Source organism: Talpa europaea, assembly GCF_964194135.1.
Source record: "Talpa europaea genome assembly, chromosome: 7".
NCBI classification, from domain to species: Eukaryota; Metazoa; Chordata; class Mammalia; order Eulipotyphla; family Talpidae; genus Talpa; species Talpa europaea.
The window spans coordinates 123,315,286-123,385,256 of record NC_140074.1 but is presented as its reverse complement, the minus strand read 5'-3'; the positions used below and the strand labels follow the sequence as shown (position 1 = coordinate 123,385,256).

At 55.5% G+C, this 69,971-nt stretch overlaps 2 protein-coding genes across 4 annotated transcripts; both read right to left on the bottom strand.

The window, feature by feature from the left end:
* Positions 1–18,271: 18,271 nt before the first annotated feature.
* SPPL2C (signal peptide peptidase like 2C) lies at positions 18,272–20,344 on the bottom strand (the record flags this gene model as incomplete). Its single annotated transcript, XM_084238026.1, has 1 exon — positions 18,272–20,344. One exon carries the CDS (start codon positions 20,342–20,344, stop codon positions 18,272–18,274), a length of 2,073 nt encoding a protein of 690 aa, XP_084094152.1.
* Positions 20,345–25,418: 5,074 nt separating this feature from the next.
* CRHR1 (corticotropin releasing hormone receptor 1) lies at positions 25,419–67,626 on the bottom strand (the record flags this gene model as incomplete). 3 transcript variants are annotated; one of them, XM_084239421.1, is made up of 13 exons in its annotated part: positions 25,419–25,559; positions 26,074–26,115; positions 26,259–26,394; positions 26,583–26,668; positions 26,878–26,950; positions 28,663–28,723; positions 28,951–29,104; positions 29,300–29,420; positions 30,036–30,142; positions 35,281–35,366; positions 40,026–40,145; positions 48,082–48,169; positions 67,594–67,626. In XM_084239421.1, 13 exons carry the CDS (start codon positions 67,624–67,626, stop codon positions 25,419–25,421), a joined length of 1,248 nt encoding a protein of 415 aa, XP_084095547.1. The 3 variants fall into 3 exon arrangements, with proteins under 3 accessions (XP_084095547.1, XP_084095548.1, XP_084095549.1); XM_084239422.1 differs by lacking the exon at positions 26,074–26,115; XM_084239423.1 differs by lacking the exon at positions 40,026–40,145.
* Positions 67,627–69,971: the final 2,345 nt, after the last annotated feature.

Here is a 69,971-nt window from a genome sequence, read left to right as displayed (position 1 = left end):
CCCATCTGAAAAAAGACCATCTGCTCTATAATTCCAGCTGAATGGCATTCTGGAAAAGGTAAAGCTGTGGAGATAGCCCGCGGTCAGGTGCCTGGGGGAAGAGGGGGTGCACAGAGGGCCTTTAGGGCAGGGAAACTATCCTGTAGGACACTGTTGTGGTGGAGACATGCCGTTAAGCATGTGTCAATTAAACATGGACTATACAACACCAAGAGTGAACCCCTGTGTCAGCTGTGGCCCGTGGGTGACAATGAGGGGGTCACTGCAGGTTCATGGCTTATATAAAGATTCTGTTCTGATGCCTGATGGTGATAGTGGATGAGGTTTGTGTGGGGGCATGGAGGTTGGGCAGGGGTTATATGGGAACTCTCTGCACTTTCCACTCAGTTTTTTTTTTAAAGATTTATTTCTTTATTCATATAAGAACTGGGGTACAGGCCAGAGGTGTGGGAGGTGAGAAGATTCACCAGAGACAGAGTGGGGAGCAGAACAGGCAGACTGAGTGAAATATACTGCTGAGGGGAGCAGCGGGCGAGTCAGGAGAGGTCTGCTGTGCCATGTGGGTAGCTCCCTGCCCGGGGATCGAACTGGAGCTGCAGAGACTGTGGACAGCTTCATAGGTTGCATCTTAACCCCTTGTACCACCAAGGGAGGCCCACTTTCCACTCAGTTTTACTGTACTGTGACCCTAAAACTACTCTAAAAACTAAAAATTTTGAAGATTAACAGTTGGGGAAATACAAAAAGAGATTTGACATTAGATACCATGTAGGTAGCTTGTAGTGTACATTCTTGAGACATTTAGTTCCTTTATCTTTCATGATAAAGGAAAGTCCCTGATGAAGTTAGGGGGTCAGCAAGGAGGTCGAGCCCTGGGGTGTGGGTTCTGTCTCTCCTCCTTCCCCCATCTACCAGACTGTATTTTATGATATTAAATAAAACCTATGAGTCCCATGTCTAGCATTTCAGATTAACAATAACCCTGGAAGGGTCCCTAGGATTTAGCTGTTCAAGGAGTTTCTTTATTGTCCCTTCCCAGAAAACGTGGATGAGCCAGGCTGCCCAGGCTGTTCTGTTAACACATCGCTGGCAAAGCCCTTGCACGTCTGTCTGTCAGCAGCTGGTAGGCCCCAGACACCCTGATTTCCCGATGCTCCTTCACAAACGCATACAGACCATGTGGATGCCAACAGCTGACAAAATAGAGAAGCCCGGTGGGGAGGGGGTTCCAGGCTCTTTGCTTTGCTGCAAGTGGGGACCATTCTGGGGGTTCCAGGTACTTTGCTTTGCTGCAAGTGGGGACCATTCTGCTGGCTGAGCATCTGACTTCCCCGAGAGGGAATGAACTGCAAGTTGGCCTCTGACGGGCTGGCCTTGGAAGGACTCGGGCAGCCAGAGCCAAGTTCCAGGTCTTAGATCTGAAGTTCAGAGATAGTTTTGCGCTCACTCATGCCTTTTTCCTGTCTCCCAGGAGAAATCAAAATGGAGAGAATCAAAATCTCTGGAAAGTCTGGGTGAGAGAAAGTCTAGATATATGGGATGTGTGCATAGGATTCACAGCCCTAATATTTACTAGGTTATGCCCAGTGAGGGCTGTTGGACAATAGCTGTGATGGTGGCTTTGGTGAAGTCTCAGGTGATTAACCAGATGAGCAGATTCAAGGGAGTTTCGCTGGGTGCAAGAGGACTTCCCCCAGCAGGTGTGCTTCTGCTGTTAAGAGGAGGGTCATGAGAGAAAGGAGGGGCAGGGGGAAGAGAAGCTAAAATAAGTTTATTTGTCCAGGGGGCGAAAATGCCATCCAGAGGCTTGCAGGAATCTGAGCCTTCATTTCCCCAATGAGCAGTGGTTCAGTGTTCACTAGCTCAGTGTTCACGGCGACTTCATAGCATGTAAGTTCTGTGAATAGTGGGGATGTGAATAATGGGAACCCCTTTTGGTGACGGAGGACAGAGACTTAGGGCAGAAGTCCTTGGCATAGCAGATGTGGGTGGGCCAGCTTGGTCTTATTCCTCACTAGTGCCTCTCCAAATGCTACTAGCAATACATTATGTATCATAGAGTTCAGCGACTCGCCAAACCCTCTCTTGTTTTTATGCCTTTCACAAGCCTGGATCATTCTCTCATTTCTGCCTCAACAGGTCATACCTTCTTCAAGACTTAGCTCTAATAGCCCCTTCTCAGAAGACCTTACCTGAACCTCAGTTCAGGGCCAGGTGTTGTCCAGTGTCCCACTTACCGCCTGAATTGTGGATCATGTCCCTACGTGTCTTTACCTGGCCCAGTGCAAAGCCCTGGAAAGCCTGGACTGAATTTTATTCACCTTTGTACCCTTGGCCCACAACACAGTACTGATACTCAGAAGCTTCACAAACAGCCTGGATGAATAAAAGAACAGCTGTGCAAAATATTTCTGATGTTGGCTGTGGAATACAGCTTAGCCTGGAAACTCAGTTTATGAACCATCCAGAAAAATGTTAATGTGGCTGAAACCGCCCCCCAAACTTAAGACTATAAAAGATATACATTAGGCTCTTTTTTCTGGGGAGAGGGGGTTGAATGGCAAAAGCCGTTCAGCCTGTTTCTTCCAGCTTTCCAAAGTCCTGAGTCATTGTTTAGATGGCCTTTTATTAAATACCTCTCACTCCCTTTCAATTTCACTGTCAAGCTTTATTAGATTTTGAGATGGACCAGGAGGAAATGTGCATGGCGAGGAACGAGGGCGTCTCTCCTTTCCAACTCTTGTCTGTATCTTTTGATTACAGTTGAGCAAGAGTCAAGAGGCCAGTAAGAGACCAGCAAACCTATCATCCTGGGAGAAGGATTAAAAAGAGAAAAATCACATTGACAGATTCAAGCTGAATGGGAGCTGTTCAATTTCTGTTGTCAATAGCAAGGATACAGAGCAATATCAAGTCTCTCTCTCTGTCTCTCTCTCTCTCTCACAGACACACGCGCACACACACACACTGACTCACATTTCTGGCGCATTGCTCTTATGTGCATGCTGCTTGCCATTTATTTAAAAAATATTCCTCCAAAGCCCATTTACCAGGCCCTGGTCTGTCTCTTCTGATGTCTTAGGTCACAGGTAGATTTTTAGTGGGGAGGCAACGGGTCAGCTCAAGAGGCACCTTCTGGGGCATTCCTGAGCTCCGCTGGCTGCCGGTGCTTCCCCACCCTCCTCTTCCCCAGCTGCCCCACTGGAAGCTGGGGCTCTGCACCAGCTTTGTGGTCCCCTCACCCCACCCCTCCTCTGGATTATCCTTCCTCACAGCTGGACCCCATGCTCCACTATTGTTTTGGGGAGCTGGCAAGGTCTACCTGCGTCAGTTTGAGAATGAAAATTTCCAGAACCCAAACCCTACAGCCTTACAAGCTCCAGACAGACTTTAGAATGACTCCTACTGAGTCGTCTCATTTTATGAGGGAAACTGAGGTCCAAAGAGGGAGGCAGCGTGTGATAGAAGAGCAGCGGGGTTCAAACTCAGGTCCTCGGTTCCCACTGCAGGGTTTGTTCCTCCAAAGCATAACCAAGTGGCACCCACAGCACACTTGAAAGTTTTGTTAGAACAGAGTCTCACCCAGGAGGTTTTGTCCCCAGGGATATTTGACACTGGAGATATCTTTGATTGTCATTGCGGGGATGGGGAGAGAGTGCTACTTGTATTTGGAGAGATAGGTCCCTGTCAGCAGTGTTCAGAAGCTGTGTTTGCCCCCCCACCCCCCATCCACACACACACACACACACACACACACACACAGGGCCCAGCCCAGCTGTTCCCCGGACCCTGGGCTGGAGCTGCTGACCCAGTGTGAGGGGTTGGAACTCCAGGCTTGACATTTGTTTTGGTTTGGGGATTTATTTCTGTTTTCTGTTTTCAGATGTAAACTTGGCAATACTCTCATTCGGGCCGGGGGAGCCCAGGAGTCTGTGGGGCCCACTGACCTGGGCTTCACAGGGTTTAGGCCCGTACGGCTTTGCTCCCTGGACAGGGCTGCCACCTCCATGTCATTTCCTCCATGGAGGAATAGGTAAGATGTGGTTTTTAATTTAATTTTTTTGTTTGTTTTTATTGAGCTATAACTCATACACCATAAAGTCAGGTGAACGATTCCAAAGACTTTGGCTTTCTAAATCCTTACTGCTCCGCCTTCAGGGCCATCCAGGGCCTGGCTCGTAATTGGCACGTAGGTGTTTGACCAGTGGATTTGGCACTAGGCTGTGCTCAAGGAGGCTTTCTCCTGAGGGTGAGGCTGGGTTCCTTCATGGGGGGTGTTGAGGAGGCCTGTACGGCTGCCCTGCGCTCCTGGGAGCACAGGGAGCACTCACTTCCTGGCCCTGCTGGTGCCTGGGACCCACACGACCATTTCGACCAATGAGAAGTGACAGCCACCCCCTCTGGGATGGAGCTTTTGTTTCTGTGGGAGGCCCTGCAGAGGGCTTTCCACCAGTGAGTGGAGTGCGGAAGCCATGTCAAGATGGCCCGTTCTTCAGATAGGGACCTGGAGTAATCACACTGAGCATGAGCACGGAGCAAACTTCTGTCAAGCCATGAAGAGCTGGGTGCTGTTTGTTATCACACCACAAGCTGGCCCATCCTGACTGTGGCCACATACCCAGAGATCTACTTGCTCTATCAGAGAAACCATCTAATTCACGCCAGCCCTGGAGTCCATTCACATGCAGAGATAATCTGGGGTTAAAAAGTTAAAAGTCTTGTGAAGTTGGGCCTCCCTGGTGGCACAAGGGTTAAGCACCGCACTATGAAGCAATCTGAAGCCTCTGCAGCCCAAGTTCAATCCCCGGCCAGCCAGGGAGCAACCCACATGGCGCAGCAGACCTCTCCTGTCTCGCCCGCTGCTCCCCTCAGCAGTGTATTTCAGTCACTCTGCCTGTTCTGTTCCTGCTCTATCTGTGGTGAATCCTCTCACCCCCCGCATCTCTGGCCTGTACCCCAGCTCTTGGATGCATAAATAAATAAATATTTAAAAAAAAAAGGCTTGTGAAGTTAATTAACAAACATTTTATTGAGTTAACATCCGCAAGCTTAAAAAAAAAAACACAACTTGTTTGTGTTGTGTTTCAGTTGTTTACAAATTCGGGAGGGTTGAACAGAGGTTGAGCACAGTGTGTGCCCTTTTTCTCGTGCTGAGTGAATGGGGGGGGGTTGCCTCTTGAAGTCACAGAGGGGCTTTGTGTGTCAGCACCCATGTGCTTTGCTCCATCAACCACAATAGCTTCTTTCTCTTGCAAGTTAGGGCCGATGACTTTGGGTTTGGCATATGGGATCAAAATGATGAACAGCGTAAAGTAGAGGGATTGTACTAAGCCATTGTAAGTGTAGGGGCGTGTGTCTCTTTAAGGAAGAGAAATCAGGGCCTCCCGTGGTGGCCGCAGTGGTTGAGCGCTGGGCTGAGAGGCTGCCCGCAGCCTCTGCAGTGCTGGTTCGATCCCAGCAGCTGCCAGGGAGCGTCCCACATAACGCCAGACCTCTCCTGCCGCCTGCTGCTCCCCTCAGCAGTGTATTTCGGTCGATCTGCCTGTTCTGTTCCCCACTGTAGCTCTGGTGAATTCTCTCACCCTCCCACGCTTCTGACTGTACTCAGTGCTTGTATAAATAAATAAATAAATCTTAAAAAATAAACAAACAATTAAAAATGGAGAGAAAGCAGGAAGAAGGACCAGCTCTTTCCCAAAGAAATCCTTCTGTCCTAATTCTCCTGATACCCTCGAATGTTTGCTACCTGGTTCCTAAATGCTGAGCTGGAGCTGACGGGAGAGAAGTGGAAAGCTGAGATTCATTGGCCACTGATGATCAGAGACATGCAAAGCTAAAGCATTTTGTGAAGATGAATGCACAAAGGAGAAAAATTAGATTAAATATTCACATAGTTAAAACAAGTCTATGGCTTCAACTTTTTCTTTTAGTTGAGGTAACATTGGCTGAGAGGACTGTCCAGGGTTCAGGGTATAGAGTCACATGCACTACAAGGCCAGGATACTTTTATCACATCTTTTCTTGCATAGTTTGCAAACATTAAATGGAAATCCTGGTGCTGATTAATATTTAGGATTTCCCAATTCCCAATGGTATATGGACAACCTGGTAAAACTGGACAAAATGCTCAACCTCTCTGTGCCTGTTGCCTCATTTGTAAAATGAGGGGGTCAGAACACAAGACCTCTAAGGGGTCTCTTAGCTCTAAAAATATCTGACTCCTTGCAAAGCAGCATCCTGGACAGAAGCCTGGGACCATGCTGTGTATACAAGTGATGAATTTTTTAAGACAATTGACCTTCCCACTTCCAACCTGGCATTTTAAATAAACCCAACACTAGCTTTCTTCCAGATGGGCTGGTTGCTGACAAAAGTCACATTTGGCAGGATCCAACGTTTTTGGTGCCTCAGAAATGCACACCTTGTGGAGGCCTGATGGAGTGAGGAGCTAGTGCCCTCTGGGCATCTGCTCAGCCAAGAAGATCAACAAGAACAGCCTCCCAAGGGCTTCCCTGCGGGCTGAGGATCCATCCAGTCTTCATCTACATCAGAGCCAGGCCATAGGCTGAACTTGAGCAGTGTGGACAGCCCTGCTTATCTGCCTGGGACTCTCTCCCCTTTTCTAGGACATGCTGTCATTTTCTTCAGGAGAAATGCTCCTTTGTCCTAGGAATCATGTGGTTCAGATTGGGGTCCGCTATGCTGGTGCCCAACCTCTGATCATGCCAGTGGGCTTGGGATCCAAGCTGGGCTGACCCTTAACCCTTTCCAATCAGAGGAATGGGTTCCCCCTCCTCCCTGGTGGCCAGGGGTCTCGTGGAGCAAGTCCAGAAACAAGAGGAAGGGGAGGCTGGCTGGCATGTGAGCCCTCCTGGCTGCAGCTGGTGTTGAGGCCACAACTCCCTTCTCAACCCAAGTCAGTTACTATTAATCATTTACAGCCTGTGAGGCTGGACCTGAGGGGAAGGAGGAAGTCCTGAAGCCTTTTCTGGGTGGTCAGCCTGGGAATCCAGCCCTGGAAAGGCAACTGGAGCCAGCGCAATGGAAGATGCCACCAGGCCAAGACCACACGGGAAGGGCAGGGGGACCAGCAGAAAATGCCCAGAAGAGAATTTATCAGAGGGTGGTGACTAAGCCAGGGAAGAGAGATGAGGGGAGAGAGGCCACCATCTTGGGAAAATTGGGGAAAAGAAAATGGGTGGCAAACAGAGATGAGAGAAGGAAATAGAGGCAAAAAGGGAAAAAGACAGGCTGATGGACCATCATGTCAAGAGACAGTTTGCAGAACAAATGTGGATCTCGGTGCAAGGATCTGAGAAGAGGCCAGAAGAGGAGCTGTCTTCCTTAAGGGAATGGAGGGGATGGAAAAACACTGGCACTAATAAGCTTGAATAGGAAATGCACTTGAAATAAATTCACTCTGATCCTTCAGTTCCCTTCCAGCTATTTACGTGGGGTGACCCACCCGCCAATTGCTTAAAGAGAAATTCTACCTTTTGTTCTGTTTTACCAAGACTTGGATCCATTCTCTGAAGCCAGTGCCTTGGATGGTGGGCAGCCTCAAGCCACCCCTTCCCCCCAGCTCTTCACCCCTGACTCCGCCCCTCCATCAGCATCTAAAGCCTTCTGAGGCTTCCTGACCGCCTGTGCCTGAAGCCCTAACTCGCCCCATTTTCCAGGCCCTGCGTGATCTGGCCCTGCCTCTCCTTCCTCCCTGATTGTTACCTTAGGTGGCGGGGAGGAGGTGACCATTCAGTTTTGCTGGAAATGACAAGAAGGCGCAGCTCCATGAAGATATGGGGAACCTGCCAGCCAGTCTCTATGTCAGGAATGAGCTGGAAGTGGGGGGACTAGAGGAAAGTAGGGGGCAGAGTGGGGACGGGGCCTCAGCTTTAAGCTAAAGACATTCGGGACATCCAGACACCCAGGAAGTAGCCTGGAGAGGTCCTAACCCACTCCTTTATTTATTTAGTTAAAAAACTGAGGTATAATTGAAACAGACCATTGTATGACTAGCTCCTCTATTTTAAGACAAGGAAACAGGAGGTCAGAAAAGGTTAGCACCTATTTTTAAAAAATCACTTAAATAAATGGCACAAGTAATACAAAATAGCCTTATTGTTAAAAATACAAAGAACACAAAAGCCAAGTCCCCTTTGGCACCACCCCACCCAGCCTGCCTGCTCCAATTTCGTGCCTCTGCCCTTTCCAGAAGGAACTTTGGCCAGTTGACTAAACAGGAGGGTATTTTCCTGATCTGGGGATCGGCTTATACATCCCCATACACACATTAGGAAATGTGTGCCTTTACTCGCACTTTTCCTTTGGATCAATGAGCTCACACCGTATATATTGTTTTGCATCTAGGTATTTGCTTTGGAAACCTTTTTATTTTGGGTCCTGTGAATGTATTGCATCCTTTTCCCCCACTGCACGATATTCCTGGTTAGATGCACTGTGTCTTTCAACCCCTCCTCTGTTGGTCCATTTCTCCTGGTTGGGCATGGAGGGTGTTCCTGGTTATGACTTAACAGGGCTTGGGCGAACGCTCATGGACATACCTCTCTGAATAGGACTGCAAGCATTTTGGTGTGTAAATACCAAGCAGTGGAATTCCTGGGCCCAGGGCAGGTACAATGAAATTGCAACCCATTCTGCCAAATCACCCTCCCACCAGCAGTAGCTCTTCACACCAACACCCAAAGCTGGGTCTAGTGAGTCTTTAGGGTTCTTGCTACTATTGGGTAGATAGTGATGTTACCTCCTTGTTCTCTGCTTTGGTTGTTGCAGTAATTGTTTGTTTTTTATTTTGAAATAAGTTCACAGAGCAGTTGTGAAGACCAGGACCCTTCACCCAGCTTCTCTTTTTTTTATTAATATATTTTATTTTATATAATTCTTACATCATTTTTCATTTTTGCACAACATATGCATTTTCATTTTGGTTATTATTCCCCATACAGTTCCACCCCCCCTTATTTTGACCCTAATCCTTCCTCTCCCCCCAACCCCGCAGTGTGTCTCTGGTTTATAGTTGCTTGTTGATTTTGATTTTTCTTTATTATAATTAGTCTTTTTCCTGGTTCCTTATTTAGGTTTTCTAAATTCCTGCTATGAAGGAGACCATTCAGTATTTTTCTTTTTCTTTTTCTTTCTGGCTTATTTCGCTGAGCATGATCCCTTCCAGTGCCATCCATGTTGCTGCAAATTGCATGTGTTTATCTTTTTTGAATGCTGAGTAATATTCCATGGTGTATATGGACCACATCTTCTTGATCCAGTCATCTATTTTTGGGCATTTGGGTTGTTTCCAAAGCTTAGCTATTGTAAACAGTGCTGCTATAAACATAGGGGTGCAGGTGCTCTTTTGAATTAATGTTTCTGTGTCCCACCCAGCTCCTCTTAATGTCAGCACTTGTATAACCAGAACACAGTGATCCACACTAAGACTAACAGCACCAATATATTCAAGTAGCACCAGTTTCCCCACTCATGTCCTGGTTCTTTTACATTTTCCTTCCCTTATTCCTAGAGAGATTGAACATCTCGTGGTTTTTTTTTTTTTTTTTTTTTGCCATCTGTATTTCTTCTGTAAATGCCTGTTCAAATTCTTTGCCCATTTCCCCCCCTCTTGGACCGCCTGCCTTTATCTAATGACTTGTAGAGGGTTGTTCTTTAAGAACATGTCCCAGCTCACGCAGCTGACTGTGGCTGAAAGGGGACGAGAACACAGGTCTCCCCGAATTGCCTCTCTCCACTTCAACACCTGTGCTCAGTGCTCAGCTCTTACTTACTTCTTTTCCCCCCAGTCTGCTTAGGGGCTCCTGTCAGGAGGAGCCCCAGCAGAGAAGCACAGTGGGGTGGGAGCCCTGCACCCCTCTCCTCACTCCCCACGGCAGGGCTACAGCGTCAGCGGTGGTCTGGGAGGGGGCTCTTCTGGACACTTTCTGCAAAGTCTCATCTCTCTTGGCCCTGAGATGGGCCTCACAGAATGCCGGCAGCTGGGGTCCAAAACGTACCATTTGGCTGATCATCTCCTTAATTGCCATCCTGGCAATTGTAAAACCTGCGCTGGCAGAATGGGAGCTGCAGAAGGGAGAGCGTGCGATCCGGGAGCACTGGGGCCTGCAAACCCTGATGCTGGCAGGATGCCCCGCCCCCCTCGCTGGGCATTTTCTTGTCCTACAGCTCTGAAATTGACAGGAGATGGTAGTCAGGGTGCCATGGGCAGGGGTGCAGGGTAGCACCCCTCTTGGCTGTCTGGTCCCACCCAGCCATCAGTCCCTTGAGACGAGGGACTGCTCCTTGTTTCTCTGATATTCTCTCTCTGTGGCTAATATGGGGTGAGTCAGCCATCGTTGGTGATTACTCTAGATAAAGATGGAGATGGGGCAGGGACCCCCCCCACATGCCCCTAGTCTTGTCTCAAACATTTGGCAGGTAGGGTGGTGCAGTGTGGTCAGTGTGCTGCCCCTGAAATATATGTCCTCCTAAGGCCTGTGGATGTGACCTTGTTGGTGTAGTTAGGAGCCTCTGACAGGCATAGCCCACCACCAGTGTGCCGCATCCGTGCACATGGCTTAGTGGGGGCATCTCTGCCAGCCCCAGGCGACAAGTGGAGAGCAGGACACTGGCTCTTCACCATGGAAAGGAGGTTAGAGTTTTCTCCGTGGAAAGCAGAGGGCTCAGGGATGGGGCTGACTTTGAGCACCTGTGTGCAGGTCAACACCTTCCAGGTCTCCAGACCCCGGGCATGGCCTCACATGCTGCATGTCTGACAGGTCCCTGGTGCCGCTGCAGCCAGAGCAGGTCCCTCTGAGAACTACGCCCAAGAGCGTTGCCTTTCAGCTTTAATACACACGAGAGCCCAGGGATCTTGTTATAATCCAGATCTGACACCCTCTTGTGCCCTGTGACCTGATTTGCCCCCGCTGCATCTCCGGTCACAGCTAGTTGAACCAGGAAGTGAAGGGGTCAGGGCTTCCCAACAACTGCTGACAGGACCCTGACCCCATGTGGTGAATCTAAGCCAAGTACATCCTCTCTCTTGAGATTCTGAATGGCGTGTGCATGGGGACCATGGCCCACGGGTGGTGACCCCGGGCAAGAGGCCACGCGGTACAGTTGGCTGTGATGGGCCAAGAGCAGAATGAGTCTGCAGAGAGGCAGCTGGCATGGGGTGGGCAGGAGAGGAAGTGGATACACGGTCACGAGAGACTGGAGAGGCGGAGAGGGCGGCTTTGCTTTCTGAGAGCTACCGTCCTATTCCCAAGAGCCCCGTCTGGGCTGCTTGCCTTTGAGTTCTGAGAAATCCTGTATCCTTCCAATAAGCAGCTCTTTGCTTGAGGCACTTTGAGTGGGCTCTTGTTCTTTGAAGCCAAACGAGTCTTAATTAATCAGAAAACATTTGTGTCTTCTGTCTGCTCCCAATGAGGAGACTGAGTCAGGGACTAGTCTGGTTGAATGCTGGTCTCCAGCACCTTGGACAGGGCACTGGAGAGGGTCTGCTCAGTCTCAGCGGGTAAAAATACTGGCAGAGGAGGCGCAGCGGTTGAGCGCTGGGCTGTGAAGCTGCCCGCAGCCTCTGCAGTGCTGGTTCGATCCCCGGCCGCTGGGCGAGGGTCCCACATAGCATGCAGACCTCTCCTACTGCACCCGCTGCTCCCCTCAGCAGTGTACTTCGTCAGTCTGCCTGCTCTGCTCCCCACTCTGGCTCTGGTGAATTCTCTCACTCTCCCTCGCTTCTGACTGTACCCAGTGCTTGTATAAATAAATACATAAATCTTAAAAAAAAAAAAAAGATAGAAACATACTGCAACGGAGTGGAAGGGCAGAGCAGCAAGATGAGGATGAGTATGCAGGGGGGCTGCACACAGTGGAGGTGGCAGGGGGAGACTGGCAGGGAAGGCTGGGCAAGGAAGAGACCAGGCCAAAGAGTTGGGTTAGTGACAGGCAGTAGGGAGGCATCTGCAGTCTGTCAGCTGGAGGCATGTCACAAAGGATAACTGTGTGTTTTTTTTCTAAAAAACAACAATCCTAATGGCCCAGGTAAGGCATGACAGCTTGAAATGAGTCTGTAAAACTGGGGAGAAATTTTCCTAGTGTAGCCTTGACAGGAAACTGGTTGGATATTGGAGAGCATTCCACCGATAAACCAGAATGTGCAAACAAGGGCCTCCCTGGTGGCCTAGGGGTTAAGTCTCAGTGTTACCACCACAATGGCCCATTGCTGCAGCCTGAGTTCGATCCCCAGCCAGGGAGCTGACCCACATGGTGCAGCAGACCTCCCCTGTCTCGCCAGCTGCTCCCTCAGCAGTGTGTTTCAATCAGTCTACCTGCTCTGCTCCCCACTCTGTGTCTGGTGAGTCCTCTCACCCCCTGCACCTCTGGCCTGTGCCCCAATTCTTCTACGCAAAAAAAAATAAATAAATAAAATCTTTTTAAAAATGCAAACAAAAGTGCAGTCTCACTATGAATCAGAGAGATGCAAATTGAAAGAGATGCTGTTTTTCATATCTATTAAAGTAGCAGAGATGATGAGGAGGATGTGGTAACAGGCATCTCCTTCCTTTGCCACATGCGGAATGGATACACTTATACAAATGTGATTGGGAAAATAATTAGCAAAAATTATTACCGTTGTTAAAGATTTTTATATTCCTAGTTTCCCAGAAATAAAATTACTCGATCTGATTTGTAGAAATCTTCTAAAAGAGACAAAGTAGTTTCCATCCAAAGATATTCTTCATCCAAGAAGAGAACATGAACTCTGTGTAGTTATATCTGCTGAGGAATAGTAGGTACGTCGAGGGCAGAGATTAGATGGGATATTGACAGCAAAGTGCCAGTCCAGTTTGATATTAACTGTGTAAATGCAGCACACAAATAAAAACCCATGCATGGAAAAAAAATGAGTGAATGGAAATAAACCTAAAGTTTAACAGCAGTTGTGTTTCCCCCCTCTACTTTTCTGTGTTTTCTACTTTTCTGTCTAAATCTCAGTAAATTTAGGTCTGCAGCAGGGGCTGGCCTGGCAGAGACCCTGGGTGTGATGGGGAGGTTTCCAGAAGCTTTGCCCTAGTTCTCTTCACTGTGTCAGAAACTGCAGGCAGTGGTGAAGCTTTGCCCAGGATGGGTTACCAGGGGTCCAGGATTTTGCCCAGAGAAGTTCTTTTCTCTCTGAACCCAGGGGCCTTCTGGGCCTTTAAGAAGACCAAGCATAGGGCCTCCCTGGTGGCACAGCGGTTGAGCGCTGGGTTGCAAAGCTGCCCGCAGCCTCTGCAGCACCAGTTCGATCCCCGGCTGCTCCCCGGCCACCGGAGGAGGGTCCCACATGGCGCGCAGACCTCTCCTGCCGCCCGCTGCTCCCCTCAGCAGTGTGCTTCGGTCCTTCTGCCTGCTCTGCTCCCCGCTCTGGCTCTGGTGAATTCTCTCACCCTCCCCTGCTTCTGACTGTACCCAGTGCTTGTATAAATAAATAAAAATAAATCTTTAAAAAAAAAAAAGAAGAAGAAGACCAAGCATGCCAGGGAAATTGGGATCTCATGAAACAGGGAAATTGGGTTCTCTTGAAAACAGTGAAACTGGGATCTTGTGAAACAGTCCCCACAAAGCAAGCATTTATATTCCAGAAAGGGTCTCCTGTTTATGAAGGATTCTTTGGTTAGTTTCCAGATTCCTGATTGCCTTGGCCTTGCCGCTTGCTTGCTGTGTGACCTGGGGCACGCTGCTCTGCTTCTCTGTCCTCAGAGCTCTCTGCCAACAGTTTTGTTCAGATCTCATACTCTCCCCTTCCTGTCCCCCTGACCACCCCCACCATTCAAGTCCTCCAGAGTCTGGGGGAAGCTACTCGAAGGCAAAACAAGGTCTTTGGCAGCCCAGGGTTCTCCCCCAGCACCCTGCTTTCCTTAGCAGCCTCCCCCTTCTGAGGTCTCTCCAAGGCTGTCTCATCAACCTAGGTGGGCGGGATAGTGAGTGGGATTGCTGGATTCAGGCTTACATTCCTGGACAAGTGCTGGGCCACTACCCCAGGAGCTGAAAGGCAGGAAGAGTTACTCCCAAGACAAAACTAAGTGTTTGAAAAGTAAACCAGTGGTGGGTGGGGATTTGTTCATAAACAAAGTGCATAAGCACTGTGTGAGGGGGAGGGCGTCTGTGGGCCCATGTGGGTGAGGGCTGGGTTTGGGTGCTGGGAGGGCGGTGTGGGCAGTCTCCCTCCTAGGAATGTCCAAGTACAGGGGACCCCAAACAGTTATTCACAGTGACCTGATTGTAGGGGGTGATATGAGTGTCAGGCATGGGAGGTCTTCAAGCACTAAGGACAGGCAGTGATGTGTTGATGCTGATGTGTTCTCATTTCATCAAAATCAAAATCCTCTCAGATCCTTCCCTAGACTCATCCGCCTCCTCACAACCAACCAGCTTCTCTAGGGATAACTCTAGTTCCTGTAGGGGCTTCAGGATCTACTGGTGTGTAGTTTATTATAATATATGATAGTCATATACCTTATACTAATCACATAATAATTTTGAAGTTCCCTAATGGAAAGCCCCTGTTCTTAAGCCTGCTCTTATCTCACTGGCCAGCAGGTGGCAGCACAGGCACACTCAGCGGACAAGGTTGGCTGTGGGGGAGCCAAGAAAGCTGCTCTCATATTCAAACTGCAGAGGGATCCCTCTTACTGGCTCTGGGTGGAAACTGGAAACTGCACCTCTGGACACTCTTGGACACTCAATGGAAAGCCATCTCTGGACACTCAACCCTGAGGAACTGTAAGGTGATTTGGGAAAGGTGGCGTTGGTGGTTTGCCAAGTGTTGTCAGGAACTTTTGCTCTAAAACCTGGGCATTACATACCGAATTAGTGGGTATCTTTATTAGTGCTTAGCAAACATCAGACGTTTACACACATGCCTCATTTAATCCCTACAGCAGACCTGCAAAGCAAGTCAGAGGCCCATTTTGTGGGGGAGAATGTTAAGGAACAGAAGGGTGGTCCCACAGGCTTGGGACAAACTTGATGCTGGATCATAAACCTTATCAAGCAACATGCACAACTGCACCTCGATGAACGAGGAGGGCTGTACCCACTGAGGGGTGCAGGACAAAGGAGGGGGCCCGGAGTTTTCCTGGAGGAGGCATCTTTTGCAGACTGGGGTGTGCAGAGGGGAAGGAATTTGAGCTGGTCCCAGATGCTGGAGCCGAAGGCTTAAGACCAGAGTTGTGTTTTATATCTGCTGTTCCATTGCTGTGTGACCTCAGGCAAGTCCTGACCCTCTCTGGGCTTTCCTTTCTGTGATTTCAAGCATCTCCTAGTTCCATGCTGATTCTCACTGTCCAGGGAAGCCAGACGCTCCAGATTCTTTCCATTAACTGACAAAAACAAGGCTGTGACTCGAGCTCAGGGGTGGGGGAAGGCATCGTACCTGGAAGCAGACATGCCATGGCTATGCCAGCTGGTGGACCTCGGGGGTGGGGGGAAAAGGCCTTAGAAGAGGGCCCGCCTTGGATGGAAAGGCCCAGCCCTGGTGTGGCTGTCTTGCTCTGTCACCAGCTGGCCCTCCTGTCCCTACCTCCCTGACTCATGGCCTGGGCCTGGAAGCAGAGGCGGTCCTGGAGGGCCGTGGGGCAGCCGCCCTCCTCAGTGCAGCCGACAGTGATTTCCTCATGGATGGGGGGCTGGGGCTTGTGTCTCAGTATCCCCTCCACCAAGAAGGTGCTGCCCCATCAGCATCCCCATTTCCATAGGCCCAGGGTTACGTCTGAAGGGAGAAGCCAGGACTGGCTGAGCCCAGGTGTACGTTTGTGTGTGAGCCCAGGTGTACGTTTGTGTGTGCATGTGCATGTGTGCATGTGTATATATGTGCCTGTGCAGGGCATGTGTGTACCACATGCTACAGCCAGTGCTGGTGCATGTCCTGGGCGCAGGTGTGCATGATGGATGTGGAGAGGCCTATGTGTAGATTGTGTGTGTGCAAGGGTGCGGTATGAGTGTGAGCCCTTGTCTACGAGTGTCCACAGGTAGCAAGACCACCTCCCTGGGGAGCTGTGCTGGGGCACTGGGCACCCTAGCTGTGGGAGCTAGGGTGTAGTGGTACACCAGGCCTGACCTCAGGACCCCTGGACACGCCATTCCTGCTTCCCAACACCATCACCACATGCCAGGCTTTTGGGGGAAAGGGAAGTGGAGGCAGCAAATGCAGGCTGCTTGGCCCTTACCTCCCCCTGAGGCTCCTGGGTGAATAAGGGCCACAGGGGGCCTGTCCCACCTTGACCTCCCATGAGAATCCTCCTCTTGGGAGACCTTGGCCCCAGCAGGAAGCTCTAATCCAGCATCCTCAGAGCAGTCCTGACTGCAGGTTCCTGAGACAGGGGTTCCTGTGTCCTCTGTCTGGGGTAAGGGAACTGAGGGGCCTTAGCCTGTCTGGCCCTTCCCCTTGGGCAGAGGGAGAGCTGTAGCCCACCCCTGATAGGCCCAGTGACGCAGGTCAGCAGTGGGGTGGCTGGGGGTGAGCCAGGGCCTGCGGAGGCCCCTCTGTCCAGGCCAGATGGCTGCCGGCTCCAGTGGCAGGGCTGCCAGCACCTCCGTTCAGTGTCCTGGCCCGGGTCCCTCACTCTGCCCATGTCCAGCCTGCACCTCCAGGTGCCATACACTGAGGGGGCTGCTCTTCTTCCCCAGTGACGGGCTTCCTTTGTGATGCTGTTACCTGTACCCCACTTGCCTCCTTAATCCCCACCCCCAGGATCCAGCCAGACCCCCAAGGGTCTGGGCTTTGCACTGACCAGGCCCTGAAGGAACCTGCGGAGATGGCCTGGCAGTAGGGTTGCCCTCATGGGGTCCTTGTTCCTGTACAGTTCAGGCTGGATCAACTCCTCATTCATTCATTCCTCTAAGAAAATCAAGCACCTGCCTCACAGCGGGCCCTGTCCTGGGCCCCAAATCCACACATGAACAAGAAAAGGACCCCCTGCCCTCAGGAAGCTGGCATGTGGCCGGGGGAGCTGAGCAAACTAGTGAACAGGGTTGCAGTAAAAGGGTGGGGCGGGGGCTGCTTTAGAGAGGAAGGAAGGCCCCCCCCCCAAGGAGGACATTTGAGCTGGGCTAGACACAGGAGGGGCAGCCAGGGGCTTCTGGAGGGGGGAGGAACAAGGAAGTTCCAGGGACAGGAAACAGCATGTGGGAAGGGAGCAAAAGAGGGGGCGAAGGAGGGAGGGAGTTGGGGCCTTATGCCTTATGGGAGCTGGATTGACTTGGAAAGCCTTTCAGAAGGGGAGTAACAGGAGCAGTTTACATTCCCACATGCGGGCCAGGGGGTCCGTCACCTTACTAGGCCAACTCATTCAACGCCCCCTCAGTCCTACAGAAGATCTGTTATTATCTCATTTTACAGATGGGGAAACTGAGGCACAGTGCGGCTAAGTCAAGTGCTCAATGAATGACACACACTAATTGTGCAGCCGGAATTCCACTGGGTAGGAGAGCCAGGGGCTCCTAAATTCTTCTACTCCAGCACTAGCCTCATTCTCAGATTCTTCCTGTTCTCCACCCAGCACCCACCCCAGCTGGAAGCAGCCTTCCCCTCCACTGCCACAGGGTGGGGCCTGCAGCAGGTGCATACAGTGTCTGTGTGGGCACCGGGCCTGGTGCTGCTGTCAGGGACACTTGAAGCTGTGGAGTTTAGCAGGGAGGAGGCTTGCAGGATGCTCAGGGATGTCTTAGTAAGCCAGGGTAGCGTGACCTTGGGGTATATCTGTCTGGTATGGGAAGGGCATCCTGGCCAGAGGGAACAGCATGTGCAAAGAGAGAGGGAGAAGACGTAGCGTGATCAAGGAGGAACAAGGGTTCAGTTGGACCTGAGCCTGGGAAAGATGGACTGTGAGCTTAGGCTGGGGCTGCAGAGATGGTGGGGGACTGTGTGCCAGGCCAGCAAGCTGGGGTTCTGGCTCGTGGGGAGGGGCCAGCCAGGGAGAGGAGGAGTTGCTGTCTAGTAAGACTGGGAACAAATGCTCCCAGGGAATTTGTGCAAGTCGGATGCCCTCTGTGAGTCCGTGTACCCCTGTGCACAATCTGGGGATGGTGCCAATCTTGAGGACCCTCTGGGCCCTGTGTGGACTTGCTCACGGTTGCTACTTTCCTATGGTCCTAACAAGCACAGAGGCCCTTCGGGTCGATATGGAGTATCTTTAATGCCCCGATTTCTCTGTGCCATGCGTGGCTCTGCTCTGTGAAACTCTGCCAGCTCTTCTGGAGGCACATTTCCCAGGGGCCCAGGTCACATGGGAGCCTGGGCATCCATGCTCTTCTTTACCTTCAAGCCCTTCCTCTTGTGGAGCCCCTTCCAGGACAGGCCGTCCTCGTGGGCCTGGGCGTGACCCAACTCTGAGGGTGGTGGCATCAGCGGCATTGGTGGCACCAGCGGCATCGGTGGCACCAGCGTCGCCCTCAGCATCAGTGGCGACAGCTCCTCTGAGGCCCCAGTGGAGGCCCGGGGCAGCTCCTCAGGGTCCAGGTTGGCATCACTCCAGCCCTCAGAGCTGTCACTGTGGCCATCAGGACCTGTGGCTTCATCCTCAGATAAGGTGACAATGTCGGCCATGTCGTCCCCGAGGTCGCTGTCTAAATCCCCTGCCAAGCAGTTGGTCGGCTCCTCAAACTCGCTGGATGTGTAGACGTCAGCTGCGTCCTCCTGCCTCTGCTCAGAGCCAACCGCAGGGGCGCTGCTGAGCCCTGCCACCAGCCGGGCGGGCGTCTTGGCTCTGACCTGGCCAGTCCAAAAAAGGGTGAACTCTTGGCGGCAGGCAGCCACAGCCAGGCTGGTGAGCAGGGTGCTGGACACCAGGTAGAGCAGGGCAGGCTGGCCCATCTGCATGAGGACCATGGCAATGAAAGTGACCAGCAGGCCCACAGCATAGGCCACGATGCAGGCCACGAAGTACACCTGGCGGGAGCGCATTTGCACATCGAAGCGGTGACAGTAGGCCACCAGGAAGCCAGGGACCACAATGTCACCAAAGCCGAGGATGGAAAAGGGCTGATCGCACAGGGTCAAGACCGAAAAGCTCAGCCGGGGGACTTTGAGCACCATGGGCAGCCTCTCGTGGCTCGAGGAGTCTGCCGGGCCCGAGGCTACCTCCACCATGATGCTCTCACCAGTCCTGGTGAGGAGGGGCGTGACAAAGACAAAGAAGACGTCGAAGGCCAGCAGGGCCAGCAGGAAGGAGGCGCAGTTCTTGAGCGTGGGCAGCCGCACCTGCCGCAGCACGAAAAGGCAGTAGGCCACGCCCAGCAGGTCCTGCAGCAGCCACGCCCAGCGGTCCTCGTTGCGGTAGGCCACCCAGAGGGCCGTCACCATGGCGCACAGGCCGGCCAGCAGCAGCAGGGGCAGCTGCAGATAGGCCCGGCGGCCAGACAGGGCCCACTGGTATCGTGGCAGGGGTAGGTGGGGCACCAGGGGTGCCAGGCAGCTGTAGAGGCCGGTGCCTGCGCCCATGCCAAAGATGGCGATCATGACGTAGACGAAGCAGTCGTAGAAGAAGTAGAGCAGCAGCATGATGGAGCAGGACATGGTGACCACCATGCCCGTCATGGCCGGCGTGAAGTCCACAGGCACGTCCTCGTCCTCCTGCCCACTGAGGGCTGCCACTGCCTCCAGCTGACGGTGACCGCCGGGCCCCCCTCCTCCTCGGGCCCGCCGCCGTTGCAGCTGGTCAGCCTCGGTCAGGCCTGCCCAGTAGCCGCCCACGGCCACGGTGCCGACGGCCAGGATGAAGATGATCACCATGTTGTAGTCCAGGATGGGCTCCGGGGGCGCGTACAGGGCCACTTGGACCAAGGCGCTGCCGTGCGTGTGGCTGAAGATGTCCAGCATGTCTGTGTAGCGGAGCACAGCCACGGGGATGGTCAGGTCTGGCAGGGGCTTCTGGGGGTCCTGGGACACCAGGGTGGTATCTGAGCACTGTTGGCCGCTGACCCGGCTCACGATGAGCAAGCCGTGGGCGCCTCGGCCCTGAGCCAGCCAGCCCTTAGCATAGAAGCTGCAGTTGCCTCTCATGACCATGGCGGTGGTCTGGCGGAGGGGCCGCTGGCCGGGGGAGCTGGCAGGGGCCTGGGGGGTGGAGGCCTCGCCCGGGCACCAGGGTGCGGTGGTGCCGTCGTGCAGGGGCAGGAGTGGGGCGTGGTGCAGGTCCCGGGGGAGGGTGACATAGTCGGAGCTGAACAGGACGCAGTAGTCCTTGCTCCAGTTCTCAGACACCACGTGGACCACGCCGTACTCCCCCCGGGCCGTGGTGCTGGGGAGGAGGAGCAGGAGGAGGAGCAGGAGGAGGAGGGACCCCAGGCATGCCATCCTCCTCATCCACCTGCTGCCGCGACCCAGTGCGGCCGCTGTTCACAGCCTAGTTCCCCTGCCCAGGGTGGGTGTGGCCCTTTGTCACAGAGCAGCTTGGCCTCCCATCTCGGAAACCAGGGCCACACCTACCTGGTCACAAAGCTGTGCCATCCCAGCCCAGGTGCTGGGTGGAGTGCGGGGTCCTGCCCGTCCCTGGCCCCGGGAGGGAGATCACCTGGACCAGGTGACCTGAAGCAGCAGGTGGAGGATGGAGCCGAGGATTCTTTTATTTATTTATTTAAATATTTATTTATTTATGCAAGAGCTGGGGTATAGGCCATAGGCGTGGGAGGGTGAGAGGATTCACCAGAGACAGAGCAGGGAACAGAACAGGTAGGTGGACTGAAGATACTGCTGAGGGGAGCAGTGGGAGAGACAGGAGAGGTCTGCTGCACCATGTGGGTATCTCCCTGGCGGGAATTGAACCCGCGCCACAGGGCTGCAGACAGCTTCACAGCGCTGCGCTCTACCCGCTGCGCCACCGGGGAGGCCCTGGAGCTGAGGCTTCTGTGCTAACTTTGCCCCTTATGCACAGGGCAGCCTGGGCACATGCCTCTCCTCTGCACTGCAGGGAAACAGACACTGGACTAAGGTTTCTGGGGTCCTGGGAGCCGGGTGCGGGGCAGTGGAGGGGCTTCCCGTGGAGACACGTGGGTGGAGGAGGTGGTGTTCAGACCCAGGCTGCCGGCAGGGAAGCCTGACCCCATGTGGCCTATGCCACATTGAGACTGCGCCCCAGCAGCTCATCCAGGCACCAGGTAGGAGGGGGCTGATTGATAGAGTGAAAAGGGGCGTCCTTAAACCGTTACTTCACACCCTGTCTGTGCACGGCTCTGTTCCTACCTCCACAGCCGCTGGCGAGCCCCGGGGGCGAAGCGAAGTTTATTCTCAGCCTGGAGGCGAGAAGCCTGCTGTGGACTGAATGTTTGTGCGCCCCCACCCCACGTCCCTGCGGTGGAGCCCCAGCCCGAGTGCGGTGGACGTGGAGGCGAGGACTTCAGACATGATGCTGTGAAGGCGGGGCTCGTGAGAAGGTTGTTGCTCTTAAAAGAGACACGAGAGGATCTTGCCCTCACCACGGAGAACCTGCAAGAGGGACTTTCCCCGGGAGCCAGACAGGTCAGCGCCTGCACCTTGCACCGCCCAGCCTCAAACCTGGGGGAATAAGTGTTGCTTAAGCCCCCCAGGCTGTGGGGTTTGTGTTCCGGGGACTCGGGTCTCTCCTGTGGCGGGTGGTCAGCAGCCCCTGGCACTCCTTGGTTGGCAGCTGCGCAGCTCCCATCTCTGCCTTTGAGTTGCCTGGCGTTCCCACTGTGTCTCTGCCCTAGAAGACTCCGTCAGGTTCCACCAGGGCCCGGCCTCGTGACCGCATCTCACTCAGTGACTCTAAGGTCTGTTTCTAATAAGGCCGTAGGCACAAGTGCTGGGGGTAGGATGCCAACTTAACGTTTTGAGAAATAATTTGGCTTTTGAAATCCATTCCATTTTAACCCAGTCGCTGGTCTTCCTCCATGCCTCTCCTTTGATCAGCCCCACAGGTCTAGCAGACCCACAGGGCCATCCATTGCAGCTCCGCATCGCCTTCCCAGCGAAGCCACACCCATGGGCCACCATCTCCAACGTGCAGCTTTGGACCTCGAGGTGGAGGGCACGCTTCGAGGACTCTGCAACGTGGCTGGCAAGTAGAACCTTGTAGGCCCGGACAATCTCTTCTCACCCAGTCGTGGACATTTGTCTCACCTAATTTGACAACTCTTTCTCTCTGACTCAGATTGTGTCTTTCAAGACATTCAGCTGATATTTCACGACAGTATCTCCCCTGGTTTGTGTCCTTCTGGTTCATCATCCATTAATACAACATTTCATTAGATTACAAACAGTAATTAAAATGCCAAGTTCACTGTCAGGAATACCTTAGGGAAGACATGCTGACGGGTGAGCCTACCCCCAGCCGGTGACCGAGAAGAGGCAGGGTCCGGGGAGGAGGCTGCCAGCTCCCCCCACGGGCTCCCGATGCGGAGGGTGTGGTGCCGAACGTGAGGAGGTGTGAGCCTGTACCCTCAATCCTATAATGTGCTGAACACCAGCATCAGTGCAATTAAAAAAAAAAAAATCAAACGAGGACCACCTCTAGTCCCTCAAGTGGCACTGAGCTTACAACAGATCTCATTTTAATCCTGGGCCCTCTCAGTCTAGCTCTAATTTGGGGTTCAGAAAACAGGAACCTCAAACAGATCCCGCTCCTGCCCTTTCTCTCTGGTCCACCTGTGGGCTCCTGGTGCCCTGGACTCAGAGATTTCTCTGCAGGTTTATTTCCTCGGAGGCTCTTCCGGGGCCCCTGCTCACTAAGGCTGATGTGTCAGTCCTCTGGCTGCTTCCTCAGATCCCCCCATCCCATCTCTGAACCCCCAACCCATCAGACTTGGAACTGCTCTTCCCTGAGGCCGCTTGGTGCCCACCCTGTCCTGTTACATGCGTGGCAGGTGCCCTTGGGGGCTCGCTCCCTGGGCCGGGACTCTGCTCCAAGCCCCTGCAGCACCCCCCTTTCCTCAGGGGTATCCCCTGACTCTGCAGCTTCCACTCCCTTCTCACCGCCCCCTTCGCCGTGGTCTGGCTCTTAGGGTCACTGTGCAGGGCAGCCCAGGGGCATTATCTCTGCCTGTCACTGGGAGGCAGAGGTGGCACCTGGGGCTTTGCCTGCAGTCACTGGAGCAAAGTCAGACCCAGGAAGCAGGTTCAGCCTGGTGGGGCTGTGCCAAGGTTGGGGAGGGACCGTGCTCCTAGTTGCTGACTCTAGAGACGGTTTAGACGCGAGGGACTGGATGGTCACCTGCTCTGTCCCCTGCCACCTCCGTGTCCTCCCGTCCTGGGAGCAGGGGTGGGGGGGCGGGGGGAGTAGGGTTTGCTGTGCCCTCCCAGGCTCCTCTTAGTTGCACGGAGCACCTGGCAGGGCACCCCTGCTCTGCCCCCACTGCAAGGGATAGTGTTTGGGAGCGGCAGAGCAGGGTACCCCGCATGGCCTGCAAGTACACCCACAGCTCCTTTCTGGGGCTGAGCCCTCACAGCCCTCCCTCCCGTGGGGCGCTCCCAGGTGCTGCTCAGGGGTCTCTCAGTCTGCTGTGGGTGTCCTGGCCGCACACCCCCTTGTGCACATACCCCCTTGCGTGGATGCACACGTGGGGCCCCTCCCCGGTCAGACACCCAGAGGCTGTCGGGGCCTGTGCCGGGGTGGAGCATTAGTGCCCCCTCCCACCTGTAGGACACAGCCAGCAGCTTCCCCTGTGGCCTTGGTGTCTGATGCTCTCCCTGGGCCTCCTGGGCCTCTGTGGTGTGGGAAGTGCTGGGGCATTATCCCCCACCCCCGGAAGCAGCCTTCACCCCGGGACTGACAGAGCCGGTGGATGACAGGAGACCGTGTCCTCAAGCCTCCGCGGAATGAAGCTTCAGCGCCCGCAGGGGTGGCCGGCGTGTGCACACCCACGCTTCCCGCCACCTCACGCCCCCACCCACGTCCTGTGCTCCCTCCCCTGGGGTCTGTGTTCAGAACTGTGGTCCCCCAGGGCTGCTTCTGGGACCCCCGAGCTGAGGCAGCAGTCCCAAATCTACTTCTTCCTGGGCTGGGCCCTGCCCTCTCTGGGCCCACTGCCCTGTCCATGGAGCCCCCGATGTGCCCTCTCTCCTCCCCAGCCCCCCAGTGTTCCAGGCCTGGTATTGTTCACCATGGCCCGTCCCCCTCTGCAAGCTCCCCCTTGACAAGCGTGTCCTTGTCGGGGCCTGGCTGGACCCGGGCCTTCTCCGAAGCCCTTTCCCAGCCCTCAGGGGTCACCTAGCACCCCATCCTTGATAAGTGTGAGTGGAATCAGGGTTCCTGGCCACACAGCGGCCTTGACGACTGAAAGCCTCATTTCTCTGAGGTGCCCTCTGCCTCCAGCCCCCCACAGTCCAGGCCTTCACAAATGTTGATTGAAAAGATAAATATTATTATTTACATCAGCCACCCCTTCACACCCCACACCCTCCTCTCCTAGCCCACACCCCCAAAGTCCTGCTGTGGACGTGGGTGGGTTGAGTGGGGGCTGGGCCAGTCCACGCTGGGGTATTAAACCATCCACTGGCTGTTTGCCCCAAAAGCCACTTGTCCTGCTCCAGGTGCTTGGGGCAGAGTGCTCCCCCCACCCCTCTGTCTTTGATCTATAGAGATGCTCCCCAGAGCCCCGAAGCCAGCAGGCTGGATGGCCTCAAATATGCTCTGCCCCTCAAGGGCAGACTGGCTCTGGCTGGGCACAGCCCCCTCTGTCACCTTCCCAGGCCCCATCCTCTCACGAAGGGGGAGACAGCTGGGGCAGGGGCTGCCAGGTGTCAGGGTGAGAGTATTGCCGGCGCTTGGGGGCGTGTGGCCGCAGGGGAGTAAAGGCCCAAGGGTGCGAGGCAGCAAGGCAGGGCGTATCTGATGGCAGTGCCACGGTGCCAGATGCAGTCCAGGGGTGCAGGGGGAGTTCTAGGGTGTGCGTGACGTCTGATGATCACCCGATGTCTAATGGTGCCTCCAGGGCTCTGAAGCTGCGACCTTGGGACCCTGCGGTGTTGGAGCCTGGCGGAGACCAGAGGCCCCATCACGGTGAAGCAGATGTGGCCACAGGAGTTTCCCATGATGCCCCTGGGGAGCTCCTGCCCTTCATTGCCCAGGAAAGCCCAGGTGCTCGGGAGAAGACAACTGTTGGAGGGACCCACGAGCTGACTCCCTAGCTCCCCGTTTCCACTCCATTCCTCATCCTTTCTCCCCAGGGGGCAGCGGGACAGGAGGTCAGCCCAGCTCATTTCCCATCTGCCCCGGGGCCGGCAGCTGCTCTCAAAGCCCAGGAACTCCGGCCAAGTCAAGGGCTGGTGGGGCTTCCCAGGCCATCAGTGCCCGCTGCTCCTGGGGGCACAGGGTGCAGGAAAAGGTGGTCCCCTCCAGAGACCCGGTGGCCGGCTGCGCCTGGCATCATCTTCCCAACCATAGACCTCGGGTGAGCGCTCCATGGCCCTCAGCTCAGACTGCCGTGGACTGCTTGATGCTGTGAAAGCTGACGCGGGTGGGGGAGGTGGGGATGGACATGGCGCGGGCCACACGGGCGCGGATGGAGTGCTTGTCCTGCCACCGGCGCCACCGCTTCCGGATGGCAGAGCGGACCTGTGGGAGAGCAAAGCACGTGTCCCCCAGGGCTGCCACCAGCAGCTGCACAGGTGCCCAGTGCCCAGATGAACACCGCACAGGTGAGCAGTACACAGGCGTGAGGTGCTCAGGTGAGCACTGCACAGGTGAGGTGCCCAGGGGGCCGAAAGGAGGTGGCGACATTGGATCGGCGACATTGTGGGTCATTACTATAGTCAGAGCAGAGATGCCTTGTGGCCTTTGCCAGGAGTGTCCCTGCCCTCAACCCACAGGCACGCGCGGCCCCAGGGCTGTTTCCTGGTTTTAAACAACCGGTTTCACAGATTAACTGGAGGGACTGAGCAGCTCTGGCTTCTGGCCTCCATCCAGCGGCCCAGGAGGGCAAGGGGTGGCAGGAGCAGTGTGGCAGGCAGCAGGGACCCTCCCAGGGCCCCTGGGAGCAGGGGCAGAGAGAGGACCCGTGGAGGGCAGGAGGGCCAGTCCCCAAGGGGATCCCCTCCTACCATCCTGGGCCTGGGCCCCGGGTGCTTACCTCGCTGTTGAGGAAACAGTAGAACACAGACACGAAGAAACCCTGGAGGGGAGGGAGGAAGCCAGTCAAGGGGAGGGGCTGCCCCCTCTGGGCCGCCTCCTGCCCCCACCCCCCAGCCCCTGCCTGGACAACCCCTTCCTGGGAAGCACAGGGAGGCCAGGGCTGGAGTGGGAGAGCAGCTGTACCTGGAAGGATTCCAAGAAGGAGTTGAAGTAGATGAAGACGACCCGGGAGACCTCGTCCTCCCCGGGGTTCACGAAGAACAGCATGTAGGTGATGCCCAAGAGGGGGAGCAGCACCAGAGTGGCCTTCACAGCCTTCCTGAGGGGGCAGGGGGTGCACAGTCACATCCCACCCAGGAGGGGTTGAAGGGGGCCAGATCTGGGCGGGGGTTGGCAGGTCCCAGGAATATTGGGGTTTCAGGAGGGGCCGCCAGGCCTGGGGGAGACCCTGGGTCAGAGGCTGGGGTCTCTGAAGCCCCCGAGGGTGTAGGAGGTGGGACCAGTTACCTGTACTGAATGGTCTCAGACGTGGTGGATGCCCGGAGCTTGGTCATGAGGATGCGGACGATGTTGAAAAGGAAGATAAAATTGATCTGCAATTTGAGCACACAGTGGGATGGCATGGGTGGGCAGCTGGGGACTCAGCAGCCTCGAGTCTGGTCTGGGACCTCCATTCTCCCTCCATCTTCATTAGCACTTGCTCATCCGTGGCCCGGCACCCCCACCTCTGGCAGAGGATAGCAGAAATGGACTGCCCCTCCCCACAATGCCCCTTCCTCCAGCCCCCTACCCGGGTTCTTACCAGCAGGACCAAGATCATGGGGCCTTGGTAGATGTAGTCGGTGTACACCCCGGGCCTTTTGCCAAACCAGCACCTAGAAGGCCACGGGGGTAGGAGGGGTAAGAGGGAGGGGGGTTATTTGGATCCAATTCAGGGGCATGGGGATGGGGCACGCCTGGCCAGGGAAGGACAGGGGTCTGAGGTCAGGATCTAGGTGTCCCAGCTCCAACCCCGCCAGAAGGCCAAGCTCCTTGGGCCTGCCGCAATGCTTATCCCACCTGGAGGTCCTCTATTGAGGGCTGAAGGGCTGAAGCAAACCCTGAGTATAACAGACACGGCCAACACCACTGCTGCCCCTGACCCAGCATGGCTTTGGCTCGTGCCCCTGGCGGTGCTGGGGGTGGGTGGCAGCATAGATCCTGCGCTTAGTGGGCAGCTGACAGCCATTTCCAACTCTGTTCATCAACCTCGAGGCAGATTCCACAGGCTCCGCCCGTGATGGGAGGCAGATGCTTTGCATTTCTCTGATCTCCCTCCAGCAAGCTCTAGGGGGTCTGGCGGGGATGGGCACAGGGGAAGTCCTATGTCCTGGTGTGGCGATGGGCATGCAGCCCAGAATGCTTAGATTTCATGCCACCAGAAACCAGAAACTGAGATTTTTTTATGTGAAACCCCTTGGCTCTTTAAGGGTTGGCAACAAATCCAAGTTTTCAAGAGCACCAAGTTTTCTGCGTCAGGCAGATCAAAGGCCGCAGCTGTCTGTGGGCCAAGTCAAGTCCTTGACCTGGGTCTGCAAGTTCTGACCACTCACACCTGGACCCTCCTGCGGTTGTGTCAGGGTCCTGCCACCAGGTGGGGCTCCAGAGCCGCCAGACCGACTTTCTTCTCCAGCGCAGGCTCCTTTTCCTTCCAGAATGTGAGCGTGCGGGCGGGCGCACACACAAACATACACGCACACATGCACACGCACACACGTGGCAGCACAGCAGCTTCTGGAAACCTGTTCTCTCCTGGGTACTCACTCTCACACCTGCACCCCTGCAGGCCAGGCACCATTGCTAGGGGTTAGCGACGTTCCTGCCCGGGACCCAGGTCTCTGTCTGGGCGTCACTGCCAGGCCCCAGTTGTGTCTGAAAGAGGGGTCCCCTCCTAGACTGGACACTCAGGCCGAGTATTGAGGGGTGGTATGGACACTCAAGTCCAATTTATAAGGTGCCTCAGCACTCAGAGCTGGTCGGCACGTCTCTGAAACCCACGGAATCCTGTGTTAAAATATGTCCTAGTTTTGATAAAAAACATTAATGTGGTATTTACTGCCAGATACCAGATACTACGCTGAAGGCTTAACAGATATTTTATGTATATATATATACACACACACATACACAATATTTATGTATAAGCTCACGTCACCCCCATGAGGAGGGTGGTGTTATTACTAGGCTGTCCGTCTTACAGATGAGGAAACTGAGGCACACCACAGCAACTAGCTCAAGGTCAAAGCGCTACTTCCGGATGGAGCCACCGTTCGGAACTGGGGTCGCTTGGCTCCACAGGCGGCCGGGACCCTTGCACAGTTCGGCTGCGAGAGCCCAGACAGGTAAGAGTCCGGCTCCTACCTGCCCCAGCTCAGGCAGGCACAGGCGGGACCGAGTCCAGCCAGGGCGCCCTCCCTTCATAGACAAGAAACTGGTGCTGATGGGAAGGGGACTTGGTAGAGGCCCTTGGGGGTTGTCGGGCAGAGCTGGGCAGGAAGCCGGTGGTTCAGGGGAGCCTGAGGGCCGTGAAGGGGAGGAGGTGACTCACTTCTCGTTGTCGTAGTAGAGCTTCCCGATGGCCCAGGCCACGATGATGGGGAAAGGCACACCTGGGGAGAGGCGGGCGGTCAGTCCCTCGGTAGGGGTGCGGGTGCAGGGCCGGCGCCCCAGGGTGGCTGAGAGTCTAGGGGCAGGCGGGGTTCCCATCCAGTGTGTGCGGGGGCTGTGGGGCCCCAGGGAGGGGTGGGGGCTGTGGGGCACACCCTAGCACCCCAGCCTGGCCTCGGTCTCCCAGGGCCCCTGGGCTGCGTCTGGCGGGCAAAGGCCCGCGCCTCACCCCAGCCGATGCAGATGAACATCCACTTGCGCAGCCGGTCAGTGGAGTAGGTGAGCACGATGGCCGTGTGCAGGTAGCAGCCCTCGCCGAACATCCAGAAGAAGTTGGTCACGTGGAAGTAGTTGTAGGCGGCGGTCACCAGCCTGCACCAGCCCTGCCGCCCCGCCCCCACCAGAGCCGCGGGTGAGCAGCGGCCGGGCTGGGCAGCGGCACCCACCCCGGGCCAGGGCCTGCTCTGGGTACTAGGGATCACCCCCAGCATCCTCCTGTCTGTGGGGTCCCAGGCCTGGCCCTGGCCCTCCTCCACCGCGCTCCCCCTCCCTGGCCTGGGCTGCCCCGCAGGACGCACCACGTTGCTCTGGTGGACTTCAGGGCTCATGGTGAGCTGGACCACAAACCACGTGGCGTTGCGTAGGATGAAGGCCGAGATGAGGTTCCAGTGGATGATGTTTCTCAGGCACCTGATGCTCCTGGGGGTGATGGAAACAAGGAGAGGAGGGGGTGAGGGGTGAGCCGTCAGCATCACTCCAGCCCAGAAGTGTGGATGTGGAAACTGAGGCCCAGCGCAGGGCTGCTAAGTCACACCAGGAGGCGGGGGCAGAGGCTCTCTTGAGAGGCCAGTGTAGCGTCCACTTCCCTGTGGCCCACCCAGGGTGGCAGAGCCTGGCACACAGCCCATGCTCCAGGACCAGTACTCCTGGGCACTCCACTCCCTGTAGCTCCAGTTTTGGGGGTCAGAAAACAGAAAACGCCTCCCAGTTTTGAGACCTGATGCTCCCCCAATTCTTGGCACAGACCTGCCTGACATGCCACCTGTATCCTGGGCAGTAGTGCTGAGACCAGGCAGGTCAAATCCAAATGGGGCTCCACCTTCCAGGTCTCTACAAATGGATGCCACCCTGTGGTGGTGGTCGTTGGGGGGCTGGCAGAAGTGGCTCAGCCAGAGGAGCCAAGAGTCCTGCATCTGTCAGCCCCTCCCACTGAGGGGCAGGGGCCAGGCTCCCTTTCCCAGAGTCACCTGCCTCTTGCTCGTCCCTTGCTCAAGGCCAGACAGTGCTGGGGGTGTGTGGGGGGGCCCTTCTCACCTGAGCCGCAGGAAGAGGACAAAGGCCACCAGGAGGGCCACCAGGGAGATGCAGTGGCCCAGGTAGTTGATGATGACAGCAACGTGGTAGTGGACCTTGCTCTTCTTCTGTGGCAGGAGAGAGGGCAGAGGTGAGGCTCCTGTACCACTGCACCCCGTGTCCGGCCGGGACAGAGGGGTCACACCAATCACAGCTAACCCCTAACCTATCAGGGCCCCCACTGTGTGTGGGCAGTGCCCTTCTGTCTGTCCTCGAGTCCACGCTCTGTCCACTGCTCTGAGCTTTGGACAAATGGCAGTTACTTGAACCCCCACTTCTCATAGGGCCCCCACCCCAAGGGCACATGGGCTTGCACGGCTCGCAGATGTGCTCACACTCACATTTCCAGTCAGTCCAAAGAGCAGAGGCCTCAAGGTGCAGACACTGCCCCCTCTACTGTCTCTAGGTGGGGCCCCCCCCTTCCTGATCATCCCTAAACCCACCTGCTGCAGGTGAAACCTGCTCTCGCTAGCTGGGCAGGGAGGAGGTGGGAGCAGCCACAGAATCATTAGAAAGCACAGAAAGTCTCTCCAGGCTCCAAAACACGCTTCCCAGGTCCTCCCCCCAACCCCTCCGCCCAGGGCGCTGCTGGAGGTGAGGGGGGCGTTCCTCTAGGACTCCAGCCAAGCCCCCACTGTTCACTCTTCCTTCACATCCTATGCCGATGGAGGCTGGAAATTGCTGAGGTCCCCCTCTTCCAATCACCCCAAGTCCCCCACCCCAGGGATGAAACCTTCCCATTTACAGAATATTTTCATCCCTCTTAAACCTTCATGCAACCACACGCGGGGGGGCGGGGAAGAGCTAGAAGGGGGTTTATCTTATTTTGCAGAAAAACAGGCTCCTCCATTTCAAACTGCCTCTACCTGCAGGCCGCCCCACAATGGGGGAACTTGTAGCTCCCCAGTGCCACGTCTATGTAGACTCCTGCCCTCTCCCCAGCAACACCCCCACTCAGCCTTTTCCAGGTGCTGAGAGGGCAGGGCCCAGAGAACCGTGCACTCAGTGGGGTTTCACCAAAGCTGTGGTGGTGCTTGGGGGGTCAACACCAGTGCTCCCCAATCTCCAGAGGAGGAAACTGAGGCCCACATTCACCTACACAAGGACAAGGGGTGTAACCTCAGCAGCAGCATGCCTTGAAAGCATTGGAAAGGGATCACTCCCCTCCACCTCCCACAAGCCCCCCAGCTCCTGCTGCACCCCTTCTGAAGGGTTGTCCTCCCTGAAGAACCTCTGAGGTCCAGGGAGCTCTGTCCTAGGGGCTGGTTTTCCTGGCTCTCAGGAACCTGGCGAGAAAGCACATTAGCAATTCAGGCTTTGGAAGGGCTGTGGCCCAGCAAAGGAGAGGGAAAGCGAGGGGGGGTTGGGGTGGGGGCATTGGCCCCTGTGCAAATGGGAGAGTCTCTGAGCGCCTGGCAACAGATGCCCAAATCTGGAGACACCAGAAGATACGCACGCATCACAGCTTGTCTGGAGCTGGTACTTAATTTCCTTTTATTAAATTTCCCACAAATCCATGCTGGGAAGCCGCTGGGTGATAGCAACATCTGCAGAGCCCGGGATGGAGAGACGCCCCAGCCTGGTTCTCGGCCCAAGTGGACAAGATGGGCAGAGTGTGCAGGGCCTCTGCCCCCCATCTGCCCTCGATCACCCCCTCCCTGGCTGTCACGTCTGATGTGCCTAGGCTGTGTGGCTTGGGTGGGGGGAGTCTTTTATTAAGCAACTATTGTATGCTGGGCACTGTACTGGGCAGGCTGTGTCTCCTTCTGTGCCCTCTGTGCGCCGTCCTCTGGTTCTGTTCCATCATCAGCCTAAGTCACAGGCCAGCTGGCCAGTCATCGGAATCCTGGTCTGCTTGGTCTTAAAGACCCTCTGCTCCCTGTGCCTGCAGTGCTTTTCTTGGGGGGTAAGCAGGATTGAAAAGACACTGGGGAAGCACCCATGCTCTGGGCCAGAACCCTTGGAGGGAAGACAGGGGCTCAGGAGGGGTTTTCTCCACCAAGGCCAAAATGGTAGAGTTGGGTCAAACCATTAAGAGGAGCAAAGCCTCTTTGAGGCTCCTTGAGTTGGGGGGCCCAGGGCGTCTTTCACCTGTCATCAGGTGACATTCCTCGTTACATGAGCAGTGGGAACCAGCCAGGGTCACAGTGCGGAGGGGGCCCCAGAAGGCGGCTGGAGAGACACCAGTGTCTCCAGGAAAGCTGGGCAGCTACACTAACTGACCAGAGACAACGGTCAGTGATACCCAGAAAGGACAGCGGCAACATCCAGGGACACCCCGAGAGGCAGTCAGCAGCAGTCCAAGAAAAAGTCACATTTAACTGCAGCAGCAGCTGGGGTGCCTGAAGGGCAAATGGACACAGCCCATCCCTGACCACACTCCACCCCGCCCCGACCGACAGCCACCCTGGGGAGGTGGCACAGGGTGGCGCTGGGCAGAGACCTCTCGGCTGCACCCCCAGCGACCAGAATCCAATAAGCAATCGGTGACCGGCCAATTTGGGCCGGCTCTGCGAGACACACCTTGTCCCCAGCGGCGTTGCGGCGGCAGTGATGGCCCCTGCCCGTCCCAGGGGCCCCCCCAGTCCCCAGCTCCGTCTCCCTCCTCCCCCTGGCCCACCCCGCTTGCGGCTCTTCCTCTCCTGGGCTTCAAAGCCCCTCCCACCCCACCAGTGGGTACTCTGGCCCTGGCTCCTTGAGATGTGGTCCTCACACCTGCAACGTCTGGTCTCCCAGGAGCTGGCAGGACTCTTTGGGAACGCAGAATCATACGGAAGCCTCCCCTTGCCCCACTGGGTCAGGCTCTTCCTTGTAGCAAGAAACCCACATGGTTCCGAAGCAGTTCAGAAGCCCTGGCCCAGCAACCTCCCTGTGAGCAGCAGACCCGGCCCACAGTGACAGCCTGGGCGTCCCTGTCCTGTGCCACCAAGGCCCATCCCTGCCCTCGGCGGTGCGGGTGGGGGGGAGGAGCAAGTGTGCGGGTGTTGGGGGGGGCAGTGGTGGGGATCACTGCTGTGTGTGGAGGGTGCTACTACGGGGAGTGGGGGCCATGCGGTGTGGTCGGTGCCATTCCCCAGGGACAGGGCCATGGGCCAGCACTGCGCCCCCTGGGAGGGCTTGTCCCCCGCGCAGGTCTCCCTGCCTGGCCTCTGGGCACCCTCACAAGCCCCATTTCACACAAAAGCCTTCTGCGAATCCATTATCTGCAAAGCCCCGGGTGCGCTGGGGCTTAACAGGGGCTTAGCCGAGGAGCAGAGCCGAGAAAACGGCTGCTCCATGAATTGGAGACTTTCCTTTCTCTGGAGCTCCGGGAGGAGACTGGGGATCTTGGGGGGGGAGGGGGATTCTGAAGAGGTTGGGGCTGGCAGAGGGGATGGCGTTTTCACTAAGTAAATGAATGGAGATCCCCAGAGTGAGGTGACAGGGCGGCAGGGACTGCGGGTGTGCCGCACCGCAGGGTGGACATGGGCGGCCCCCACCGAGTCCGGAACCTGAGGACAGGGTGCCTGTGTTGCTGGCGGTCTCTGCCTCGAAGCACCCCCTCTCCATCTGACTTCAGCTCACTTCACACGGGAAACAGGCAAAGGCTATCCTGGACCCCGAAGCCCCAGGTTCCAGGCTCCGGCTGACTCTGACCACGTGACTTTGGCTGAGTCATTCTCCCTTTCTGGACCTCCGCTCCCCATTGGCAAGGCGGGTGGGTTGGCCTAAATTAAAGTTTCTCATTTTTACGCAGAGGCACTTGTTAAAAATACAGATTGCCAGGCCCTCCCCGAGAGTTCCCTTTACCAGGTATTTGGGGTAGCCCGGGCCTGCCTGCATTTGAACAAGCACTCTGGGTGGCTCTCATTACCCGGCGGGTTTGGGAAGCTCGGATGGCATGGAGGGTACAGGTACGCAGGGTCTCTAGAGGGGCATTCCAGTTGAGATCTCTTAGGTGCCGGGATTCTCAGGGCTGCCCAGACCAGCTCTTCCGCCCCGCGCCCCCAAAGCCTGCATACCTCAGGCGGCCTTGGGCATTTTCCTTCTGCCCTTTGCTTCCTGCTCACTCATTGTCCCATCTCCTTGACCCCCACCTTCCCTGGCAGCCACTGAAGGGGTGAGTGGAGGTGCCGGGGAGGGAGCAAGGGGCGCAGGAGGGGGCAGCAACACCAGAAGGTGGATACATTCGTACATCTGCCAACTATCTCCCTTCAAGGATTATTCATTGCAGCACTGTTTGCAATAACCGAAGACTGCGGATAAAGATTGGTTAAATAAATGATGGCGCATCTGCGCAACATGATATTATGCAAATGAAAAAAGGAATGAGATGCTCTTTAGAGCTGATACGGAATAACCTCCAGGATGGATGATAATATGAAAAAAGCAAGGTGTCGAACAGTGTGTGTGATACGTAACATTTGGGTAAAAATAAAACAGAAGGCAAAGCCATCGTTACCGGGCGGTGCAGAGAAGGCTCTGGAAGGACACTTAAGAAAGCCGCAGACGTTGCTCTGGGGCGGGCAGGAGGCTTTTCTCTCCCATTTGCACCTTCTGGATTTTGTTTTTTTTTTTTTTTTTTTTTTTTTTTTTTTTTATAGAGGCATGCTTTATTTATTTGTTTGCTGGTTTGTTTGTTTGTTTTGTTTATACAAGCACTGGGTACAGTCAGAAGTGCGGGAGGGAGGGTGAGAGAATTCACCAGAGCCAGAGCGGGGAGCAGAGCAGGCAGAAGGACCGAAGTACACTGCTGAGGGGAGCAGCGGGTGGCAGGAGAGGTCTGCACGCCATGCGGGACCCTCCTCCGGTGGCCGGGGAGCAGCCGGGGATCGAACCGGCGCCGCAGAGGCCGCGCGCAGTTTCGCAACCCAGCGCTTAACCGCTGCGCCACCGGGGAGGCCCTGGATTTTGTATTATGTGTAAGCAACCTCCTCTCCGAGGGTTTGGATTCTGACCCGGCCCCCCAGGCTGCACCCCCACTTGAGGTGGCTGGTGTTCACCCATCCCAATGAGAGTGGGTGGAAGGCACAAGGACTCACTGGGCCCCTTCGAGCCTGCCCCTTCCCACCTGGCTCATCCTGCCTCAGGGGTGCCTGAGAGGTGACCCCGCCGTGAGTTCACAGCTCTTGCTCCCCAGGCAGCTTCCCGCAGGCCGGGCCTGGACATCAGCCTGTGCTGGGGGCCGACACCCCTGCACACCGGGCTCTCGCTGGCCCAGTCTTACCTCCTCATTGAGGATCTCCTGGCATTCCGAGTAGTTCACGCGGGCGGCCCAGCTTCCGTTGGCCAGACACTCCCGGTAGCCATTGTCTGAAAGAGAAGAGTCCGAGACAGCGGTGGGCTCCTCGCCCAAGGAGCAGCCTGGGTGTCCGTCTACCCTTTCGTCTGCCCATCTACCCAGCCATCTGGGCCAGCACAGGGGACTGCTTGCTGGGGTAGGGTGGAGGTAAAGCTGGGGAAAGAGGTTTCCCTATGACCCCCATCCTCCTGCCTTATTCTATTCACCAACAGGGACAGGGTGGACCCCAATGCCTGCCTCTGGGGCCACGGCTCTGCCCGCCCACGCTGGCGTGACCATGCCCATGGGACTGCCCTCAAGCAGGTGCGCTGGGCTAGCTCCTCGCAAGCCCTGGTGTGACAGCAGATCACATGGCGTTTCTCTTTAGAGAAATCTCCCATTTGGGGTCCTTTGTGGCAGCAAAAAAGAATGGTGAGGTGCCATGAGTCAGTCCTCGCTCGCGTGACCAGGCACATCAGGTGGAAGGGCAGGGCACGCTTACATGACAGCGCTTCCTAGGGGGGCTCTCTGCAGGGAGGCCTCCCCTGGGGATCCCACGTGGCCGTGTTCCACACAGGGTGGGGGCTCACTGGGCAGGGTCGGGCAGGCCTGGTGGAGCGCGGCAGCGTCTCACTACTAGGATCTGCTGCCGCTGGCTCCCAGCCTCACAGGGCACTGGGGAAGAGGACAGGAGAGGGGGCCAGGGAGAGAGGGAGGGTGGTGCAGCCCTCAACCTGCAGCCCAGAGCCTGCCACCTTCTAAGGAGACGGAGAGGGGCCCTGTGGTCTGAGGCCTGCCTTCAGGGCTCCTGGGCGGCTGGAGCGTGCAGAGAACCCTTCTTACCCACCTCCTACCCATCCCCCCTGCACCCCGCCCTGAAACCCTGTAGGGGAGGGGCTGAGGGAGTTCCAAATCTTGAGTCTTTTCTCCTTTGCTGGCAGAGACTGCCCTGCCCCGCCCCGCCCCGTGCCCCTCTCCAGCATGCGGCTCTAAACATGCTTCCTTAAGTTAATTCTGGCCCTGGCCCAGACTGCACTGTCTGAGAGAGCAATTGTGCCCTGAGCCATTTCCACTGGAGCCCTCCCCTGCGACAGGCCTTTCATGACCCCTGACCCGCAGGTCACATCCTCACCCCAGCAGGGCTGGGCGAGCCCCAGCCCCTGACCCTGGTGCCCGGCAGGGGTAGAGCGCTGCCTGGCAGACACAGGGGCTGCCCGGGCCCAGCTCCGCATGGCTGTGCTGCGCGGTGACCTCAGCCGGCGGCCTCTCCCGTGTCCTCATTTATAAGGAGCCGGGCTGGGCCAGCTGATCTCCAGGGCCATGCAGCCTGGAGCTGCCTCTCTGCTGCAGCAGGACAACAGGGGGAGGGTGGGGTGGCTGGGGGAAGAGAGGCTGTGCCACCAGGAGCGGGAGCCCTCCTGCTCCACCCCGCTTGCTTGCGGCCCCTCTGCTCTGAGGCTGCTCCTGCAGCAGCCAGCGGGAACGAAGCTAAATGGCTTCCCCGTCCGTGGGCCTGAGTCTCAGCATAGGGGAGCCGTGGGCAGAGTTGGCCAAGATGCTGCACAGCTTTGCTAATTGCAAAATAGGGATAACTGCTGGGGGGAGGCAAGGAACCTGGGAACCCAGTGTCTGCACCACAGACTGGAAGTGCCTGGGACCAGCAGCTGCTCCAGGGTGTCTGCAAAGGAAGGCGCCTGGGGGTGGAGACCTGGTGGCAAGGGGCACCGAGTGGGGTCTCGACTCTCAACCAGACAGCCTGGGTTCAAGCCCATTACTGACGTGTGACCTTGGGCGTGACCTTGGGCAAGTCTCACAACCTTTCAGCTTCTTTATCTGCAAGATAGGAATGATCCTCTCCCCCTTTTTATTGAGGTAACATTTACAAACACTGCATTGGTTCCAGGTGCACAGTTTCCCACCTCGGCAACTGTGTATACTTAACACCTTGACAACCGTTCCTACCTCAGTGGTTGCGAGAGTGGTTTAGTTAACACGTGCAGAGTTCCTGGAATCCTACCGGCATGTGGTGTGTTTATTTTTATTATTATTATTACTGTGTTGGAGCTGTATTTAAATAAGCTTATGTAAGATTCAGAACATGTCACTTGTTCTACCAGGGAGGGTCACGGGAGATTCTCTTTGGCTCAAGGACGCCTTTCACGCCTAGGGGGCTGGGGGCTGCGGTCCCTCCAGGCCAGGTCACACGGAGCAAGTGGGCTTTGGGCAGGAGCGAGGAGGAAATCCTGAAAGAAAAGAGGCCCCCAAAGCTGTGAGTGGTTGCCAGGGAGGATGCGACCTCCTTGTCTTTAATTGCTGAGCGGAGCGGTCCTCCAGGAGAATCACGGGAAAATAGATATTTTTGGAAATGCTTCCCATTCCTTTGAAGATCAGTTATAGCGGGAGGGAGAGCAGTATGGAGGCCTGGGAGTCCTGGCAGCACCTCATCAGTAAATGAATTAATTAGTGTCTAATGATTAGGTACAACTCCGGGCTCCCACTCGCTACTGATTACACAGGCGTGTTCCACGTTCAGGCACGGGGGGCACCTGGGGAGGAGAGTCTCTAGTCCTGCCACGTCATGGACCATCATTCCCAGCACCTTTCCTGGGATCACACAGGGAGGTGAGCACCTCATCCAGACGTCCCACCCATCCGTGGGGGGCAACTCGGGTGGGGGAGGGACAGGCACTTCTGGAGCCAGGGCTGGAACCGGGTGTCCTGGCTTCCACTTAAGACTGGCACACGGAGTAGCACATGTCCTGGCATGAAAACGTTTATTTGGGACGTGCCTTGGGACCCAGTGGAAGGAGCTCATGGGGAGTGGCCCATGGTAGGCAGGATGTAGCCAGAGAGCCTGGCAGGCCCCAATGGAAGTGTGGACTTAACTATGAGGCATAGGGGGGGCACAGAAGGGTTGGCTGCAAAGCTAGCATTAGCGATCAGGTACTCTGGACCAGGGCAGAGGCCCTGGGGACAAAGGGCAGGTAGGGTCTGTTGGGTAAGTAAGTGTCAGGTTTTTCTGCCCTCCCACCATTAGCGTTGATGATGGATCCCTGGGATCCTAGACGAATGCCTGATGGCAGACACCTGGAGTAGGGTGTAAGCATGCATAGGTGGGCGCACCTGAGGGAGAGATGGGGCATAAAAGGCCAGGGCGGCAGAGGACGGTGTGGTGTGGAGTGGCGTGGTGTGGAGTACGGCGGAGCACGGCGGAGTACAGTGGCGTACAGTGGCGAACATGAAAACAGATAAAACACCAGCACGCTGCTTGAACCTACCCGGTTTTGGGATGGTTGCATTACAGGTCAGATATGAAAATTCCTTTGGAGGTGGAATGGCAGGACCTGGTGCCATGTGAGGGAGAGGCCTCCTTCTAGAAGCCCCCTAATGCTCCAGCCTCCCTGGGAGCTCCAGAAGGACTAGCACACGGCGTTGAGGGTGGAGCAGCCCTGTCTCCAGGCTCCGCAACCTTGGACAATGATCAGCCTCTAGGCCTCCATATTCTAGTTGTAAAGCAGACCCTGCTAAATTGGAAGCTGGTCGGCCGTGCACCCCAAACTCTCCTTTAGGTACCTCCCCCCAACCTCTTCTCCTCCTGGGTCACAGGCGTGGGTGGTGGTTCCAACCTCCTGGCCTCCCACCCCTCCTTGACTGCAAGCCCCAGCGCTGTCCCCCTTAGCCCATCTGGTAAAGGAGGAAGAGGTGGGAGAAGGGACTGGGGAGGTTTGAGCGGGAGGATGAAGCCTTAGAAGGCAGGTCACCAGCCTGGATCTCCAGCGAGCAGGCCTGAGGGCCCAGAGGGCCAGAAAAGAGGGGGGCTGTGTGAAGGTCCTGCAGCAATCTGAGTCAACTACCCAGTGTCTGTGGTCCCCCTCAATTCCCTCTCGGGGTGTTGAGCTCAGGCCCTTCAGACTAAGGGCTCACTCAAGAGCCCCCCCTCACCCCCAGACAGGTCAGGGCCCCTGGGCTGCAGTTGTTGCTCTCTTGATAAGCAGGGGTGTGAGTCATTGACAGGTGAAAGCAAATTAATTTGGAGGGTAACAGGTGGGATAGCAAGGAGCTGCAAAGCCAGGAGGTGGATCTCAGGGCCTGGGGGCCCTCAGGGGAGGGAGATGTTTACATGGGGATCAAGTGTCAGAACAGACCCTGGATCAGTCCTCCCCCACTGCCACCCCCTCTGTGGGCCTGTGTGCAAGACACGTCCCTACCCGTGGGTCTAAAACAGTCCCCACCTCATGGCAGGAGGGCCCTGGGCAGGCCCGGTGACCTCTCTGAACTCAGGGTTCTTATCCACAAAATTGGGGCTGCTGAGTCCTGCCCTTCCTCCCGGGGTTGGCTGGGCTCAAGCTAGCACCATGTGCCAAGAAAGAGTGTTAGACAGACCTCCATGCAAATTCCAACCTCTCCTCTTAGCCGCTGGTGACCTTGGGGAAGTTTCCTGACCTGTCTTAGCCCGGAGGCCTGAGTTCTATCATGAGCCCTAGCAGGTGATATACAGTGTCTTTCCGGGGTGTCGTGAGAATCCACAGACTGAACAGAGTGCCCATCAGGGAAGGGAGCTGGCCTTTGGCAAATGGTGCCCACGAAATGTATTGTTATTACTTTGTCGCCATCATTGTCATTTCCCTGCCCCCCAAAAGTCCCAGGTCTCCCCATCCTGTCTCACCTCCCTGACCCAGGCACACACTTACTTGTGGTGTTATAGCGGACACCGTAGAAATAGGCAGGGCAGGGTCGAACCACCAGCTGCCCCGCAGGGCTCCGTGGCCAGCAGGTGCCGATGAGGTCCACGGATGCATTGCACTGCAGTCCTGGGGGCAGAGACAGCTAGTGAGGCAGAGCCAGATCCCCACACCAGTGTCCCACCCGCCTCCCCAGGGCCTGCTCACATACCCACTGGGGACAGGTCAGGAACAATGACCAGGCTCAGACGAGCTCGTCCTGCTCAGAGGAGACCAGCGCTGTGGCACTGGGGAGCCAGTGTGGATTGCAGAGCAGAGGAGGAACGGAGACAGTTAAAGCTGTGCTAAAAGCTGAGGTCCTGGCTGGCATTTAGAGGAAGGCTGGACATGCTCCAGGCTCCTAATCTGAAGCGCGAGGACACTTCACTTGGTGTGGATTGGTGCTCTGAGACTACACAGCCTGGAACAGCCTGGAATAGTCCTAGCCAACCCCTGACCCTGTCCCTTCATATGTCTCTGGAGCCAAATCACATCTGCGCTGGCCCTGCAGGGAGGAACTAGCTAAATGAAGTTGCTCCAGCTTCCAGCTGGCCTGATAAGTGCATTGACCGAACTTACCCTGTTTGGTCTGTGCTGGACCCTAGGAGGGGACTGATGGAGAAGCGCACCATGGGGAGAAAAGCCACCATCTGGGCAAGTGAAATGGACACTGAACCAGGAGTCTGGAATCCTAGCCTGAGACTGGGCTCCGCTACTAATTTGCTGTGTGACCACGGGCCCCCTCTAAGCTTTAGGATCTCTCTCTATAATGAAATGAAATAATTGGAAGATTAGAAATTCTTCCCCTCAGTCCACTAGAAGCTTTAAGGATTTATAAAGACACTGGAATTAAATGAAAAAAATTTGGGTCTATACATATAGTTTAAAATTGGGAGAAGAGCCTACAGTTTCCCTAAGGTTCTCAAAAGGAGTTTGTGAACTAGAGAGAAAATGTCAAATCTCCTTCCAAATCTTTGTCCTTAAAGAGCTCCTTGGGGGGTGGGTGGTGCGTGTGTGTGCACGCATGTGTGTGGGCTGCAGCGTTAAGAACGCTGGGACACTTTAGGAGGAGAGGGGTAGTTATTGGTCTCCAAAGGGTGGGGGGCTCCTGATACTTTCCTGGCTCTCCGCATCCACTCCTGCTCAAGTCTGGTCCGCCATGGCTGTTGAGACCCCGCAAGCCCATCATGGAGGGAGAGGGTTAATAACCGTGGACTGGCACAGAATGCACAGACAAGCCAGGGACAGCCATGAACCAGTGGGGGTGAGGGGCCATCAGTGGCTGCCAAGCCCTAGCTGGGGCCTGGCCACACTTTCCCCAGATTAGCCTGTCGCCAGTCTGTCCGGAAACAGTGCTGGGTTAAACTGACTTCCTTTCCCTGCTAGATGCAGGGCTGCTCTGAGCTGCACTTTTACCAATGCTGGTTTTCTTTCTAATCAAAACTATTCATGGGTTGTTTGTGCAAATCATGGCTCAAGGGGCAGAGAGACCTTGATGCCAAGTGATTTAATTGAAAGAGTAAGGAATCTGGATTGGGGCTTAATGGGCCCGAGACGCCAGGCCAGGTGGCTGGGGTGGAGCAGGTCCTGGCCTGTGCCACAGCAGAGTCTTGGTGAATGGCATCATGGGATGGTGCTGGAGGAGGGAGGGGAGCACGTGTGGCAAGGCTGCCAGTGGAGATTTTACTCTGTCCCTGGGAGTGCTGAGTCTGGGGGAGGGGAGAAGCAGGAGCCCAGGTCGGGAGAGGGAGATCATATTATGGACCATGCTCTGTTTTTGCAAAGCTCTTCTTCGCATATTTTGTTTGATCCTCATCCAGCCTGTAGTGTCATTGTTCCCTTTTTAGAGATGAGGAAATTGAAGCCAGGAGAAGTTAAGTGACGTGTCCAGGTCATGACTCAAGGAGTAAAAGAACCAAAACCCATAGCCAGGGGTTTTGGACTCCAAATTGAGAGCTCTTTCTATTAAACTACATTTCATGCCAACGCAGGGAGAGGGTTAGCCAAGGAGGCAGCAAAGGGAGCAGCATTTATTGAGGACTGTGAGGCACATGCCAGGGGCTTTACATATATATATATATCATCTCATTTAATGACATCTGTAGGTCACTCACTCACTCACTGGTTCCCTCACAACCTCTCCTGAGCAGGCGCTGGGACACTAGATGGGATATCATGTGTGGCAGCACCTGGAACTTGCCTGACATTCCTCTTGGTCCATGTAGATCTGCTTCCCCCCCACTTCTTCCCCTTTCCCTGTCTCCTGCCCTGGACAGTTCCCCGGAGCCAGCTCAGCTAGGCACAGAGGGCAGGGCAGGGCCTGGCACCAGGCACAGTGAGGACCCGGCCAGAGCCAGGGCAGGGCTGGCCGCTGAGCCAGGACCAGGTGTCCCAGCCCCTCCAGAGCAGTGACCCACCCACAGCTGGTCCGGGATCCCCGGTACCTACGATGGGTCTCACACCACCTGCTAAAATGGGCGCTAATTCTGTCTTTCATAGATAAGGAAACTGAGGCCCAAGCAGCCAAACTGTTAACCTAACTTCTGCGGACACTGAGAGGCAGAGTGGGTTTTGAATGCCCAGAAAATCCTGGAAGGATGAAAATCTGTGAGAGACACGGGAAGAAAGGGCAGGAGAGGCCCCAAGAACAAAGAGAAGTCTAAAAGACAGGGGTTCAGGAGGTCATTCCCCCCTCCTCAGGAATAAATATAAATAAAAATGGCTAATAACAATAGCCCCAGGCCCCCCCAGGGGGTGGAGAGCCCGGTGGGCGGGGCGGGAGGGGTGGGGCCAAAGGGGGCGTGGTCAGAGCTGGGCGGGCCAATCAGGAGCTAGGGCCGGGCTCAGCCAGGAGCTAGGCTTGGACGCTCAGTAGTGGGGTGGCTGTGAGGTTTGAGGGAGCACTCCGAGAAGGAAAAGACAGGGAGGGAAAGAGGAGTAAAGGAAGAGTGGCGGAAGGGAGGGGACCCGGCGGTGGAGGGGAGAGGGGGAGGCCCGACTGCCTCTAGGCCCGACCCCCGCTTCCGGCAACGTGTCCCGTCTCCATGGCAGCTGGACGCTCCGGGACAGGACGTCAGTTCATCATGCCAGGACACCTGGTCTCCGGGGATCTGGCAGAGGCTCAGAGACCGGGCCTCCTACGGGCAAGGGTATATATAGGACTTGGAAGGAGAGGGAGGAAACCAGCATTTGTCAGACACTGCTTTATCCAGGCGAAGGGAGGGCACTTTATATTACCATACTCAGACCACTCAATCAATCCACTCAGCCGCTCTTCCAGAAGAAAAGAGGGGGGCTGGGAGTGGAGGAAAGCCAAGTGTTCAAGAAGAGAGAGGAGCTAGAAGGAAGTAAGACGCTGAGAATAAAACAGGGAGAAGCAGGAAAAGCCAGGGCAAGGTGCAGAGAAAAATCATTTCAGGGGTGTGGGCGTGGGGAGGGAGTGGATGACCTAGCTGGGACCGGGAGGGGGCAGGGCAGGCAGTGTCCATGCCACTCAGCCTGGGTGCTATAGGACTGGCTGTCAGGACTCTTAGATGCAGGTTCCTGGGCCAGCGTTGCCTCCGTCCTACTGGCACTTGTGGCCAACCACTCCTGCTCTCCTGGGCATTTGTTTTTTGTTTTCCCCGATCTGGACATCATCTGGAGGAGTGGTTTGGACCAAGTAAGATAGGCTTGCAACTAGCCAGACAGACTTACCAGTCACAGCACAAAGCCTGAGCTATTAGGAGGCACCCCCTCCCACAGCCCTGGGTCCCCACCTGGTCAATGAAGTTGTAGGTGGGGAAGAGTAATGACTGCTCTTTATTCAACATGGTTGTACTAACCACCTAAGAAGTTTTCTGGGAGTTGGGGATGCAGTGCCTGTTCTTAGGAGCTGGGATACAGTAATGAATATAATAAATGCCCTGCCCTTGGCGGGGTGGAGGAACGGTAAACAGACAGACACATCCATTAACCTGTAAGAAATGCTATGGGGAAAAAGTAAGCCGGTAAGGAGATACAGACCAGTGGGATTACCTCTTTAATTTGGCGGTCTCTAAAGACTAAGCTTTCAGCAGAGACCTAACAGGTGAGGGAGGGAGCGTGTGAAACCCAGGGGAAGAGTGCTCTAGGCAGAGGGACCAGCGGGTGCAAAGGCTGGGAGGCAGGTGTGAGCTCGGGTAAGGACATTTCTATGGCTCGGTGGCTCACACCTTATTAGGGCAGCTGGATTCCTCAGGGTCTTTCTTGGGGGTGGGGTTAGAGTCAAGCAGGTTCAGTAACACATTAAACTGGTCCTGTATCATCCTCCTGCCCCATACATGCAGAGCAAATGTGCAGAAACCCATGCTAGGATTGCTCGCGGGCACACTGTGGTCAGGTTGCTCCAAATTTTTGAGACTGGAGGAGTGGCTTTGAGGGTTCCCACTGGCCTGGGAAAAAGACCCTGCTGGTTGGGGGCCCAGCTTTAACAAACAGATAAGAACCCTTTGAAGATGGCCTATTTAATGCTTGTGTGCAATTGGGCACTGGTTTCTTCCCCCTAGTAGACGACATAGTTCTTTCTGGTTCGGTACAGTGTCCAAAAGCACTTAACAGTTCCTCTGTGGTGGATAACTTCAGAGGGAGATTGGAGGCTGGCTCCTGTTTCGGCTATGTCAGGTGTCCTATCAGGGGCTTCTGAGTGAGGTGGAGTAGTTGGGCCTTCGGCAGCAGCCCTGTGACTAGGAAGCCTCTTCCCTTGTTTGGTTTAAGCCCAGGGGAAGGACTCAGCCAAGGCTGCCCCGAGCAGGAGCTGCCAGGTGGCTCAAGAGCAGTCCCTGGAACACACATGCTCACCCATTCAGAGGAAGGTGCTGCTGGCATGAATGGGCAGGGCTCTGCTACCTCCAAAGCCACCTGGCACAGGAAGGATGGCAGAGGGCAGGCAGAGTCCTCCTCTTTGGGTGGCTACTTTGTGGCTGAGCTGCCTCTTTTGGTAGAAAAGAATGATGTCTTTGTAGGTTATGTGATTCATCGGGACAAGTGGGTGGGCCTCCTGTCCTATGGGTATATGGGCTTTATTATTGCATTCCCAACATCTAGTGCAGTGCCAGGCACATAGTAGGTCCTGAGGAAAATTGGGGGCTGTGTGCAAACCCAACCAGGGTAGAGGAAACTGCAGAGGTGACTCTGCACCCGGATGAGTGACCACACTGGACCCTGGGCACCTGGGTGGTCTCTGGCTGGTCACATAATGTGGTGGGAAAGTCTGGAATCAGGCCCACTTAGTTCAAATCTTGGGCTGCTGCTTAGAAACTGTGTGCTTAGGCAAGTTACTTAACGTCTCTGATCTTCCCTTTGGCTTCTATAAAATATTTTGTGACAATATTGTTTTGATGATTGAGTGATTATGATATTAAGAATGGGGTCTAAGGTACTAAATAAATAGCAGCTATCATTAATTGTTATTATCGTTCACTACCTAAAGACAGAACTGATGACCCCTGGTCCTTCTCAACAATGATTCTATTTGTCTGTGATATCATTAATCAGTAGTTCCATGAATAAATTAATGAATTTATTGCTATATTCATATTATCAATATGAATATTATCATTATCATATGACAATTGACATATGAATATTGTCATATTGTCAATGTTATCTTGTCATATTCATGCCATGATTTTATGAGTTGCCAAGTCTGTGATCTGCCACGTGATGGGGCTGAGGCCCTGGAGACCCACCCTCACCCTGCTCCTGGCACCGGGCATGTGAGAGGGCCCCAAAGGCTCTGACTCAGTGCCAGCCACCCCGGCCAGACACGCATCCATCTGGCCGGTCTCGTCCCCACCCTTGCCATCTGTCTCCACCAGTGCCCATTGGTCTGGGTAGGTCTCGGTGTCAGAAACAAATAGCCTGTTATCAGAGGCTGCCGTGGGGGTGATGGATGGTGTGCCACAAAGTCAGGCAGGCCGGGCCAGACTGGGGCAGGGGAATGAACACCATCCATCAAGACCTGTTGCCTCCAAGGACAGGTGATACCTACTTGGACTTAGGGATGTCACTCCTCCCAGGCACAGATGGAGAGTTAATGGAGCCTGACCTGGTCCCAGGGCTGGGCCTTTCATCTCAGGCCCAGCTTCTGAGCAGGACTTTTACCTCCCAAGCGCTCTCTGCTAGAAGTCCAGACTTCCCCAGGACATCCTAGGCCTCTATAACCCAGCTTAGCCAACTTTGCAGCCACTCCCTCCCCAGTCTCTGCACCTCCCTCCTCACCCCTTCCCTGTCCTTCCACCTGCTGGTCCTCTAGCTTTGGCTCTTTGCCCACTCACATTCAGCGTCTCTCAGAGACACACCTTGAAATCTGCTCTTTCAAGAAGCCTTCCTGAAGCCACACTCCCCTGCTCTAGCTCCCTGCCACTTGCATTGTAGCAAGCAACTCCTGGCAAATGCCTTCCGCTCCTTCCAGATATATGAAAAGCATTTTTTTAAAGATTTATTTATTTACGCATACAACAGCTGGGGTACAGGCCAGAGATGCAGGGGTGGGGGGCGGTGAGAGGACTCACCAGAGACAGAGTGGGGAACTGAAATACACTGCTGAGGGGAGCAGTGGGCGAGGCAGGAAAGGTCTGCTGCACCATGTGGGTTGCTCCCTGGCCGGCCGGGGATTGAACTCGTGCTGCAGAGGCTGCGGACAGCTTCATAGTGTGGTACTTAACCCCTTGCGCCACCAGGGAGGCCCATGAAAAGCATTTTTAAAGCCTGCTGAAGTTAATGTCATTAATAAATAACACCCAGCAGGGGTATTGCACTCTATAGTTTGTGAAACGTTGCTGCAAAACTTAGTGCATTTAATCACAACATATCCTTGAGACAGGTATCATCCTTACCTCCCACCCCAACTTTACAAGTGGGCAAACTGAGGCTCATGGAGTCAATGGCATGTTTATCTCTGTGCCCCCTCCCTGCCCAGCCAGGACAAACTTAGGCGTTGCTATGAGGTGGGAACACAGTTGGCATTCTCCAAGTCCAGGGTTCTGTCCACTCCCTGAGGGCCCCCTACTGAAGGAACAGCAGGTCTGGTGGCAGCTGCTTAAGTTAAGAAACAGCTTCTCCCCCCGATCCAGCTTCAGAGACCGGGCCTCTGCCTTCCCTGCTGGACACCAAGACCCCACCTGCCAGCACACCTTGGCTCTGCCGCAGAAAATGTGTGCTGTGGATTTGACTCCAGGATCAGACTGTGAACCCCTAGTTGCCTCCATTACCCCCTCCTTGTATGGGATCCAACACACAGAAGCCAGAGCTCACGTGCTTATTAGTTCTCTGTGCCTCAGTTTCCTTGTGTGTAAAATGAGGGCAAAATTACCCTCATTCATGGTGAAGAATTGCTTCTGACAGTGCCTGGCACAGAGTTGGCATAACAAGCTAGGCCTCGAGCACTTTTTTTAAAAAGATTTATTTATGCATACAAGAGTTGGGGTGCAGGCCAGAGGTGCGGGGGTGAGAAGATTCACCAGACATAGAGTAGGGAGCAGAACAGGTGCATCTACTGAAACACACTGAGGGGAGCAGTGGGCAGACAGGAGAGTCTGCTATGGCATGTGTGCAGCTCCCTGGCTGGGGATCCAACTCCTGCCGCAGTGACTGCGGATAGCTTCATAGTATTGGCAGTTAACCTTTTGCACTACCAGGGAGGCCCCTCAGGCACTTTTAGTGGCAGAGAAGGGCCTTGCTTCCTGGCTGATGTTCCTAGCCCCAGCCAGGCCTCTGTCCTGATGATGCCCCCCAAAGAGGAGGGAAGACAACTGCGTGGCACACTTGCCACATGTCCCCCGTGTCTGTGGGACCTAATCACAACTCCCTCCCCACCTCACACACACCCTCAGGAGTCTTCTCTCCACACTGGCACTCCAAGGAGACTTGATGACTCACTAGAGACCTGGAGAAGAAATCTCTCTGGGGCTCCTGCCTCAGGGCATGGCTCTGGTGAGGGCCCAAGAGACCAGGGGGTGTGGGCTGTGGTGACCTGGAATCCTGAAGAGGGGGTAGAGGTACTCACCTGAGAAGTTGCTGGCCAGGGACAGGCTCTCACAATGCTGGTCCTGGGGGAAGGCAGAGACAGGGTTCAGCCCCAGGAGGAGAAGGGCCTGTGGGCACAGGGAGGCAAGGACACAGTGAGGCTGCACTGAGCAGTCTGGCCTGCAGCTTCCTGTCTCCCTGCCCTTCCTTTCACATATCTCTCCCAGATACACCTCCCTAGTCTCCCTCCCCTCCTGTCCTCTTGGCCTGGAACCGCAGAGAAGCTGGAGCCAGCAGGAGCCCAGGTTCTAGGAAGAGGTAAGTGCTGTGCTTGGGGCTGGGTCCTTGGAAGGGATGCTGCTTGAGGAAGCCGCCTCCAGTCCATGGGACCTCGAGCATAGCCTGGTTGTGTCCCACCACACACGCTCTCTCACTCTCTATCTCTCTCTCTGTCTCTCTCTGTCTCTCTCTCTGTCTCACACACACACACCCCCATGCACACTCTCATTTATGCACACTCATATACACTCATTCACACACTCACACATACATACTCAGGCATGTCCTTCCACCCGCCCCTGGCACCTCAGGCTCACTGATCCTTGTGAGCACACTTGCCTGCCTCCCTCCCCAGTTGGAGGCACTGACAGCCTCTTGTTTGATGAACTACTTCAATTACCAGTCACTACAAATTGGGCCTCATGGCTTACCAAGCACTTTCCATCATGATGGCCCTTAACTCTCTCCCCTCAGGCTGGTGCGGCTGTCCCTGTGCAGATGAGGAAACCAAGGCCCAGAGAGGTGTAGGGTTGGATGTGGCTGGGGGAGGACTGTGTACTCCAGGGGGGACTTCTGCCCCTTAAGCTCACCAGCTCCCTGTCATTCTGATTCCAGAGCTTCAGCCCACTTGTGAAGAGAACGGTGTGGGCCCCACACCCAGAGGACTGCCCTTTCCCCAACATCTTCTGTGTCCCTTCTCATGAGGCCACCACCCTCCCCATGAATTTATTCTTAAAGATTTATTTTTATGTATTTATGTAAGAACTGGGGTGTAGGCCAGAGGTGCAGGGGGTGAGAGGATTCACCAGACAGAGCGGGGAACAGAACAGGCAGGCTGACTGAAATACACTGCTGAGGGGAGCAGCGGGCAAGATGGGAGAGATCTGCTGCACCATGTGGGTAGCTCCCTGGCCGGGGATCGAATGCAGACTGTTATGGTGATAGCACTGAGATTTAACCCCTATGCTTCCAGGGAGGCTCCTCCCACAAATTTAGAGTCGAAAGAGACCTGGGGTCTGGTCTCCCTGTGTGGCCTTGGGCAGGTTACTTGACCACTCTGTTCCTTGGTCACCTCACCTGTGAAGACAGGTGCAGTCCCCTTGCCCAGGCTGACATGGCACAGAGTGTGGAAGGAAGCAGCACACAAGCAGCACACGGGCAGGGACGTGCTCACTGCACTCAGACGTGCTGAATAAACTAAGGAACCATAATGTGTCTCGGGTCACAATAAGCACCCAACAGGTCATGTTGATTGATTTTGAACTTGGTGATTTTATTTAGTCATGGGTTATAGGAGAGGCAGTTCTTTCTCCAGGGATTCAATTTTCAAGAGGGTAAAAAAATGTGTGGAGGACCTCCCTGGTGGCGCAGGTGGTTGAGTGCAGTGCTGTGACGCTGTCTGCAGCCTCTGCAGTGCTGGCCAGGGAGCTACCCACATAGCACAGCAGACCTCTCATGTCTCACCCGCTGCTCCCTTCAGCAGTGTATTTCAGTCAGTCTGCCTGTTCTGCTCCCTGCTCTGGCTCTGGTGAATCCTCTCACCCTCCCACGCATCTGGCCTGTACCCCAGCTCTTGTATTCATAAATAAATAAATCTTTAAAAAAACAAACGTGGAGAGCTGGGAAGGGGGCACTGTAACCAGCCCTTTCCTGCCTGCAGGACATGGGTACCCGGTGAGGGCAGAGCTCTGCACATCTCACCACACTCTGGGCTAGTGAATCTTACGGGAGGGTTACTCTCCACATTACCACCTTGCCTCCCTACTCTTTCTTCCTGGGGGCCTATCCTTTGAATGGTGGGGGGCTCTCTTGAATTCCACTGGCCAGCTCGAACCATTTTCTCACAGTCTGCAAAATTTACCATAGAACTTCAGACTCACAATCACAGATCTGGAAACTCTCAGCTATTTCACGGCAGGAAAATCAGGTGGGGAGAGAGTCAGGGCTTGTTGGAGTCCCTGGGGAGTAAGCTGCAAGGTTAGCCTGGAGCCAGGGCCACGTGGTGCCAACTCTGGCAGCCCACCATGGTCTCCAGGTGCAGCCTCCCTCACGGACTAGGGTTAGGAGAGCAGACATTCACCTTGTGTGCAAAATTTAGTCAAGGTATATAATATTCTAATGCAAATTTTTGAAAATACTAAATGCCAAAAAAATCATCATGAACAAAATATCAAAAACTGATTTTAAAAAACTAAAAATATAAAGCATTTAACCCAGCCCCACCACTTCTAGATATTTATCCACAGAATATGAGAACACGAATTGGAAAAGATTTATGTGCCCCTATGGTTATAACCATATTATTCACAACTGCTGAGATCTGGGAAAAACCTAAATGCCCACTGACAGATGACTGGGTAAGATGCTGTGTATATCCTTCGCGGGCTACTACTACTACTGCTAACAACGAGGAAATTTTGCCTTTTACCACAACATGGCTGGAACGTAGCCAAGTGAAGTAAGTCAGAAATCGAAAGACTATTACCAGGTAGTTTCTCTCATGTGTGGAATAGATATAACCAGAGGAAAGGAAGCAATAAATAACAAAAAGAACTCTTAGACTGTAGAAAATATGAGGTGGTATGGGGTAGGTGAAGATTGCTCAGGCTTTGGCGCCTTGGCCTCTGTGGTCATCACCTGCAACCTTGACTGCAGGAGGCGCTTGGGGTGCGCGTGCCTGATGGTGGACACCTGGAGTATGGCGTGGGCATGTGTGAGTGGGCACGCCTGAGCTGAGAGACTGAGCATATAAGGGTGGTGTCACAGAGGCGGGGGGCACAATGGAGAGTGGTGGAGAATGGCTAAGGGAGGAAAGGGCATCTAAAACTTCGCAGGGGGGCTAAGTTGCTGTCTCCCCACTGGCTTGTTTCCCCTGCGCATTATTAGAAGACTTGCGGGGATGATGCCTAGGGCTCCAAGCTTCTCTTTCAAGCTGCTTGAACTGATGATGAACCTGCCAGGTTGGGATGGTTGCAGGGCAAGCGGTTACCTGAGGGGGAGGAGTAGGAGGCAGAGGGAGGGAGTGTGTCCAGCTGAGAGTAGCAGGTCACCAGAACTTTGGTGGTAGTGAGGTGAGGCTCACACACACACAGAGATGTGAAGCTGTGTGCCTAAAATTTATATAGTGTTTAAATCAGTGATTAATCAATACAATCTTCTGTTTTTGAAGACGGGATCAGTAACAGAGCTAGGCCAAACTGGAACTTAGGGCAGACAGATGAAAATTACTACTGACATTCAAATATTATTTATCTTGATTGAGAATTTGGGCATCTCCTGAAATTTTTGGCTTGAGGAGAAAAATTTTTCCTCACCTAGTCCTCACCCAGTTCACACGGCTTCTTCCTGTCTAACTCCACTCAGCTGGCTCCAACTGGTTCCAACCAGCACCGACTGGCTACAACCAACTTCAACCAGCTCCAAATGGCTACAACTGGTCTGACCAGATCCAGCTTCTCTGCACTGTGTCCAACCAGATCCAGCCAGGTCCAACTGGCACCAACTGGCTCAAACTGGATCTAACTGGTTCAAGCTAGATCCAACCAGCTCCAACAGACGCCCATCAGTATGAACCTGGTGTAACCAATTCTAAATGACTCCAACTGCCTCCAGCCGTCACCAATCAAGTAAACCGGATCCAATAGGCTACAACCAGCTATGACCAATTTGAACCTGCTCCACGCTGATTCAACTGGTTCCAACCAGCTGGAATAAGCTATAATGGGCTGCAGCCAGCTGGAACCAAGTGTATCCTGATCCAAATGGCTCCAACAGGCTCCAAATGGTTGGAACGGGCTCCAAATGGCTCCAACTGACCTGAACACCATCCAACCAGATCAAACAGACTCCAACTATATCCAACTGACTGTAACTAGCTCAAACCAGCTTAAACCAGATTCCACTGGCTACACCTGGTTATAGCCAGCTGGAACTGGCTAGAACTGCTCCAACTGGAACCATAGGCTCAAACTGGTACCAACCAGATCCAACCACTTGGAAATATCCTGATCCAACTCAAACCATACCCAACCTGGCTACAACTGGCTGGATCTGGGTGTAACCAGCTCCAACTGGATCCAACCAGCTCTGAACTGCTCCAACCAGCCTGAACAGGATCCAACTGGCTCAAATTGGCTGCAGGCAGTTCTATCCTGATCTAACCAGATCTACCAGTTTGAACCAACTTTAACCAGCTCAAACCAGATCCAACTGACTCAAACCAGATCCAAGCCAGTTGAAGCCAGCTCTGCCAGGTTGGAGCTGTTTGGAGTTAGTTGGCTATCTCTCAGTCCTTAGAAGTAATCTGACCTGCCCCTTTCCAAAAGTGAGCTTTCTGGGCTCTTCTACCATTAATGTCCTTTCCTACCCTCCTACCCTGGCCTCCACCCACTTACCAGTTTCTTCCCCCTCAGTCCCATGACAGAGGGAGGCTCTGTTTCCCTCTCACCCAACTTGAGGTAGAATGGATGGCTCCCCACTCCCAGTCAGTCAGCCCCTTCCCCCTCCTGTAGGAAGCCCTCTTTGTCCCAGACAATTCACCCCATTATCGCTTAGCTGTGTTCCTAAGTCCTAAGTGGGCTTTATTTACTCTCTTCCTTTCTGGCACACTCTCTGTGGCATGTCATCATAGGGATCGCTCCACTCTTACTGGGTCAAGCTTCCAAGTACACCCACAGCTCTGCACCCCAATCCTGTGGTCAGCACTTGGGTGTTGGGTTTAACAAACTCACTCTTGGGGCTCAAGAGTGATTAGAACAAACCTATTCATGTCTCTGGCCCCAAGGAACTTCCAACACTTTATTAATCAGTAATTAAATGTCACTGTTTCCAGAGAGATGGAGAAATATCTTAACCCTCATTTTCCAAATGAAAATGTGGAAGCAAAGAGGAGGAAGCTGGCAAGTGGGTGAGTACCTCTCCCTGGCTAAGCAGAGGGAAGTAACACATCAGCTGTTTGGCCAGCAGTCAGGGGCCCCCCAGCTGGCATGGCCAGAGGTCCCTTTTAGAAGGAGATTGGGATCCCTGCCCCCAGTTTCTTGCCTCACCCCTGTTTCTGCCACTCCCCCCAAACATACACAAAGTGGGGCTCCCAGAACAGCTCAGTCACAGGCAAATTAAAGAAACTGGAAACACCCTCTTCGAAAATAGCCCCGCTGCCTGACATCCCCCCATTATCCTTCTAATCCTCAAGCCTGCTTGTGGTCCAGACTTCCCGATCCCCCTAAAGGCACAGCACATTCTGTTTGTGCTGAATTGTCATTGCTTCCCAGCACGCTGGACCCCGCTGGCGTCTGCAAGCCTTTGCCCACCAGTTCTTTGCCCCTTCCTCACCCTAGCCTACCCCTTCACCTGAAGGGCTTGGCAGTCCCCAAAAGCCAGTTCCAGGGTCCCCTTTTGTCAACACCTTCTTTACCTTTCCAAAGCAACGCAGTTCAGTGTCCCCCCCAGTCAATGTGCCCTTGTTGCCTCTGACTGGACCCTGACCCTTACGACACCTGCACATGGGAGCCCTGGGCTAGTCCTGAAGGTTTGGAAACCATCTTGGCACAAAGTACTTATGCCCCAAGGTTCTCCTCAGAGGGCAAACATATAGACTGGTGGGTCTGACCCCACATCTGACTGTCCTGGGGCAAATAGTGGAGGAAAGCAAACCCATATTCATCACGAAACCAAACCCAACGCCCCAGGGCAAGACAAAGGGTGTCTCTGTCTTGGCTGCCTGCCTGTAACCCTGACCCACAGTCTCCTCCATGGAGACTCTCAGGGCCGGTTTTGCATTATGCAAAGAAAAAAGCTTCTTAAGATTCTTGAACCAACCTCTCCCCTCAGGAAAGGTCGGCTTGCACTGAAGCTGTGCTGTGTGTCCCCCCACCCCACACCTGCTGTGCAGCAGGGTTTGTAAAGGCTTCTGGTAGATTCCTGAATCACGTTTCCATGAAAAGCCGGTGTTTTCCTGTGTATTTCCGCCCAACATACATTGATGTCCTCTTCAAAGTTGCCTCCAATTTCCTATCTCCCTCAATGGGCAATTAGTTCATAGTGGAATAGGCCCCCAAATTGCAAGGATGTTGTTTGTTTCCTTCTAAAGCTAAGAGTTCTTTATCTGGGATCTACCAACACAAGGGGTGGGGGTTGTAGGGTAAGTGAATTAATTAGGCTTTTTATGCCTCTAGCCTCTGTGGCTATTGTCTGAGCCCTTGATTGATTGATTGATTGATCCCAAGTGCAGAGAGCACTTGGGGGTGTGGGCCCAGGCGCCTGATGGTGGACACCTGGAGGATGGGTGTGTGGGCATGCGTAAGTGTGCACAGCTGAGCCTGGAGGCCAGTGATATAAGGGCAGCGTCTCTCAGACAGCTCTGGAAGGACTGCTACGAGAGGACGAGCAGACCATGAGATAACGCCTTCGAGAGCCCAGGAAGCGCTGGATTCACTGGGGGCTGGTAAGCCTCACAGCCCCCCTGTCTGCCCTCCCTGCGCCTGGTTGCCCCCCAAGAGGGGTGAATCCCATAATTAAATGCAAAAGTTTGCATTTAATTGACATTTAATTGAAATGAAAACTGTTTCCTGGGGTGGGGGACAGAGCTTCCTCCACTTCTCAGCAATGACTAACACCCACAAAAGCACTTTGGCTGGAGTGTGTGGCAAATGGGGGGACCTGGATTCTTCCCCCAAACCAGAGACATCACTCTCTGAAAGCAACCAAAAAGTGACTCTGCCCCGAGAACCCCGACTTTTTCAGGTCCTTCCATTGGCTGTTGCAGGTGGCTTTTTTTCAGATCATTTTTGACAAACCAAGTTTTTAGGACTCAGGGAGGTTCACTGTCTTCTAACAGCTGGTCAAGAAAACCAAAATGGCACTTTGAAGCGGAGCTGGCAGGGCGCCGGGCTCTCTCTACGCCAGCCCAGCAGCTCCAAGGCCCCCTATAAAACCTGCTCCAAATCTTTCCTCTTGCCAGAGAGCCAAGCCTTGATGTTAAATCTGTGAAGGGTGAGGGTGTGCGTGCTGCGGCGCCATGACGACATCGCGTAAAATGACAGTCCCAGGGCAAGTGGGACCCTGACTTGCGGGGACACTGCAGAAAGCACGAGGGCAGGTCCCCTGCTCCCCATTTTACAGGGTTTTGTCGTTGAGATGCCCAAGGTCACAGAACTGTTTTCAGTGGCTGAGTGGGGAGCCAGGAAGAGGTGATCCATGTGTCTTTCCAGTAGATGAAAGATGGTGCAGGGTGGAACCTTCTGGCCTGGTCAAGCCCAGGTCGGGTCAGGGCTGAGGAAGAAGGGAGGGGCAGAGGAGAGGCGAGCAGCACCCAGCCCAAGAGAGGCGGGTGGGACAGTGGGAGTCTGACAGCTGCCTGCCCCTCCCGCTCCCGCTCCAGCTGCTGCCCAGGCCCCACCCCTTGGCCAGTGCAGCACGTGGCTGGAATCGAAGCTGCCATCTCAATTCCCAGTGTGACTTTGGCATAAAGGTTAATCACACCCGGAAAATGCTTATTAGCGACCATAAATAACTACATCACTGCAGCTCAGTTTGGTCTTTAAGGCGCAAAAGTGCAATTTTCTTTGATGGGATGATTTGGTAATTAACCTTTGAGGCATGGTCCTGAAGGGCCACTGGAGGGAGCAGAGGGGTTTCCTGGAGGCACCTGGAGCTGCCCCCACCTCCTGCAAGTTCATGACTGGTAAGGAGAGGGGCCTGCCCTCCCTCCCCTCCACCTCAATGTCTGCTGCTCCTTTGCTGCTTGACTAGGCAGCTCCCATCGCCCCCAGGGAGGCCAGGAGCGTGATCCTGCAGCAAGATTCTTCCCTTCTGCTGAGGTCTGAGCCCAGTCCTGCCAGACCGTGGGACTTTGTGGCATCACTTTCCCTAGAAATGTCTGTGGGGTGTGATCATGACTTAGTTGCTCTGGGGCCCAGAATCTTCCTCAGCTACCTAGAGGGCTGAGCTAAGCAAGCTTCCCTCTGTTTTCCTCTTGGGCCCTGGGGATTCCCGAGCAGTGGACCATTAGAGCTGGTCAATGTCATCATTTGTCGGTGTGGAATATGAGGCCCACAGAGGGGACATGAGAGCCCAGAGGCACCAGCTCTACGGAGGCACTTTAGCAGGTCAGGGATGAAGCTGGACTTTTCCTCCTTCCCTGGCCTGGGAGCCTGTGGCAGGCCCAGACTTGGGAGAGAGCCTGGACTCTCAGTGTGGCCAAGATAGTGGCCCTCCCTGGTGGGCGCGGGGGGAGGGGGTGGGGGCAAAAAACACTGCCTCCTGCTGGTTGAAGTTGTCTTAAGCAAAGCCAAGAGAAGAAAATCTAAATATGAAAAAGAGGAAGGGTCATTAATTAAAGATTGTTCTAAAGAGCTAGGCTTCCCCATTGCATTAGAAAACCAGGGCATGGATGGCAGAAATTAAAGGTGCGACCAGCTCTTCAGAGACCCGTCTGGGCCTCCAGGGGTGGGCATTGAAGTTAGGGGCTGATGGACTGTGGGGCTGGGCAGGGCACATGCAGCTGTGCAGTTTCTGTACTGCTCAGAGGTGCCAAGCACAGGGGCCACTGGCAGCTAGAATTGCAAACTGCAAAATGAGACTTAGGATAAAAGGCAGCAAGGCAAGAAGCCCTTTTTCGGCCCCCTAGACTGGCGGGACTGAGTAGCCTCTTCCTCCACCCTACCCAGGTCAGGTCAACCCCCGCCCCTGCATGGCAGTCACAGCCTGTCTCCCCCCTCAAGGCAGAGTGTGTGCTTTCCCCCAAAGTGGGTGAGCAGTGAAAGATTATTCTAGGCAGATGAGAAATAATTTATTGTTACATTTAATTAACTTAAATTGCTGTTGTGCAGAGAGGAAAAATGGGAAGGAAAATCTCCTGCCTACGGTTTGGGGGAAGGGCGCCCTCCTGGGTGTTCCCCGCCTCCAGGCCTTCTCCTTGGGGCCCTGGGCTCAGAGTGTGTCCTGTCTCCCCCCCCCCATCGCTACTTTACTCCTCTGCTCCCCTAATGAGGCCTGACAGCAGAGCAAAAAGCCATGGGCTGCCTGCTTCACCATCCCAGGGCAAGAGGACCTGCAACACCCCTACCCACCGCCCTGAAATGTACACATGGCCCTCCAAGGGTCCCAGATACAACCTTATAAGCTCTTTGAGGGCAGCGTCTGTGGTTGGCTATTTTTGTACCTTCTATAGGGCCTGGCAGAGAGTTGGCCCCATCCATGCATGTTGAATGAATAAATGATGGATGGATTGAATGAATGAATGGGTTCTCACATTCTGCCCTGTTTGACCATGGATTCCGTAATGATTCCCACCAGGACATTTCCTAGTCCCCATTTTTCCTGCATGGTGCCCTCCCCAGCTTTCTTACATGGACCGCCCCCCCCCCCCGCCCCTTGGACTCTTGAGGGGATGGGAAATACAGCACTGAGATCCTGTTCCGACACCTACAAACTTGCACTGTGCTTGTAGACAGTCATGCCCCAACCCCTCCTTGCCTGTCTCTTCATCTGTAACCCGAGGAGGTCAGTGTGTTCCCTAGCTGGGGCTCAGACTCCAGGAGAATATAATTCAGACCTCTAATTTGGGGCGAGAGACCCACCCTGGAATCTCATATCTGCCCCTTCCTCCCTGCGTGACCCCGGCAACCTAACTTCTCTGATCCTGCCACCCCGTCCATAAATAGGGAAAGTAAGAAGGATGAAATATCTACACCCTAAGTCTCTTGGAGATAGTTCAGAGAATTAGATCATGGTAGACACACCAAGCATTCACCAAAAAGTGGTGATCACTCTCGCTCCACTGCTTGCGAGTTGTCTTGGCTGACCGGTTGAACCCTCCAGAAGTGTTCCTGGTCCTTCTGGGATGATCTGGGGGTGATTACCTCTCAGAGTCACTCACTGATATTTTGTCATACTCATAGTGTCTCTCGATTCCTCTTTTAAACTCCAGCTTTTACAGAAGGTGAACACTGTGATTTTTGTCATTCAGTCCTTCTTGGCCCCAAGAATAGCCGCTTTCACTATCTTCCCACTGCACGGATGACCGGGGATGCCAGCAGAGATGGCAGCTGCCCGAGGTTGCTTTGCAGGGTCGCGGGAACACCTGGGATGGAGCCTGTCCCAGCCCTGGGATGTGCCCCTGGGTAGGACAGCCCTTGTCCCTGCCTGTCCTGGCCCCCTCCCTACCAGGCCTCCCCAGTGTGGACCCTCCAAGGACAAGTGGGTGCAGGTTTCTTTGGCCTCTTGACCTCTAGCTCCAGGCCAAGACTGGCAGGGGGATCTAGAGAGTAGCATCTGTCAGTGGTAGAAGCCCAGAAGGCCTGAATTTACTTCTCTTGGGGGGAGCCAAGCCATACTGGGACCCTTGCTGCTCCACCATGATGTATCAGTGGCTTCAGATATTGGGAACCCATCCCTGGGGGGGGGCATCTGTGCCTCTGGGAGGCTGAGCCGAGGCTGGGGTAGCTCTGGAGACACCAGCCACGTGATTTATTTTATTTGTGCATATAAGAACTGGGGTGCAGGCCAGAGATGTAGAGGGTGAGAGGATTCACCAGAGACAGTGGGGGAACAGAACAGGCAGATTGACTGAAATACACTGCTGAGGGGAGCAGCGGGAGAGTCAGGAGAGGTCCGCTGTGCCATGTGGGTCAGCTCCCTGGCAGGGGATCAAACTCATGCTGCAGTGGCTGTGGAGACCTTCATAGGTTGCGTCTTAACCCCTTATGCCACCAGGGAGGCCCCTTGAGAAGCTACATTTTAAAAGGGATGTGAAGAGGGCCGGGAAGGCAGAGTGAAATCATCTGCCGGCTGGAAATTAGGTTCTGCTAGAAAATCCCAAAGGGTTTGAGCTGTTTCCCTGGAGAAGCGGCTGCCTTCCCAAGCCACGAGGGCTGTCCTGCTGGGGCTGCTGGACTATCAAATCCTGGGAAAGGGGCATTTAGGACAGAGATTAGGAATAACCATACACTCATCCACGAGACAGGCGACGGTCCTGTTTCTCTGCATGTAAAAGAAGTGAATTAGATGAGACTAGAAGTTTCCAGACAGTGCCTCTGGGAGATGGGAGATTCTGCTTCTCAGGCTTCCCCCCTTGAGATTTGGGGTCAGTAGGCCTCAAAGGAAGCCCAGGAGCCTCTTTGTGTTTTAATCCTCTCTAGGTGATTCTGAAGGATCATCAGAATTGAGGGTGACTGAACTAGTCCACTCATTCCAAACTAGGGGTGATTTTGTCCCCCAGGGGACATGTGGCAACGTCTGGGGACATTTCTGATTGCCACCATGGGGGAGGAGGTGGGGCTTCTGGTATATGGTGGGTAGAGGCCAGGGAAACTGTGCAACATCCTCAAAGGCACAGGACAGCTCCACAGTCAAGAATGGCCTGATCCCAAGGGTCAGGGGTGCTGAGACTGGCCCCCTGGGCTGCAGGGTCCTACAGTCCCTTCCAGCTCCCAGCTCTGAGAACACTCATGTGCCAGCCCCTTACTGAGGTTGGCAGTGAGAAGATGTGGAGGGTGAAGGGACCCTGGGAGAACAGGAGAACAAGAGGAAGGGGCCTTCAAGACCCCAGGGACCCCGTGCCAGCCTGACGGGAAAATTCCATGGGGCCCGCCCCCACAGCTGGTGTGAGAAGTTGGGCTTTCGCAGTCTGGCTCATCAGGGAGGCCCCCGGAGGAGGAGGGCCTTGAGGGGCGGTTGGGCTTTAGTGTCAAGCGGACCGAGGGGGGCGGGGCTGGGCGAGAGAACTCATGAGTGAAAGCCATAGGTCCCGTCATCGAGTGTCCGTGTGGGCAGGCCCCTCGCCACACAGTCATTTCTCCCCTAGTCTCCCTCTTGGCCCAAAGGAGGACCAAGCCCAGAGAGGTTGTGCAACTGGCCCAAGGTCACCCAGCCAGGAGGTGGCGAGCTGGCTCCAAACCCAGCCCTCCTGCCTCCTCAGCTTGAGGGATAGGGCTGTTCCCCAGGGGTGATCTGCTTCTCGAGGATGCACACGAGCTACTGCATGGGTCCCCAGTTTCACAGCCCGGCAGTGGTGTCTGTGGCAGGGGCCAATAAAGGAGAGAGGGGAAGCCAAAGGCTGTCGCTGGCCCACCCCACCCACAGTGAGCTGGAGGGTTGGGACAAGGAGACAGGACCCTGTGGAGGGAGCCAGAACGCCCCCGCCCCCCACACTGCTGCTTCAGCCTCATAGCCAGCAAAATCAGGGGAGCAGCAAGGAGGGAGCCCAGGCTGCACCAAACACCCCTTCCCGCTCCTCCTTGGGGTCCAATGCACCCTGGACCTGTTCGCAGAAGAACCCAGGTTCTGAGAAGGTTCTGCCTTCACCCTTAGTCTGGTGCCAAACTTCCCTCTGGCAACACCTCCCACCAGCCCTGCCCGAAGCCCTCATGAAGGAAAATGCTGTGGGGCCAGGACTGGAGCCGCTAAATGTTGCTAAGCAGCTCTGACTGCGGGACTTGCTCAGCCACTAGTCATAAATCCACACACAGGCAGAGGAATCTGTCTAGCTTGTCACCTCCGTGTCTCCTGTCACCACAGCACCTGCATGCGCACAGCCAGGTATTCAGCAGGGAGCAGGGGCAAGGAGCCAGCCGCTACTGAATCAGCCTCCTGTGCACCTACTATGTGCAGAGTATGGGACTAGGGGCTGGGGACACAGTCTTGCTCTGCTTTGAAGGAAGTCCTCCTGCAGAGCTCAGAATCTGAACGCTTCCGAGCTCAGAATCGTCTCTGGTGAGATGAGTGACCAGAGGACACGCCAAAGAGCTGGCGCCCCCTGTGGTCTGAGAGCCCAGGTCCACCTCGGGCGAGAGGCTCAGGTCAGGGGAAGGATTAACCAGAGATGAATTTAGATGGGAGGGCTTCCTGGAGGAGGAGGCAGGACTGGTTCAGGGAGGTCTGGGTGGACGATGGTAGAGACGGGGAAGCCCGAGAAATGAATGTTTTGTTAGGTGGGGGGCAGGCAGAAAGGAGGACGGTGCAGCTGAGGGAGAGACAAGAGGTGAGGCTCGAGGGACATGGGAGGGTCCAGTTCTTTTGCCTCTGGAGTGAGACACTCCAAAGAGGCCCTGACGGGGTCATGCGTGTGGGTTCTGGTGCAGAGGCAGCTCAGCAAAGGGCGCATCCAGCCAAAAGAAGCTGGGGAAATGGAGGGGACACTCAGGTGGGGGCAAGGCAGGGGCTCACACCAGCTAGGGACGCAGGCTCCTTCCGAGGCCCGGCCTCCTGGCCTCCTAGCCAGGCACTGTGCTGGGGAAGCAGTGACAGGGGCTGTCCACCGGCACCACTCTGCTCTGCCCTGGCTGCCCTTCTAGACGCAGCCCTCCGGCCATGGCCTCGAGTTAGCTGCCGGCGCTGCCGCCTTGCTGGTGTCACTGCTGAGAGGAGAGTGGAGGTGACCAGACAGCAACCTCTGAGGGGCCGTGGGCCCGGCCATCACCGGAAGAGGCGGACAGACAGGACAGAACGCGGGGGAGGGGGTTGGGGGCCCAGTGAGGACCACAAAGGCAACAGGCTGTGTTCCTTGTGAAGGGGGTGGGAGGAGCCCAGTCCTGTGGGGCAGGGGAGGGCGTGGGGTGGCCTCCGCAGCCTCCACACACCGGCTTTGGAGATCCCGCTCTCTGGGGCGCTCCTGACAGCTGAGGGAGGCTGCAGGCAGCAGGCTGGGGGGGCCCTTCGGGAAGTGCTGGGGCACACGTTCTCTTGGGTGCAGGGAAAAAGCACACAGCAAGAATGACAACAGACACGCAGGTCTTTTCCTTACTAACACCTCTGCCCCTCCCTCTGCCCCTCCTCGCCTTCTGTCCCTCCCTCCTGTTTCCATTTCTTCCAGACCTGTCTGTTTCCATCGCTCTCATGCCAGTTTTGGCCAGGGGTCTCCATCCCCGCGTCACCTTTCGCCTCGCCCTCTCACTGCCTGTCTCTCTGCCGCATCTGGTAGAGTAATAAAATCATCCGCCCTCAGCAGCCCAGGGACATCAGCTGCCAGTGCTCTGACAGGGGCCGCTGCAGGGACCTGGACCTGTGCGACCTGCACCTGAGGCAGCCCAGGACTTTCCCTAAGCCCGTTCCCAGGGTCGCCAAACCCCTCCCGGGCCCTGTTTTCTCCCCCAGCCTGCACAGTCCAACACTTCATCCCTGAGCCACCCCGGCTCTTCCCATTGCTGCCCACAGGCACCCACTCATTTCTGTCCCCCATGCTCCCCACAAGGGCGGGGCCGCTCCAAGGAGGGCTGATGGCTCTGGAAACCATCCGTCCTTTCACATACCCTGCCCAGGAGGCCGGGACATACATACCGAAGGGGAAAAGCCACCCCAGGCTGCCTTCCAGCTCCTCGGCTCCATGGACCCCCCAGGGTACTGAGCAATATGCTGTCCTAGCCCTCCCAGGGGCCCTGACCTTCCAGCACTAAAGCTTTAAGTCTCCCATCGAGCCTCACCATAGGACCGGACCGCGCGCAACCTTCTAGAACTGGAGGGCAGACTCCAAACTGCAGCCAGTCAGCCTAGAACAAACCCTGCCCCGACCTTCAGCCGGGAAGCAGCTGGACCAGTCTGGCCACTTTCTGTCCTGGACTCTGACCTAGGAGCCCTGGTGTCTGGCCAGAGTGGCTGAAGATTGGAACAGTTGGTGGGGGGAGGGGGCAGTGTGCACCCCACAAGTAAGCACCTCACTGGGGTTGCTCCATGGGGTCCCTAGGGCCAGGGTGGGTTAGTGGAATTACCTGTGTTCACCAGACAGAAAGACCATCTCCGTTTGTCCCAGAGACAGCTTCACGGGTGCCGAGGGGACAAAGAACACATTAGAGTCAAGCATTTGAATCCGTCATTCTGTGTCCACAGGACTGTCTCCCAGTGCTGCATCTCAACATGCCTGTCTTACAGAAAACTCCCTCCTGCCTTCCAGCACCTCAGTTTTGTTGAAACAGAGCTTCATAGAATAGCAGTACCAGCAGATGCTGACAGCCACGGTGGGTGGCGCCTCCCCAAGGGACAAGGCAGGAGACAAGCATTTCAAAAAGACTCAATGGTGTGACTTCCCAGGGACTCTGTTGACAGCCCGAGGCTCTTAAGTAGACAGCAGTCATTTGTAATCAACAAATTCATCTGTTGCATCTGAAACTGCAGCTGAAATCTCCACTAGGTCTTAACCCCTGAATGGGCTCAACTTCCCTTTGGTTGAGCTCATGAGCTGGGAGAGGTCACCCCACCCCCTCTTCACCCAGGAGAAGCAAGAAAGGCCCAGGTCACCTGCCACCGACTGCACCTCTCCAGAGACAGGGGAGCGGCTAGAGCTTCACAGGCAAGGTTCTGCCCCGGGATTGGGTCCTCGAGGTGTGTGGGTTGTTCATTAGCCGTCTGCTTGCTTTTCTTTTTCTTTCGTTACCACAGTGGGCTTCAAGGGCAGTGCCAGGCCTCTGTATGAGAGGTGGATTTATGCTATGGCGATTTGGGCATTCCCCGGCCTTCTTTCTGTTTCAATGTGACATGGTTCTGTCTTACTAAACTGGAGGAAGCCACAATAAAGCCACCTTCCCTCCAGTCAACAAACTGAAATGCCTACTGTGTGCAGGGATGAGTAGGACCAGAGCTGGGTGCAAAAATGTACCCGTTGAGTGACCAAGAGCTGCCAGTTGTTTTTCCTGCACTATCTCATTTCCTCTGAAGAGCGGTGGCCTTTGCAACTTTTTCTGAAAGCAAACTCTGTGCCAAGCGCTGTTCCAGGTTCTTCCCACATCTCACCCTTACCTCCACCTTATGAGTTAGGCACTGCCTCTGTTTCATAGTTGGGGTCACTCAAGCTCAGAGAGGTCCCCTGGGGAGGGGCCGAGGTGGGGGCTGCGCGAGCTGCATCCCACTCTTCCCCAGTGAGCTGTGGCCGCAAGGAGGGTTTGGAACGGATCTTTCCCAAGACATGAAAGGGAACGGGACTAGCCCTGCTGACAGAGATTGGTTGCTCAGAGGGGGAAGCTGACCTACCTGAAGTCACACAGCCAGGTGAAGGCATAGTTGGCACCACATCAGGTTTGTCAACTGTTGGGGTAATGGTCTTTTCACCCCAATATTGCTGCTGAAATGAGAGCCCCTGTGCCTGCCACCTTCCTTCAGGCCACTCCGTGCCAGGGCACAGGTCCAGGGCCTGGCCAGCATCACAGGCACTTGGGGTGGTGCTAAGGTCACCTTGAATGCTCTGAACTCCTGTGCAGATGAACCCTGCTGGCTGCTGATGCCCTCTGGGGAGTCAAATGTTAGAGAGTGAGAAATGGATTTCTTTCCACTTGAGCTTGTCCTTCCTGGCTCTGGGTCAGTGTCCTGTTTTCCACAAATCTAAAGGATCCTTGAGAACTGGACCCATTTGAGCTCGCCTATCCTCAGGGCGGGTCATGTGGAGCCTGAACCACATGGCCTGACGTCCAGCTCCCTTGCCTCCGCTGCTAAAAGTGGTGACCCCACATGGAACCCCACACTCCGAGGCAGCCGTGGCCCCATCCTGGGCTTGCTCGTTTGCCTTCCTCATTCCTCCTGTCCATGCTTCTCTCAAAAACCTGGCTCCAAAGCATCTGTCAGAGAAACAACTTGGAAATGCACCGACCTAGGGATGCAAAAGGAACATGCACTCGCCAGCTACACAGTCTCCTCTGGAGGCTTGGCAATGACACGGGACAGGCTTGGGCCGTGACAGTCAGCGAGAGGCCAGCCACAGCTGTGCCCACACCCGCACTCGAGAAAGGGCCTGCAGGGTAACAGTAGCTGGATTAGGAGACGAGGTTATAATTTTCCTCTCTAGTTTTCAAACTTTGTATAAAATGCTGCCAGATTGCTTTTGTAATAATAGCAATAAATAAAACCAGCTCTCTTCAGAACTCACTCTCCTTTAACAGCCCATGTGGTCTTGCTTTCTCCACCCCTCAGGCACTGGAACCCACCAGCCGGAGCCACCCTGGGGTTTCCGTGCAAGAAACTGCAGCTGCTAGGTAAGTGGTGCACAGGTGCTGGACCCCACCATGGGGTGGGGGGAAGAGACAGTATTTCACCTGTCTTCTTCACATCCACAACACACACATCTCCCCCATTCACACACACCCCCTCTTAGGTGCACTCACACACCTCTCACTATTGCACACTCCTACATACCCCCTCTCAGGCAAACTCACACACTTTCTTTTCACCCACATCCTCACTCACATTCTCCCCACATCTCTGTAATGAGTCTGTGTTAGCGCTGCAATGTGTAGATCCTTTCCCAACGCTGGCTGACTTTTTGAGGAGCACAGTCAGATTTTGGCTAACCCTAGACCTACACTTTATACTGACAAAACTTCCTGAACTCTCCACCGGCAGACACCTGGGGTTTTAAGAGCCTTAGAATATTTACTGGGAAAAGACAACAGACAAAGCCTTAGAGTCCAGTGTCTGGGTTTGAATTCTGGTCCCCCTCTTGCTAATTCTGGTGGCCACGCACATGTCCCCTAGCCTGACTGCGCCTCAGTGCTGGTTCCCCCTTCCTAGGGCTGCTACGGGGACAAAATGTATTAATATTTGCAAAACAGGTGGAACAATGCCTAGCAAGCTGTACACACGCCACTAAAAGAAGAAAGGAACCATTTGGGACCACCATTAACCTCCCATTCAGTCCCTCCTCTCACTCTTTGGGCGTTTAGTGAGCACCTACTGAGTTCATTAGCCAGACATAAAGAGCATACGTCTTTATGTCCCTCTAGTAGGAAAACAGACAGCAGAAGACTTTTTTTTCTTTTAGGAAAATATGATCATTCTAAGCAGATCTGCATATGATTCTAAGAAAGGCTGGAGAGCAAATATATACCTATTCCCATGTACACTTAAAAACCCCAAAAACCCTATGTCTGAATCCTTCAGTCCATTTCAGATTCGATTCAGTCTGAGTTGTGAATTTAGACCCAGGTTTGGTACACACTGGGCCTTTGGAAAGTAGTTTCATTCAGGGCCATTTATTCAGTCACTCTGGATGTTTTTCTCCCTGTCCCCACGCCCTTCTCTGCAATCGTCCAAAACATCATCTCTGGGTGCACCCCCAGCCCTCAGTGAATGTTTGGGGGGTGGGGGTGGGAGATGGGTTTGATCAAACCAACCCTCAATCATAGAAAAACAAATCAAAAAACCAAACACTGACATGTCGGGAGAGCAGAGGACCGGGAGCCTTCACTGATCACCTAGCAGCGGTTGCATTTAAAAAATCTTGGTGGTTTAACTCAAACCAAAGACTTGGTTTAACAGCTGATGGAAAAGAAAATTCAGTCAATCCTCACTCCTCCCCCGAACCCGTTCGATTCCTTTGAATGCAATCGGCTTTTTACCGCGCCGAACCCAGCCAGGCTGGTGTGGGTGAGCCAGGCCCGCCATTCCCGCCCTGGGGGGTCCCGACTCGGCGAGAGCGGCCTCCGCGGGGGCCCACCCGCCTCCCTCCCGCTGCAGCTTGCGCGCTTCCTCCGCCCAGCAAGCCCGGGCGGCTTCGGGGAGCGCTTGGCCCTGGGACGCGGCGGCTGTCGCCCGCGGTGGGCCCGACCGTCTGGCCCCCGCGCCCCCAGCCCTTCCCGGCGCACGCAGCCGGCGGGCAGCTTCTCGTCGCCCCCAAACTTCAACCGGCAGACGCTGGACGCGCAGCCTGGCGACTTTCCTAAACTCCGGGCGCCGGAGCCGCTTGCCAGAGCCCGGGCAGCAGCAGCCGGCGCGGCCGCGGGCGCAGCGCGAGGACCCGCCAGTGCCAGGGCTGGGGCGCGCGCTGCGCTCCCGGGGGCCGGCGGGGGAGCGGCCGCCGCCGCCAGATGCACCGTCGCCTCCCGGGAGCCTGCAGCATTGATCAAAGGCTCGGAGGCCACGAGGCCATTCATCTCCCGGGACTTGCGGCTCTTCCCGGAGCGGAAGGGTCAAGAAGGAGCTCCCGGGAGTAGGCGGGGGCGTACGAAGTGGGGGAGCAGAAGAAAGGGTGCTGGGCGGGTGGGAAACCCGTCTCTAGAGCCTTCTGTCCGGGACCCGGGTCTGCTTGCGGGATGGGAGGGGCGCCCAGGGTGACTCCCGGAGCCCCGAGCTCCTCTCCGCGCGGGGCTGGTTACCCCGGGTGGGCGGACCCCTCCTCCGCCGACGACACCCCCGCAGCTTCGCCACGATTGCTTTTTTCACCTGAGTTCTCCCCCCACCCACCGACGCCGGCTCCGAGGGTCCAGGGAGAGGGGGCGAGGCTGCCCCCCAAGCGCGGGCGCCCCCGTCGCCCCGCAGCCGCCCGCGTCCCGCGCGGCCCGAGCTCCCGCGCGCTTACCTTGACGAGCCGGAGCTGCGGGCGCCGTCCCATCCTCGGGCTGCTCCTCACCGCGCCGGATGCCTGGGGGCCTCGGGCATCCCCGCGGGGCCCGCGGGCGGCGGCGGCTCCGGGGGCGCGGGGCGGGCGGGCTCCCCCGCAGCGGCCCGGCCCGGCGCGGACACTCGCCTGCGCGCGCGGGGAGTCCGGCCGCCGCGTCCCGACCCGGCCCGGCCGGCAGCCGCCTCTCGCCCGCGGGAGCCGCCTCGCCCCCGCCGCCGCCCGCCGGTCCACGCCGCTCGCGGCTTCGGCTCCCACCCTCGCCTCGCGCGCCTGCCGCCGCCCCTCCCCGCCCCGCGGGCCTCCCCCGCGCCTCGCGCCTCCCGCCGCCCCTCCCTCCGCGCCGGCCCCGCCGACCCCGCCTGCGCCGCGCCGAGTGCGGCAGTCTCGGGGCGCGCTGGCGGCGGCCGCGGCCGGGAAAGCCGGGGTGGCGGGGGGAGGGTGGCCTGGGAGGGGCGCAGCTCCCCGCCTCCCGCCCGGCGTGAGGTCCGGGTCTGGGGCACTGGAGCGGCGCCGGGAATCTATGGGGGGCTCTGGGAGGCGGGAAAGGGGCAGCCCAGCAGACTAGGGCCGCCGCGGAAATCGGGGGCAGCGGGGAGCTGCGTTCGGGGAGTTCCCGCCCTGCGGCCCCGAGGCGCTCCCCACGGCCCCCACCTCGGCAGCGCGCGGGGCTGGCCCGGCGCGCCTCCCCCGGCCCTGGGCGCAGACGGGCGAAGGCTCCCCCTTCCCATTCATTCGTTCCCTGCAGTCACTCGTTCACCCGCGTGTCCACCCATCCATCTACAGACTAGGCTACTGGCCAGTGTGATCACAGCGGGGGGCTGAGCCTGAGAACCCCTCGATGAGGGGAAGGGGGTGACCGCGGCGCCCCAAGGACTGGTCTGCACCTGAACGCCACCGAGGGGAAAGCGGAGCTTGCGATGCGCTGCAGCCTTGGGGGGGGGGGTGCGCGGGTGCGCGGGTGCGCGGGTGGAGGAGCAGCCACGACCTGGAGGGGCCGCAGCGCCCCCTCTCGGCAGAGGCCGCAGCAACGAGTCAGCCGCGCGGCCCTTCGGGTCACGCTCCAGGTTAGGGTACCGGCTCCCCATGCGCCCCCCAGCCCCGGGAAGCAGCTCTTGATTCCTGCTGCAACTTAAACTTTGTCCTCCGCCTGCCGCTGGAACTTTTGGCTTCCTCCCGCCAGATCTGAGCGCAAAGTAGAGAAATCACCCCACTCGGCAGAGCGCGTCCCGCAGCGCCAAGGCAGCCCCAAGGCAGCCCCTTCCGAAGCAGCGGAATGTTCTGGGCAGAGCAAGGCCCAGAGTCACGCCGTCAGCCAACTTGGAAAACCAAGCTCTGAACCTAACTGCCCGGACTCTGTGTGCTGCCGGCTCGCCGGCTCCTCCCTCCACCCACTCCACCTCGCAGGGCCCAGGGGCCTGGTCTTCCTTTAAAACGGTTGCTGTTGGGCAGAGGTCCTGCGACCCAGCAGGCACTACATCCTGGCTGGGACACAGAGGCCCACAGAAGGGCAAGGCAGTGACTTGCCTGGAGCCCTGTAGCTGGTCCAGCTCTCAGCCTCCTAACGCCCAACTCCAAATGCCTGGAGAACTGGGTTCTGCTGGAGTTTGGGGCTCTGAAGTGGGGAGGGACCTTGCTCTGGAGGCCAGCTGGTCATACTGGCTTAGTTACCTCAATGGCACCTTTGAGACGTACACAGACCCTGTGGAATTCATGCCCTGGGGGTAACTGTGCTGTGTATGGCACCGACTCATCCCAGCTAAATTCGGAAGAGATGTCTGCCCCAGTCAGATTGCCAACGTGTCGTTCTTAATAAAAATGAAATGCATAGTGGTCGCGTGTGGTATGGTGCTGGGGTCCGGCAGCCTGAGGTTGAGTCTGGGCTTTTCCACTTACAAACCTGGAAAATTATTTAACACTGTTCTATAAACCTGGAAAATTATTTAACACTGCCTCAATTTCCTTATCTGTCAAATAGGGGTAGAGATACCAACCTCCTGGGGTTATTGGGAGGTTAAAATGAGTTAATATTTGAACAAGGCTTGGAATGATAACTGGAACGTAGGGAGGCCTCAGTGAAGGTTGACTATAGTTTCATCACCATCACCATCATCATCACCATCAAGGGCACCATATGCTGATGTCAAATGTGTGGGCAGCATGGGCCCTGCTGGAAATTCTTGATGGGAAGCAGAATTCTTCATTAGAAGGTCTCAGCAGAGATTGTGGAACCAGAGTTGTGGAAGCTGGGGGTTCTTCAGGGAGGTCTACCCAGCCCTGCAGAGGTCTGGCTCCACCCTGGCCCAAACAGATAGCCTCAGATTTCGAGATTCTGTGTT